This window comes from Erythrolamprus reginae, chromosome 2 (assembly GCF_031021105.1).
Source record: "Erythrolamprus reginae isolate rEryReg1 chromosome 2, rEryReg1.hap1, whole genome shotgun sequence".
In the NCBI taxonomy this organism is placed as follows: Eukaryota; Metazoa; Chordata; class Lepidosauria; order Squamata; family Dipsadidae; genus Erythrolamprus; species Erythrolamprus reginae.
Window position 1 is genome coordinate 156083332 of NC_091951.1, and position 71144 is coordinate 156154475.

The 71144-nt window shown below is 39.9% G+C and overlaps 4 protein-coding genes across 7 annotated transcripts; 2 read left to right on the top strand and 2 right to left on the bottom strand.

The window, feature by feature from the left end:
• Positions 1-14544: 14544 nt before the first annotated feature.
• NPB (neuropeptide B) lies at positions 14545-16939 on the bottom strand. The gene is made up of 2 exons (XM_070735963.1): positions 16491-16939; positions 14545-14848 (listed from the first exon to the last, which is right to left on the bottom strand). Exons 1-2 carry the CDS (start codon positions 16761-16763, stop codon positions 14720-14722), a joined length of 402 nt encoding a protein of 133 aa, XP_070592064.1. The 5' UTR covers positions 16764-16939; the 3' UTR covers positions 14545-14719.
• A 5521-nt stretch (positions 16940-22460) lies between these two features.
• ANAPC11 (anaphase promoting complex subunit 11) lies at positions 22461-26868 on the bottom strand. 4 transcript variants are annotated; one of them, XM_070740092.1, is made up of 3 exons: positions 26758-26868; positions 23168-23307; positions 22461-23088 (listed from the first exon to the last, which is right to left on the bottom strand). In XM_070740092.1, the coding sequence occupies exons 2-3, from the start codon at positions 23274-23276 to the stop codon at positions 22943-22945; spliced, it is 255 nt and encodes an 84-aa protein (XP_070596193.1). In that variant the 5' UTR covers positions 23277-23307; positions 26758-26868; the 3' UTR covers positions 22461-22942. The 4 variants fall into 4 exon arrangements, with proteins under 4 accessions (XP_070596193.1, XP_070596194.1, XP_070596195.1 ...); XM_070740093.1 differs by lacking the exon at positions 26758-26868 and adding an exon at positions 26479-26565; XM_070740094.1 differs by lacking the exon at positions 26758-26868 and adding an exon at positions 26173-26195.
• Positions 26532-32953, top strand: ALYREF (Aly/REF export factor). The gene is made up of 6 exons (XM_070740090.1): positions 26532-27176; positions 27461-27592; positions 29072-29219; positions 29569-29632; positions 31101-31272; positions 32193-32953. The coding sequence occupies exons 1-6, from the start codon at positions 26949-26951 to the stop codon at positions 32205-32207; spliced, it is 759 nt and encodes a 252-aa protein (XP_070596191.1). The 5' UTR covers positions 26532-26948; the 3' UTR covers positions 32208-32953.
• Positions 32954-35633: 2680 nt separating this feature from the next.
• Positions 35634-55633, top strand: ARHGDIA (Rho GDP dissociation inhibitor alpha). The gene is made up of 6 exons (XM_070740091.1): positions 35634-35850; positions 49569-49779; positions 50947-51030; positions 51940-52016; positions 52148-52211; positions 54040-55633. The coding sequence occupies exons 2-6, from the start codon at positions 49590-49592 to the stop codon at positions 54237-54239; spliced, it is 615 nt and encodes a 204-aa protein (XP_070596192.1). The 5' UTR covers positions 35634-35850; positions 49569-49589; the 3' UTR covers positions 54240-55633.
• The last annotated feature ends 15511 nt before the right edge of the window (positions 55634-71144 follow it).

Genomic DNA, 71144 nt, shown 5'->3' on the forward strand with positions numbered 1-71144 from the left:
GGCCATGCACTCAAAAGCCCAACTGGACTTTATGTCAAGTTATTAAGTCTGAGTTCAGGTAGTCAATAGTGCCATTAAATCTGGCTGAGAATCTATTAATTACCTCAGGAAATTGAAAACTATTATATATTATCCTGTTTTCCCCAAAATAAGACACCCCCTCTATCCAGATTGCAAAATTCGGATAGAGGGGATGTCTTATTTTCAATGCAAATTCAGACAAATTTCCAGGAAAAATATATCCAAGTTGGAGCTATTTTACTATTTTTTCAACCATGTTTTTCAGCACTGAAACATTTGAGACTAAGCTATAATTGTAAGAATCTCCTTCCAAGGAGACATTGATTCCCTCAGTCATGTATCCTGGGAAATTTAGCCAAGTACAAGGGGCAAAGGGTAAGGTGACCAAATGTCCTGATTTCTGCGGGACAGACCCGCTTTTTGCCAATTTGTCCACGTCCCGCGGGGTTTTAAAAAGTCCCGCTCTTTTGACATACCAGCCGGCCGCTTGAATGCTGGCTGGAGATTGTGTTGAAACTGCTTGCCGTGCAATTGGGTGGCTTGAAGGGATCAGCCAGCAAACAGCTCAGCTTCCACCCTGGAGGGCTGGGATGGGCATGGGGACATTGACACTGCTAAAGAGGTGCTGATGCTGAGGGAGGATGGGAGAGGGCGGCTGGCAAGTCCCAGCGGCTTTCCATAGAAACTGAAGCAGCGGATTCACCCTCCTGGCCCTCTTCTTCGTCAGGTGTTCCTGCTGCTTGGGGATTCATTGGCAGTGTGCCGGGTGCTCTGTCGATGTTACCATCCAGCCGCTGCATGGAGAAGCACGCCTACCAGGTCCAAGCATCGTGAAAGAGAGAGAGAAAGAGAGAGAGAGAGAAAGAGAGAGGGAGGAGGGAGAGAGAAAGAAAGAGAAATAGGGAGGGAGAAAGAGAAAAAGATGAAGGAAGGGAGGGAAAGAAAGAGGAGGGAGGAAGAGAGAAAGAAAGAGAAAAGAAAGAAAGGAAGGAAGAGAGAAAGAGAGAGAGAAAGAAAGGGGGAGGGAGAAAGAAAGAGAAAGGGAGGGAGGAAGGGAGAGAGAAAGAAAGGAAGGAAGAGAGAAAGAGAAAGAAAGAAGGAGGGAGGGAGAGAGAGAGAAAGGGAGTGAGGGAGGAAGGGAGAGAGAAAGAGAGAAAAAAGAGAAAGGAAGGAAGGAAAAGAGAAAAAAGAAAGAAAGAACGAGGGTGAGAGAGAAAGAAAGGGAGGGAGGAAGAGAGAGAAAGAGTGAGGAGGAGGGAGGGAAGGAGAGAGAGAAAGGGAAGAAGGAAGAGGAAGAGAGAAAAAAGAGAAAGGAAGAAAGGAAAAGAGGAAGAAAGAGGGAGAGAGGGAGGAAGACAAAGAAAAAAAGAAAAAATGTTTTTGATCCATATACACCAAATTTTTAATCAAGACGTGCCACTTTCCGCCCCACTCCCACCCCCCCACCCCCGGTCAATGGTGTCCCTCTTTAGCAATGTTAAAATCTGGTCACCTTAGCAAAGGGTGAATAAGCAGGGACAGTGTTCATCTCCTCACTCCTTTACCACATCCTCGTTTTTTTTTAACAAGGAAAAACAATTAACAATATGTTTGTTCATTATTGTAATTATTAAACTGAGATGTTGTTCTTGTAACAAAGCAGAAGTATAGTGACAGAGACTCCAGAAACATTCCAGTACTGCACTAAAAGCAAATGGGTACAATGGCAATGTCTGAGCAAGTGCTCTTTAAAAAGAGTACCGCAGTTATGATATATGATCATCTTGAAAGATTTGTTGGGAATAAATTTATGAGCATTGTCTCTCTGTCTCCCAGTTTTTATGTGCCTCTAATGTTATATCTGTTGAAAGGTTTAAGCTTGATTCAAAAATAAATGATTTTTGTCAGACAGAACAAGAGTTACATAGAATAAGAGGAAGGGAAGGTAACTACGATGCATTAAAGAAGAGACTATAGGGGAATTGATAGCCTCCAAATGTGAATTACAACCCGAAAGGTTAATACCCAAAGCATCTGGAACTTTTTATCCTACTTATTCTGCTTTGATTATTTTGATCAAATCAATTTGAAATTCTCATTGCTAGATGCAAACTTTTTAATTTCTAGTTGTCTAATTTCAGGCTGACTGTGCTCTCTGAATAAGGTGAAGGCAGAGAGCATTGTCACATGGGGTAAATTGACACTCCATTCTATTGAGCATTGTCTCTGCTGAATGCATATTTATTATTTATTATTTATTTATTTTGTCCAATACACAATAATACACAATGAAGGTTTATTATTATTATTATTTATTCGATTTGTATGCCGCCCCTCTCCGAAGACTATATCCGGTTATAGAGGATATAGTAGAGAAGAAATACGAGATATAGGAGAGACTATAGGACAGGGGACGGAAGGCACTCTAGTGCGCTTATGTACGCCCCCTACTGACCTCTTAGGAATCTGGAAAGGTTAACCATGGATAGTCTAAGGGTAAAGTGTTGGGGGTTAGGGATGATACTACAGAGTCCGGTAATGACTTCCACGCTTCGACAACCCGATTACTAAAGTCATATTTTTTACAGTCAAGTTTGGAGCGGTTAATATTAAGCTTGAATCTGTTGTGTGCTCTTGTGTTGTTGTGGTTAAAGCTGAAGTAGTCTTTGACAGGCAGGACATTGCAGCATATGATCTTGTGGGCAATATTTAGATCATGTTTAAGGCGTCATAGTTTCTTCTTCCTCTTACTTACCGATGGCCTTTGATAGTCTAGAAAGTGACATCTTCTTTCTTCCTTTGCTGCTATGACTATCTCAGGCAGAAAAATATCTTCAATAAACCAACAATGCAGCTGCCTCTTCAAGAACCAAAGGTCTTCAAGATCATTTGAAGCTGCTTGCTGCTTTGTAACCATTTATAATTTTAATTTTGCATAAATGATTGAGAATTACAGTTCTCTTTGCCCAAACTATCTTTGAGCAAAGCAATACAGATATAATTTTACTTCTTAATTAATGAGATGTGTTGTAATCGTAGATTTTTAGGCACTGAACATTGGAATGGAATATTGCTGAAGAGTGATGTTTTAGCTCAAATGGGTGCTGTATAAACCTTATTCTTCCTCTATTGAAAGGAAGCAAAGTTCAGGCTGAGTAAGCAAACTGCAGAATCCATGACCACATGGAAAATAATTAACTTGATATACAGCATGAAGATAACGTATAGCTAACTTCCATATAAGGAAATATATGCCTTACTCTCATTCCTTTGCTAATCACCAGTAAACACACAATGCAGGAAAAGGCACAGAATGGAGCTTCAGTTAATTATCTATAGGGAAGTTACGAGGAGGTTGCCTTATACAGTGCATGAGTGAATGGTAGTTGGAGGATGGCTTAATGTATGTGGCGTTCGCGAATTGGTTATTCTGTGCCACATGTCAGGAAAAGTAAAATACAATAAAAGGAGAGATCTTGATTCAATCGAGGTCGTCTCATTGAGAAAATTCTCTCCAATGCTTCATTTGATGTGGCAATCATGGTGTTCTGTGCCTCCCTAGAGGTCGATCCACTGGGGGAGGGCTGTTTGCCTTCAGAGATGGTCATTGACTTGGTGAATGAGTGGAAAAGCAATCAGGGATATGTAATCTAGTGTCATTTATCACTGTTAACAGGAGCAATTTGCATATGGCTACCAATTGAATCTTTTTATCTGAGAGATTAAGATAGTATCAACATGGAACTTCCTCTATGTTTATCAAGGAAGCAACAATTGTGTGAAATAAACTGAGTTGAGAGACAGAATTGACCCAGGTCATCTAGTGACTTTTGTATCCTGTGGATAATCGATCTTGGTGTCAAACTCGTGATGTCACATTCTGTCATGTGATATTTTCCAACTTCGTGGAGCTCGGGTGGGTGTGGCCTGCGTGTGACACATCTAGCCTGCGGGCCGCCAGTTTGAAACTCCTGCTCTAATCGAAGGATTCTTCAAAATCCCTTCTAGAGGACACCAAATTATTAAGTAAACTGTTGTTCAGTCTCTTTCCTCCTCCTGATCCCCCTTTTCCAGGCTAGAGAGATGAAGAGCTCTGTATCATTTATTTTTAGAAAGCTGCCTTCTACCAAAAGTGACCATCAATTTAGCCCATCAGCCTCTACCTGGATTGCAAATAGATTTATCCCATTTTAAGAAGTAAGAGGAGAGAAAGGAGTGAGAGTAGAAGGGAGACAGGGAAGGGGGAAAGAAAGAGAAAATAGAAGGAGAGACAGAAAAAGAAGAAGGAGGGAGGAGGAGATGGTAGTAGGAAAGGGGAGAGAAGATGTAAGAAGGTAGGTAGATAGAAAGAGGGGAGTGGGGAGACGGAATATTGAGATGGATTAAATAATAAAATTAAAATTAAAATTTGAATGCACCTTAGGTTATTGTACTATTGTTTTTAAGCAACAATATTTGTATGCTGATTTTTATTGAAGGTATATGTGATGTATGTTGTTTTTATGTTATTGATGTGGAGGAAAAAAAATTAAAACAAGATTTATCTCAGCTTTCCTAGACATTTTGGGAACTAAACCTCTGATCTTTATATTTACTGGGCCTTTCTGGCAATTCTAAAAGCTGATGGAATATGGTAAGTACACCTTAGTATCTTCAGAATCTGGATAAAAATGTCTACTCCCTGCAGTTTCACTCTCCAATCCTGGGGCAGTTCTACTGGAAGGCGGGTGGTCAGGTCTGAGGAGTTGTTTAGCACGGAAATGGGATCACACATAATAAAGAAAGCCTGTTGTGGCTACCCAAGGTCTCCTGATGTGCCTGGCAAGGAATCCAAAAGTCATTAAAAACAGCAGTAACAGGCACTGATGAGATAACAGTAGGTACCAAAAGAAAAACAGTGGGACTAACATCAGCCTAGTGACTATTTTCATTCCCTGTCAAGTCCTAGCCTTAAAAAAAGAGGTAAAAACATTTAGGGTTGAATTATGAGGATTTTTTGACAACTATAGAAGTAGTTGCGGCTGATTTTTTTTTCTCAAATGTTTTTTTTAATTTCTGGGTCTTGCTTAGAACTAGGTGTTTGTGATGGAGAAAACAGATGTAAAAAAAATGAACTAGAGACTGTACCCCTTTCTTCCCCCTCTTTCAGGTGTGATCAGGGGGTTACACCTAGCTTATCTCTTTGCCTAATCTATCAGCTGACACTTTATCTTTCCCAATACAGCCCCAAGGCCAATCCTGAGAATTTCTCCCTCTATAGCCCTCAACTTCTACTCCCTTTGTTCTGAATTCCTCATTCTTGTAAAATTGGGACTTAATTATTGTTGACTAAAGGATTCAGTTTTTTCTTTTATATGATGCTCAGTTCTTCTGAATTTTCCACAAAAGACTCAAAAGTCTCTCACTGAAGTACTAACTAGAACTAATTCATCTTTGTTTTTAAGCCTCAAGAGCCATGTTACCCTGGCTTTAAACTGGCTAGTACCTTTTTTATTGCCTTTTCATCTTGCTTCATTAAAAATATATAGTTATTTATTATTGAATACTGTGTCAGTCTAAAATAAATTTTGCATTGTTATTATTCAAAATAGTTAAATATTGTTTTTGTAATAACTATAATGTTGTCGAGCTCTCTGGTAGAATCCTCCCAAAAATGCACAGATACAATTTCTGACACACAAATGTTTGAAAATTCAAAACAATGTTCTTTATACCGAAAAATGCAAATAAACGAAGCACTCTTTTTGTATAGCAAAGAGCACTTGTCTCCAAACAAATTGGTAATTTGTACAAGTCCCTTATCAGTTCTGTGATACTTAGCTTGCAGCTGTGAGGCAATTCACAGTCCTTCTTCTTTCACAAAGTGAAACACACTTTGCTCTGGTTTAGTTGCAAAGCGGGGGGAAATCAGCACACAGAGATCAAAGTCAGCAAAGCAGGCATGAAACACAAGGATCAGATAATCCTCCACAATGGCCAAACCCACAGGCTGCTATTTATAGCAGCCTCACTAATTACCACAGCCCCACCCAACCACAGGTGGCCTCATTTTCTTTGATAATAATCTCTCAGTTGTTGTTGCCTATGCATCGCTCTCCGCATGGGTGGCTGTATCATTAACTCTTGTTCTGAATCCAAGGAGGAGCTAGATAATTTATCTCCTTCTGAGCTATCTACCACACTCTCCTCCTCCCCGTCACTCATGTCTTCTTGGTCAGAGGAGCCTTCATCAGCAGATTCCACCGGGGGGGGAACAGACCTGCAGCATGTGGATGTCTCCCCCACATCCACAGTCCTTGGGGCAGGAGCTGGGCCAGAGCTAACCACAACATATAATAAATAAAGAACAGGGGGAGAGGGGCTCTTTCTCCTAGCAATGAGGTGTTGAGGTCACCCTCCAAAAAATAACAGGTGAAACTGAGCCAGTTGTGAGAGGTGAGAAATTCTCGGAATATACCATGATAACTGTGAATGAGGCAGTTGCTAAACAAGGATTACCTCTTCTGAAAGGCTTAGCTATTTGTCTTGAGGAATGTGAATTTTTATACAGATAGTCCTCAAATTACAACCACAACTGAGCCTGAAATTTCTGCTGTGAAACATTTGTTAAATGAATTTTGCCTCATTTTACAACTTTTCCTGCCACAGTTGTGAATCATTGCAGTTGGTAAGTTAGCAATCTGGCTGTTAATTGAATCTGCATTCCCCATTGACTTTGCTTGTCAGAACATCACAAAAGGGGATCACATGACCTTGGGACCCAGAAATGGTCATAAGTATGACCTAGTTGCCAAGCACTCGAATTTTGATCGCATGATCGTGGGGATGTTTCAAAGGTCGCTATATGAAAAATAGTCATAAGTCACTTTTTATCAGTGCTGTTGTAACTTTCATTAAGTGAACTGTTGTAAGTCGAAGACTATTATTTTTATTTTTTATTTTTTATTTATTACATTCATATTTATATGCAGGTTAAACATAAAATATGAAAATTATTAATACTCCAGTAGAAACGTCTGCTCTTATTAACATGAGCTGGGATGGCGCAGCAGGTAGAGTGCTGTACTGCAGACCACTGAAGATGACTCAGCGGTTCAAATCTCATCACCGGCTCAAGGTTGACTCAGCCTTCCATCCTTCCGAGGTGGGTAAAATGAGGACCCGGATTGTGGGGGCAATAGCCTAGCTCTGTTAAAAAGTGCTATTGCTAACATGTTGTGAGCCGCCCTGAGTCTAAGGAGAAGGGCGGCATAAACATTGAATAAATAAATAAATGTATTGACCTGTTTTATTTCAGATTTCAGTTGAACTGCTGCATATACAGCTCCCCAAAACTGCTCACAATTTTCATAGAAACTCATTACAAAAGTATGAGGACCAGATAATTAATACAGAAAAGGCTCTGTGCTCTTCTGTAGCAGAGGAGGAATACAGAACTATGTGACACTTAACATTTTTCACAGCACTAGGGATGAAATGTTAGAAGTACAAATTGGTTCAAATTGGGAAACAAGGGTGTCAAGGTTATTTACTGACATCCTTTCCATTTAACTTATATGCAGAACATATTATGAAAAATATTGGATTGGAAGAGGTTGGAATTAACATTACAGCAAGACATGCTAACTTCATCTATGCTGATAAAACCATTTTGGGGACTGGAAGCAAGGAAGGCTTTAAAAAATACAGTGGTACCTCATCATACGACAGGAGGAGGTTCATAAGGTGAAAAGTTCGTAAGATGAAACAATGTTTCCCATAGGAATCAATGTAAAAGCAAAGTAATGTGTGCAAATCCTTCAGGAAAATCCCAAACTTTAGAAGGGAGGCCAACAGAGGGCAGGGAGGAGCAGCTAAAGGGGGCGGGTGGAAGAAGCAAGGCTAGGCTAAAGGGTGAGTGGGAAGGAAGAAAGGCAAGGGGGGCGCCCCTCCCTTTTCTTTCTTCAAAAGACACCGTTTCAGTGCCTTTGCAAGCACGTTGTTCTCTGCAAAAATTTTCCTCCCGCAAGCTGCCCCTCCCTCCTCCCGTTTCTTTCTTTAAAAGACACCCTTTCAGTTCCTTTGCAAGCACGTTGTTCTCTGCACAATGTTTCCTACTCCAAGCAGCCCCTCCCTTTTCTTTCTTCAAAAAAGGGGGAAAAAAGAAACCCCTTCATCCCAGCAGCAGCTGCTTGGGTTCGTAAGGTGAAAATAGTTCGGAAGAAGAGGCAAAAAAATCTTAAACACCGGATTCGTATCTTGAAAAGTTCGTTAGAAGAGGCGTTCGTAAGATGAGGTACCGCTGTACCTTGTTCAAAGTAAAAGATGATACCGCAAAAGCTTGTTTGCTCAATTTTTAAAAAGTAATCTGCTAGTGAGAATTTGTCAGGGATGAAACAGTAGTGGAAGAATAGCAAACTTTATCGTCCTGGGCTCAAAAATCCACAGGGATAAATAAAACCCCTGCTTTTCACAAAGGCAGCTATGGCAAATTAGATAAAATACTGAAGTATAGCCATCACACCATCAAGGAAGGTACATCTTGTCAAGATCATGGTTTCTTTAGCTGTAACACATAACCGTAAAAGCTGGACCATCAGGTAAGCTAAATGAACAAAAATGGGGGCTTGTGAGTTATGGTGCTGGAGAAAATCCCAGGGAGAATCTTGGAGAGCAAAAACAAATCTAGATGAAGGAACTTTTAGCCAAAGTAAAATCAGCTCACTTGAATCGTGAATTTAAACCGAATGCACAAGCAGGAATGTTTGGAGAAGTCTGTGCTTTTGAAAAAACCAAAGGCAATAGACAAGATGGCACCAATAACTAGCATGACTGAAAGCAGCAATTATTTACTTAATCCATCACATGAAGAGTCAGATGCAGATAAACAAGAGGCTGATTATCGACACCAAACCAATTTGCAGCTGATCAACGGGATGAGATAGTTGTAAGGATGAAAAGCATGAAACATTTTTTCTTCTTCTCTCATAAATTTTCCTAAGCCCTGCTGCTTTTTACTGACAGCAAGGAAGGAATAATTTCCTTGGCATTATTGCCCCCCAAATGAAATTGTCTTCTCTGCAGGGCAGTTATGGGAACAGAAATTTCTATGATTTTTCTCTGGAAATGGATTCAATTATAAATGAAGATGTGCCTCTCGGGACTGTGTTGAAAATTCTGAAAAGTTTTTAATCTCAGCCCCTGCTTGTTTCCTTTCTAATAGTTCTAAAGGTTTTGCCATAGGAGGATCCTGGGACAGTTCAAAAGCAACTCTAGATCCACATGGTTTATAGAGAAGGGAACAAATATGTGGTGTATTCAAAACTAACCTTCTTTTAACTACTCAAATACTTAAATCTTTGAGGTGCGTTTTCCATTTGAAAGAATCCTTATCTCAAAAATCTCCTGACTTCTGAGTTGCATCTGCCAGGAAGAAAGGTTAGTTTAACATCTTTTAATCTCCTCTATGTAAGAACTGCTAGGATTTTGAATTTGCATTCCAGGCAAACATGAAGCCAGGATTTAGGGTGGGGTGCAGAATTTTTATCAAGAACCTCAATTTAATCAACTAGGACAATTGCTTTTACGGCTTGTTCCTGGTATTTTTAGATTTATAGGACATAATTCAGTCAAGGGTCTTTAGCTGTTTTTGAATACATGTTTTTCTTCTTCTTGTGCCTTTAAACCAGATTTAGTTCTGGTGACTGTCTGGGCAGCCCCTGGTAGTTTTCTTGGCAAGATTTTTCAGTTTGTTACAGTCTTTTTCCTTGGGTTGAGATAGAGTAACTGGCCTAAGGTCACCCAGCTGGGTTTTATTCCTAAAGCAGGAATAGACCTCATGGTCTCCTGGTTTCTAGGCTAGTGTCTTAGTCATTATGTCAAACTAACTCTTTTTGAGGGTTAGGGTTAAGATTAGGGTAAATGGAATCTATAGAGGTATGGAAATACCGTAAATAATTTTTCTTCCTCTTAATTTCAAAACTCATTTTAATCAATGGGTGAATGAATGGGTGTGTATGGTGAAGTCCAAAACCCCAACATAACTATGGGGGTTATATTTATTAATTCAATTTATTGGCTCAAATACAAATACTTTATCCACCTGAACATTTCAAAAAGTCAATTATAATTTAGATGGTGCTCCCTTCATGAGTGAAATCAGAACACCACTCTCTAATAAGACCCTGTTCACTCTTTCATATCAATCTCAACATTTCAGTTACAATAAACAGAAGAGAGGGAATGAAGTTTATTAGATCCTCTTTCATTACCTTTTTACTTCAACTCCTATTCCCACCTGGCCACCAATCTCTCATCTGGAAAGGGCAAAATAATTAATTACTTAAGATGCAGGAAAGCCCCTGGCAGTAAGTTGATTTCCTTGAATTGTTGAAAATAAATAATCAGTTGATGGATTCTCCCTCTGGCTTCCAATATTACCACATTGGAATTAATACATTCTAGATATCTACAAGTGAAAATCGTTATAATAATGCCCTTGTAATGGAACAAATATTGAACATATAAAAGCAAATTCTATAAAAGTCTCTAGAAAATTATAAGCATGGATCCTTTGAGATAGATCCTACATAATAGTCCTGGTGCAATTATCTATATATGTATTGTTACAAGAAGCTACATCTGCTGTTTCAAGATGGATCTTTACCTAGCAGGGTCCTCATAAGAATTTAATTTAATCAAAATAAAAAATGTTCAGAGCAAACATTATTTCCCTCCAAAATGTGTTATGTGTCTCTTAATGGTTCTCATGCAAGTGAGGTTCTTGTGATCTGAATTGTAATATTTCATGTATTTTTCCTGGGTTGTCATGGAGCCTTCCTTCCCTAAACTGGTTCTTTTGGACTCCAACTCACATAACCTCTCTGCTACCACAGTCTTCCCAATTGCTCATGGCAATTGTGTTGAATCTGCCTGAGGTACCAAATGACAGTTTCTTTGGAACTGGTCAGTCTTCTTAACAGTATGAGTCATCTTCTTGGAAATACCATATTTGGCAGATGCAAAGAAAAGGGGGGGGGTGTTCGTGAACGAATTTGGGGACAGAGGTCCTCTTATATTTGCAGTCATTGGAAAATAAGCCAAGATCTAGTTTGGTGTAGTAGTTCAGGCATTAGGCTAGAAACCAGATGCCTTAAGTACAAAGCCAGCTGGGTGACTTTGGGCTTGTTATTATTTCTCACACCTAGGAAGGAGGCAATGGCAAACAATTTCTGAAAAAATATGGCAAGGAAAGCTGCAGGGAGTTATCCAGGCAGTCTCCGAGAATGCAGGAAGAATGGATGGAACAGAATTGCAGGGGAATGCGAGCAGCGGTGGGTTGCTCCTGGTTTGGTCCGGTTCTGCGAACCAATAGTGGTGGTGGGTGCCTGCGTGCAAACGGTAGTGGCAGGATTTAGAACCCACTACTGGATGAAAAGCAAGTATTGGGCAGAATAAAAGAGACGTTCTTAAGCAGCAGTTTCAGCCAAGCTTCAAAGGAACCTAGGTTTCCCCACCTGCACTTATTTATTAATTTACTTATTATTATTTGGACTTATATACCACCCAGTGAAGGGCTACCAAACTTTTTACTACCACACTATGGGCAAGGCTTATGCTGGATGCCCTGCATTTTCTTTCAACATCTTTGTGGGCAAATTGGGTGCTCTAGGGTGGAGCTCCATTTTCGCTACCCCACTGCATTGCCCCCAGTCCAGGCAGTAGCCCATCCCTGATGCCACTTCACTCCCAAAGTACTCTGGGCGGCTCACAGCCAAATATAGAAAAAAATAACATAAAAGCTCCTAAAAATAATGAAACAATCTAAAAACAGCTATCAAACAATTAAAACAATTAAGAACAATATTCCTATATAGCTCAGTCCCTTTCTGCATTGCATCGCCTTTCTCAGCTTTTTATTGTATTGTATTGTTGGAAGGAAAGTCCGATCCAGTTCCAATCCAGGAGAAAGAAGCTGGAAATAAAATGCAGACCAAATGGAAAGATTTCAGTGACAGAAGCATGTTTCTCAGGTGGCTGACAAAATGGCTAAATGAGTGCATGGATCATTTATAGGGTTCTAGGGTTTTGTGATTGAGATGCTCCAGGAGGTTGTGAGATGTAATGAGCCTTGTGTCTTTTACTATTTCAATGGTGGGTGGTTTAATCCTGTTATATCCCTAAAGATCCTGTCCTTAGAATTTGGGTGGGGGAATGTAAATTCTTAATCCCATCTGCTTTCAGGGGAGGTTGGAGCTGTGGCTGAAGGTGTTTTGTTTATGAATAGATTGGCCAAATCTTTCTAAATTGATACAAATTCTGCATTCCTAAAAGTCTGCCTCTTCAAGGTTTTTAGTTTGAAGCTGTTTTCCTTTGTTAGGATTTTTCTCTATTTCTCCTTTGGGAAAATACAATATTCTGCCTCTTTTAATAGTCTCCAAAATATTTCATTCTCTGGGGGAGGAGGTTTCCTACAGTATCTATATGGTCACTAATTGTTGACATCAGCCTGATAATATAGCATAAATCATAATATAGAAAATATAGCATAAATCAATGAATTATAATTTTAACTGGTTGAAATATGTACTGTGTACATATTTTACACTATATATGTATAGTACTGTGCTAGCTTCTGTTTATTTAGCAAGTATGTTTCAATCTGTTCTTTCTAGCAAGCCTTACTCCTAAATAAATATATGCCCCAAATTTCAACCTAAATTGCTTTCACATTCTGGGGAAAACTGGAACCTATTTCACACAGTGAAACAGTGAAAAAATTCAACATCTCTGTTTTAGTGATATCCTGTAGTTCTGGAGTGGAATGTGAGAATGAGGAGCATTTGGTGCCGAGTTTGATTGTTTTCTTGCAGATGTTTCATTACCCAAACTAAGTAGCGTTATCAGTGCTAGCAGGGAGTGGGGTTTGCTCCCAGCGTATATTCTAGTGATGACGAATCTATGGCATGCATGCCACAGCTGGTACGCAGGGCCATTTTTGCTCTATCACGAAGCAGTAGGGAGGCCTTTGATTGTGGTATTGTTCACATCTTGACTGTTGGTCTGATAGTGTCTTTTCCCCAAAATAAGACCTATTTTTTTGAACCCTGAAATAAGCACTTGGCCTTATTGCCATGCATTCAATTGGGCTTATTATCACGGGATGTCTTATTTTGGGGGAAATAGGTTTCATAATGTTGGTATTGATTGCTGGTGGGGAGATGTTTTGATTTTTTTTTTGGTTACCTTTTTGATTGTTTCTTTTAGACAGTACGTAGATGCTATTTATGTCTATGTGTTTATTCCCTGTGAGAATGAGACCTTGGGGGAGGCGGTGCTGCCTAGGGTATGTTCATATAAAAGGGGGAAGAGTCCACAACTGAATAATGAGCAGGGAAAGAAACTTTGAAAAGTTCTGCTCTAACTAATCAGGCAAGCACAAATGTGTACTTTCAGAGTTTCAAGATAGCAATAGTACTTAGGACTTATATACCGTTTCACAGTACTTTACTGCCCTCTCTGAGTGGTTTACAAAGTCAGCATTTTCCCCTCAATCTGGGGCCCATTTGATCGACCATGGAAGGATGGAAGGTTGAGTCAAGTTGCCCAGAATCGGAAGTCCTGGAGCGAGCAGTGAGTTAGTCCCATTTATGTAGCCTCATAATACAATAAAAATAGTTCATCTTGTTGTGTTTCCTGTTTGGTCTACCTAGGGAGCTGACAAGTCCTACAGTAACAATGTCAAAAGGTAGAAACCTTTATTAGGAATCTAGGAAAATCTTCGTAATTGATATAAGGCACTATTTCAGACCTTTTAGCAATCAGAGGCTCAATCCCTATGCCTCCAAAGAGAAGCCGGACACTGTAGAATTCTGTAGGTCCAGAGGGATAAAGATGGGGAAACCCATCCACCTTCTTCCTCCAATTAGGAGAGCAAGGATGGGAATCAAAGCTCATTACTTTGTAGCAGGATGCCATTTGATTTGTTTCTCACACTGTAAAGAATCAATTCACAACTATTGTGGAAAATAGGCCTAGGTCAGAGATCCTGGAGAACAATTCCAGTTTGTAGGCACAACAAATGTAGATTGGCTTCCTCTATCAGGCTGTTGGTGTCCATAAAAAATATACAGAAACATTTTTATAGACAGAAGTGTTTCATTTAAAGTCAAAGATACATCTGCAATGCATCCTGGCAGGGGACTAATGAGCTGTTTTTAAGTTTCAGAGTTCATTTAGGGCACCTTTTCAGCACCGAATGCCCAAACTAGAATGTGTGTGCGTGTGCTGGCCAGATGGTCTTCGCACATGCCGGAGCATTGGAAACCTGAAGACCAGCTGCCTAGTGTGCGCATACCTGTTTTTTGTCTGTTTTGGGGGCCGTTTTCAGGCCATTTGACAGCTGCATAGACTGCAACTGGGCAAATGTGCATAAGGATTTTAGCCTCCAAATGAGCTTCCTCTTTCTGCTTTCTGAGACCCATTTTTCCTGTAGCTGCTTTGAATTCCTGCAGCTGCTGTGTTGAGTTTTTAAAATTATTATACAAGAAACAGGTGGTCGCTGGAGCCTTTTAAAACACATTTATTAAGAGATGCAGAAAAATAAATAAAGTAAAACCATATTTCTCATCACCCACAAATCCAACCGCCATTGATACAGAGAGTAAATCCATCTTTTGCCTGTCTGTCCCCTCTCCAGGTGCCTCCATAGAATTTATAGGGAAAGCCACCTGCTCAAGGCTCAGGGGATAGTACAGTCAGTGGGGTCCAAAGAGACAGTGACATCTGCCTTGCACTGAATAATGCTGGGCACACCAGGCAGTAGCTGGCAGCTTTGCAGTTCTGGAGCCACTTCCTTCACACATACCGCCTGGAAAAAAGCAAAAGACAGAAAGGAAAGAATAAGTGCAAGAGAAGAGACCCACCTGAGCCTCCTTTGTCCAGGGCATGTACTTATTTGGGAGTATGCCCTATGGACTTCTTATGTAAGAAGTGCTGCTGGATTTTTAACAATTCTACTGATGCTCCGAGAGCCACTTTAACTGAATGTAAGCCCACTAAAGGGCACTGAATTTACGGTACTTCTGGAGAAGTACATCTTGCATGGTGATGTAATGTGAATAATAGTACATATGCTTAATACAGCTAATATTTCTCCTTGCTCATCATTTCCTTTTTAATTATATTTTTAATTAGTTTATCAAAGTGAAAAATTAAGAAAACGGAGAGAGATAATAAAATATATAATATAAAGGAAGAAAAAGAAAGAAAAAGGCACAGGCTCTCTTTATCACAGTAGAAGATAACATTACAACCACAACTTTTTGCTTTTACACAACAGTATGTACAAGCCATTTCTATAATGGCTATTAGTTAACAAAAACAAAATACAAATTTTCATTTTTTTGTTTCATTGCAAGCACAAAACCGGGAAGCAATTTCAGAACAGGAGCATGGTTAGATATCTTCTCTTCTTTGGATAAAAGAATCAATTTAACCATCTCTGCTTCTTGCTCATAATTTTCATTGCTACCAATTTCCTATCCCACAGGTGCATTCTTCAAAAAGGCAACTGGACTTTGTTTTATCCTTGAAGTTTTTGCTTCTCATCCAGGAAGTTTCTTCAGTCAGAACTGAAGATATTTCTTGAATCAGAAGCAACAGGTCTTCAAGGAAAAAACAAAGTCCTATTGCTCTTATGGAAAATCTCCCTAGACCAATTTCATATGTTGTTTTCATTTTTGGTTGAAATTAGAAAAACTACAAATTAGGAATGGAGCAGCTGTAATACATGTTATGGTAAAATAATAAAACATATGAAGCTAAAACATATGAAGAACAGTTGCAGGAACTGGGTATGCCAAGTTTAATAAAAAGAAGGATTAAGGGAGACATGATAGCAGTGTTCCAGTATCTCAGGGATTGCCACAAAAAAGGAGCCAGGCTATTCTCCAAAACACTTGAGGGTAGAAAAAAAAGCAAAGGGTGGAAACTGAGCAAGGAGAGAAGTAACTTAGAAATAAGGAGAAATTTCCTAGCACTTAGAACAATTAATCAGTGGAACAGTTTGCCTCCAGAAGTTGTGAACCCTCCAACACTGGAAGTTTTAAAGAAGATGTTGGATAACCATTTGTCTGAAGTAGTATAGGGTCTCCTGCCCAAGTAGGGGTTGGACTAGAAGACCACCAAGGTCCCTTCCAACTATGTTTACTATTACTATTATCATCATCATCACCACCATCATTATCATTATTGCAAAAACAGTAAACAAAAATATAATAATAATATTTTTGTTTACTGTTGTTGTTATTATTATTATTATTAAAAATGCAATACAGTAAAGGGCTAACATATACCAATGAACATAAAGTAGATGCATTAGAACAGTTCCAGCGCGAGACAAGATTCAACTCGACGGTCGTTTCCTCACCGGCGGGCGCCCCTAAGCATCCTCCCTGCTCTCTCCCCCCCCCGGGTTTACTTTCCGTCCCGTCCCCGGACCAACTTCTCACCAGGTTGCGCAGCCCGCCGAAATTCTGCGGCGACTCAGACCTGGCGAGAGAGGATGCGGCGGGGCCGTCCTCGGCACTGCTGTCCGCCACGCCGTTGTCGTCGTCGGAGCGGCGCACGTAAGGCGACCGGCGGATGCCCGAGAGAAGTCCGGACGCCCTGCCCACCGAATAGTAGCTGGGGCCGGCCGCCTGCTTGTACCACGCCCCGGCGGGCGGGCTGAGCAGCAGAGCCAGGGCGAGGCAGAGCAGCGCCAGGGTCGGTGGTCCGCTCATGCTGCGAGAGAGGCTGGCGACGGCGGGGCTGGGAGGTCGCCATCGGGACGCCTCCTTTTATAACACCGGGGAGAGGCAGGAGCAGGGAAATCAGCCAGGCGGCTCAGAAGCCCCGGAGCGGACCGGTAGAAGAACACGTGACTCTCTTGGCGGGGAAGCTCCGGTGGGCGGGAGGCTCGCTTACCTCTTTTGCCCCCGGCTTCCCTCACGAGTTGAAGCTCCAACGCGTTGTGTGGGACTCCACCAAGTCCGCCTCCCATTTCTCCTTTGGTCGGAAGAAACGAGACCCGACGAACGAAGAGTTGGGCTCGCTTCTCCTTCGAGAGAGGGTGAGGCCAGAGTGGAAACTTCCCTGCCGGCAAGGGAAAAGCGCGAGCCGCTTCCCTCAGCGACCGAGGTTTACAGCAAACACCCGTCGCTAATTGAACCCCGTGAGTCATGGAAGCCCGGTCCCCCCTCCCCCCGCACTTGTAGATGCGCTAAAACCTCATATAACAAGACTTGTTAGTTGAATAGTTTGTGGCCCGGTCGGTCGTGGGAACGGTCACTGCAACGAAATCTGACTTTGGCACATTAATCGATAAACTCAGTGGCACATTAATCTATTGATAAACACAATGTTTGCGTTTTATTTCTCAAATCTCCACGTGTAAACTATTTAAAATTTAATTTAATTTAAATTTATTAGATTTGTATGCAGCCCCTCTCTGAAAACTCCGGGGCGGCTAAAATTTGCTATTTTGACAAGAGGGTTCTAATACAGTAGTTAAGTAGGGGTTAACCAGACTTTAACCTTTCCCGCAATTGTATTTATCGGCAGTACAAATATCTACATTTTTTGCTGCCCCTTATACAGGCAGCGCTCAGTACAATCACAACTGAGCTCAAAATATATATTGCTAAATGAGACATTTGTTAAGTCAGTTTCGTCCCATTTTACAATAGAATTCTTTATAGAATTCTTTATTGGCCAAGTGTGATTAGACACACAAGGAATTTGTCTTTAGTGCATATACTCTCAAGTGTACATAAAAGAAAAAGATACATTTGTCAGGAATCATGAGGTACAACATCATCATCATCATAGAGTTGGAAGGGACCTTGGAGGTCTTCTAGTCCAGTGTTTTTCAACCAGCGTGCCGCGAGACATGGTCAGGTGCGCCACGAAGCTCAGAGAGAGAAAGAAAGCAAGAGAGAAAGAAAGCAAGAGAGAGAAAGAGCGAGCGAGCAAGAGAGAAAGAGAACAAGAGAGAAAAAAAGCAAGAGAGAGAGAAAAAGAACAAGAAAAAGAAAGAAAGAGAGTAAGAAAGAGATAGAGCAAGAGAGAGAAAGAAAGCAAGAGAGAGAAAGAGAGGGAGGGAAGGAAAGAGAAAGACATAGAGGGAGGTAGGGAGGGAGAAAGAGCAAAAAAGAGAGGAAGGAAGGAAGAGAAAGAAAGGAATGGAGAGAAAGAAAGATGAAGGGAGAGAAAGAGGGAGAGAGAAATAGCGAAAGGGAGAGAGAGAAAATTTTTTTTGTCCAAACTTTTTTTAGCCGCCCCCCCCCCCCAGCTCAATGTGCCCCAGGGTTTCGTAAATGTAAAAAATGTGCCACGGCTCAAGAAAGGATGAAAATCACTGTTCTAGTCCAACCCCCTGCTTAGACGGGAAACCCTACACTACTTCAGACAGATGGTTATCCAACATCTGCTTAAAAACTTCCAGTGTTGGGGTATTCACAACTTCTGGAGGCAAGCTGTTCCACTGATCAACTGTTCTGACTGTCAGGAAATTTCTTCTTAGTTCTAAGTTACTTCTCTCGTTTAATTTCCACCCATTGCTGCTTCTACCCTCAGGTGCTTAATGATAGGAGTCAAATAAGCAATGAGGAAACAATATTAATAAAAATCTTAAGGATGCAAACAACAAGTTAACAGTCATACAGTCATAAGTGGGAGGAAATGGGTGATAGGAATGATGGGAAAAAACTAGTAGTAATAGTAGTGCATACTTAGTAAATAGTACTGGTAAATAATTCTCTTGCCACAGTTGCTAAGTGGATCATTGCAATTGTTAATAATAACAACAACAAGAACAACAACAATTTCTTAGACTTGTATGCCGCCCCTCTCCGAAGACTCCGTTAAGTTGATAGCATGGTTGTTAGGTTAATTTGGTTTCCCCATTGATTTCGCTTGTCAGGTCATAAAAGCTGTTCACTTGACCCTGGGACACTGCAACCACTATAAATATAAATCAGTTGCCAAGCACCTGAATTTTGATCACACGACCAAGGGAATACTGCAAGGGTTATAAAAGGGAGATAATGGTTATAAGTCAAGGGTCAGCTGTACTGCAATCTTGATTCTGGACTGGGCAACTGATTTTTGCTAAAGCAGGATGGTGAGAATAGTGCTTTTAATTTTAACAGAATAAAGGTTTGTTCTTTCAAGTAGATGGTTCACAGCTATAGTAAAATGCTGATCAATTACTAAGGAGACTATGAATCAGGAGCCCTGGTAGCACCTTCTCCAGCTAACAATTTTTTTAATTAAAAATCATAATCTTCATCTTTTATAAATTGCAGCTCGGTTCATCATTTCAGTCCATGAAAATAATTTTTGCCTTAAAAATATATCTTAAAAAGAATTTAGTTGGAAAACCAGATTCCTGATTTTTTGCTACCATACATGGCTCTTCTACAAATAAGATATAGTGTTTGTTGCTGCCCTCTTACGTTATGTGGCTCATCTAAAAATTCCTAATCCAGTTTAGCTGTAGTACAATAACCCATGTGTCAATGATATGGTGTACAGCATGCCTACTGTTTGTTGTATAACAAAATGTATACAATTTATAAAACAAAGCCCCAATAGTAGTCCAAAATAATAATAAACTATGAAGAGTATTTTAAAATATATTGTGTTTTTCATTCTCCAAAGATAAAAATCACTCTGCCAGTTTTCAGCTATTTTCAATTGCAGAAATTTCGAAAGACACACACACACATACAGAGAGAGAGAGAGAGAGGGAGGGAGAGAGACTTACACTGTGTGATTTAGCAGAGGTAAATATGCCAAGATCCTGCAAATCTCCAGATTGTCATCACAATTTGGTAATAAAACCATCACCTTAGAAACATGACTTTTGTCAATGCTTAGTCATCAAAAGGTGTAGTGCAACAGTGTTAAGCCTCAGTAAAACTTCACACCTATTGTTCCTAAGTTTTCATTAAACTTAGTGTAAGTGTGAATACTAGTCAGTTAAATTTTACTTAGCAAACAATGATTAATCAAAACGTGGCACAATAGATAGTTCCTATAGAAAACAGAAAAGCAGCTACACCACCAGTTTCCCCAAAATAAGACATTTCTGATAATAAGCCCAATCAGGCTTTTGAATGCATGGCAATAAGGCCAAGTGCTTATTTCAGGGTTCAAAAAATATAAGACAGGTCTAATTTTCAGGGAAACACAGTAAAATTAGGTATCTTTTACAACTAGAATAAAATAGCAGCAGGTACAAAAATATATATTTTATTTTAATTAAAATTTGCTCAGGGGAACAAAGTTTGGGGAACATTGAGGAACAGCATATTTTTAGTTAATTGCAGTGATCTGTTTTATTTAAAAGACTCTGGTGTCATATTTATGGCAAAACACAATTTTCCATGCTAGGGAAGATTCCAGAGATCAAGAATGGTAGGTAATTTTTCCTTGGTGTCTATTTAGTTAGCAACACTTTTTCATTTTAAAGGGCTAAAAATTGCACATCAAAGGCAGGGGTAGCATATCCAGCAATGATTAGCACCCACATTAGGATGAAACATCAGAAACAGCTGGTTTATACCTGCATAGTTACAAAACTAACCTAGTGTGGGAATCTTTTGCCATAAATAAACATTTGATTGAAAAAAGATCATGTTGCTTCCTTTCCCATAAGTTTTGTTCCATCATCTTTCTGTTTAACTGTCAAAAGAATTGGCAACAAATAAGCTGCGCTCTTGGCTAGAACCTAACTTGAAGAATCACAATCTGGGTTGAAACAGGCCAAGAGCATTGCAAGGAATGACTCAAATAATTAATTGGAACCACCCCGTACAAATGATTTCATTTATTACTTGGGAATAAACACAATCTGATAGTGTTTTCAGAACAGTTTGATGTAGTGGTTAACCAGGAAATTGTGACTTCTAGTATCAACTTAGACACAAAAGCCAGATGAGTGACCTTGGACCAATCACTCTTTCAGCCCAACTCATCTCATAGGAAGATATTCATGTATTTGACATTTTGTCTTATTTATAAAATAAAGATAATTATTTGTCATATGGCATAAAATACAGACTAGCAATGTAAATTAACATTTCAACTAGATTAGTAGAACCCAATAAAATATAAATGTCAAAAAAAATCTTCAAGAGTTAATGTCTAAGCCCATGATGCAAACCTATGACACACAGAACCCTCTCTGTGGACACAGCCAGCCAAGCTCCACTGTGCATACGCATGCGCTCTCCCCCCTCCCCACGGACAGCTAGTCTTCTGGTCTCTGCTATTTATGGGGGGTGCATGTGCATATGCACGGGGGCAGGGCGCATGTGCAGGGTGCTCACATTGGATTTTGGCTTCCAGGTTGGTGCAGGCCGCCTTCCAGGCCGATGCCCCATTTTGGGTCTCGAAGGCCTTCTACACCAACCTGGAAGTCAAAAATGGGTGAAGGGGGGCAGGGCACATGTAGGGTGTGTGTACATGTGCAGGGGGAGCATACTTGCATGCAGATTTGTGCAGCCATGTGCGGGGCAGTTTCGTGTACACATTGCATTATGGGTGCATACGTGCGCACACACACGAGCTTTCAGCACACAACAACAAAAGTTAGCCATCATTAGTCTAGGCCAGGGGTAGGCAAAGTTGGCTGTTCTATGACTTGTGGACTTCAGCTCCCAGAATTTCTGAGCCAATCATGCTAGCACAGGAATTCTGGGAGTTGAAGTCCACATGTCATAGAAGAGCCAACCTTGCCTACCTCTTGTCTAGGCCATTTAACCATTGAAGCTCAGCATTTTTTATATTTAAAAATCAAGATATATAGTTTGATGTGAGATATGTGAAGAGGGGATTATACTTCATTTATACAGAGTCCTAGCAGAAGCCATGTGAGGTGCAAATCCTATTCAGGATTGTCCATTGGTGTCATGATCATTTAAAGCCTTTTTTGAGGAATCCTTTAAATGTTTTCGTATAACTGGGTGAATCATTTGGCTTTTGTTTAAGAAATAATGTTAAAGTTGTTGGGCAGATGTTGTGTAAATGCCAGTGGGGGAGGGTTCCTTGATTTGAGTCATACTGCATCATAAATGAGGAAGATTGGCATTGCACTGGTAGTTGTTGTTGATAATTTTACTGTATTTTCTCACTAGTGCATCTTACCTCAGTAAGGCTGGCGGTGTAATATGGCTCAGAACACGAAGCCAACAAGTTGGAGGGTTTTAATACATCCACTTATAATCTTCATGGTGTTGAGTCTGGCAGAATAAACATTTAATAAACAATTATTATACTGTGTGTGCAGCAAAAATGCTGGCACAAGCCTGAGCTATGGACTTGACAACTTTTAGATCTAAATCAAAAGCTTATATTAGTAGAACTGTTTTTTTTTGTTTTGAACAAAACAATCAAACAAAACATATTATTGAGTTAAAATTGAGGTCTAAAACTACAGAGTCAAGAATTTTTATTTGTATATTAAAGCAAGGCATCAGTAATACACATTACAAAAAAAGTGAGATTTGGGTGTTTTACATTGAGGTTGAAAGTACATATTTTACAACAGTATTTAAAACAATAGTCAGTAAAAATACAACTGAGACACCTATCATACACAAACAATCCTATTTCATTTCAATCACTGACTAAAATTGAAACGGGGTTTGCTTATTTGTTGCGTTCATACCTAAATAGACGTCACTTTCTTCGCGTTTTATAGACTCAGCTGGTATGGTACCATTCATTGGGGCATCTGTATATAGGATGGTGGCATTGAGTAAATATTGTAACAGTTTTCTTCTTGATTCTATATTAGTAATTCTCGCAATTCAGAACATATGTATAATATTCAGAGGACACAAAGGGATGAATCTCAACAAGCTTTGGGAATCCATGTGATCCAAAGGAAGCTGAGGGAGAAATCTTGCCAGAGTCACTCTTTGAATTTCCATTCCTGTCGGCACATTGGACAGTGCTGTTGAACTTGTTGAGAATTAAGCCACTTCAGTATGCAGTGCATGTGGAAACAGTGTGAACACTGTCCCCACACGAGAGGACAATCATCTCCAGGCACCTTACCTGAAAACACATGTAAATAGGGCAAAATCAAAGGAATACTCAGCTCAAAAGGACAAATAAAATTAAGATTGATACTTACAGTCAGGGCAGCATCCATTAAAAGCCATTCGACAAATGCCACAGTTCTCATCATTAGCAACCCAGAGCCAGGAAGCAACTCCATGCCAGCTCTTGATTTTCACCTTCATTGTAGTCAGACTACTAAGATCAAAATAGTATCTGAAGGGGAGGGGGAAAATAAAGTTAATTCCAACTTCTTTTGTTGCATGTATTTATTTATTTATTTATTTATTTATTCATTCATTCATTCATTCAATTTCTATGCCACCCTTCTCCTGAGACTCAGGGCAGCTTTCAGTAAAGGTAGAAATCAAAATAAAATTACAATCTAAAATCCCCATAGTTAAAAGTTACACAAAGAATTTCATACATTATACATTGATTCCACGGGTGGGGCGAGATATTAAAATTTCAGTGGTCCCAGGTCTGCTGGCAACAGTGGGTCTTAAAAATTTGTATATATTTTCTTTAAATATGAAAAACTTATTTTAAATAGCATCGTTTTATACACAGCTTCATAGCTTATAAGAGGTACTGTGCCATTTTTTTTGCTAACAGTTAAAACTTAGTACTTGTTCTGTCTGGGTTCCCCCAGACCTCAACACCAACTGGAAAAAACAGCCAGACACTCTGGGAAAAGCAAAAGTACTTTATAGCTGGAAAAAATAAACACAGAGGAAAACCTGTTCTTCCCAACAGACAGGCTATACTGTAATACTTTACAGCAGAGTCCTGATGTCCAGACAATACAGCAAGCTTCTTGCTGGCACACCCACCCCAAGGTTTCAGTAGTCAAAGGCACAAACCAGGATTCCAAGACGCCAAAGTTCACAGCCAGGCCCCAAGACTCTCAAAGATAAAACTCCACAAGCCAGGAAGGGTGGGTCTGCCTTTTAGCCTTTCCAAAGAGCACCACACCCAAACCCAGCTGTTGCCTCTTTAATGCTGAAAGTACCTAGCCAATTGGTCCCTTCGCTGTGTAGCTCTTGTCTGTCGCAGATCAATTATGGCTTGTGCATTTTCCTCTAAGGAATCCAGGCTGCTTGCTGGGGAGAGCTCCCTCTGGGGGGACTCTGGCTGTCCTCCCTCTTCTTCAGCCTGGGATTCCTCCTCCTCGTCTGCCTGCACCTCCTGTTCCTCATCCTCTCCCTCTGAGCTGGAAACCGACAGAAGATCAGCCGTTCCCTGAGGGGCCTCAGACGGAACCACAACAGTACTCTTTGGTTGTTTTCTTTTAGAAGCTTCATTATTCAGCTAGGGAGCATTTTCAGTGTCAGGAATAAGGTTTGCATTCTGTTTATATTAGTTTGCCCTATCAATATTGATGGGACTGTTTTCTTCTTGCTAGTTAATGAAGATACTGTTTACAGCTTGATTGTTGGTCTGCTACTAATCCTGATGTTAATCTCTGCTTATCTGGATGTTGATTGCTGATGAGGTGATGTTTAGGTCTTTTTGTTTCCTTTTTATTGTCTTTTAAATTGTATGTAAATCTTCATTTAAATGATGAATGTATGAATATATATATTGCATTTACAAATTAAAAGATGGCATAAAAGAAGAAGTGGATTGCCTCTCAGTTGGTAGTAATCTCTGAGACAATTCTTAAATTCCATAAAACAACATTTCATATATCAAAGACTAACCTCTTTTAGAGGTAATAGGAGAACATATCTTAGCAGGCTTTCTATAATTTGGGGAGAAGAATTAAAATAGGAAATCTATCTTGCACAATATTTTAAAGTCCACCCCATTCCCTTGAAACTGGATGTTTAACTAGGAAAGTATAAAAATAAAACAAAATTGCTGTTGTTAAAATTATTTAAAATTGTATTAAGTATTTTAGAAAAGTCTATAAATCATGAAATGCATATAAGAATAAAAGTAAAATATAACTAGAACAAAAATAATAATGGAATCAAAGATGTAATGGAGATTAGTTTTTCCCTATATGGTTAGCTAATTACAAAGTTATGACACATTATTTACTAAAAGAGACTCAGAAGTTCTAATTAAAATTCAAACTGAAAGTATAAGGTTAACACTATATTAGCCTCAAATTAAATTTATAAGCTATTATTAGGACACAATGGGAAATTTCTTATAAAATTTAAATATAAATTCTATAAATACTAAAAAAGATATACCGTAAACTTGAGATTTAGAACAAATGTAGAGTATAAATGATAATTTAAGGAAAGTTTCATTTAGACCAGACTTTCCTTTTAAATGAGTGATTATTTTTAACTTTAAAATATAATCCTATAAATTAATTAGGAATTATTTAAATGACCAAGCACTCTTTATTATATTTAGCATATATACTCACTTTGAAGAAATGTATAGTTTAGTAAAATTTAATTAAAATTTGTCTGGTTACAAAGAGAAGTCAACTTTCAAAGTTGTTTCTGTATATCATTTTCCCAAATTATTGAGCTTTAATGAATTGCCATTACATCTCACAAAAAATTACTGGTATCCACCTTGCTCATTGCACTTCCAGTAGTTTCTAGTTCAGTTAATAACTATAGCAATTAGGACATATTATATGGAATAACATGGCTCTTATAAAACATCTTGTAACAATTTTCTATGAAAACAATATTTCAAATTAATTTAAAATTCTTCTGCCATTGAAATTCCCATTCTTGCATGTCTATTTACAAAATTCATATTTGGCATCCATTCAATCATGCAATCTTTCACCTATCTTATCTCCAAGTCCTATTTCATTAACAGTTTATATATTAAGTCCAACAAGTTCCAAATTGCAATTTTTTGAAGGTATCAATTAAATTCTAACTTGCCTTTTCACCAAAACGAATATAATGGGCAACCTCTTCCTACAATTTATAAATCTTAGCTGTTGTAATTTTATTGCATGCAAAGATAACTAAATGCTAAAATAATATAAATACTATAAAAGTAGTTTGACTAATATTAACCCTGAGGAAAAGTAGCATGTTTCTCATTAGTTTCGCCATCACATTTTCCCTCTCTCTTGCTCTAGTATTCCAAACTTACAAATAAAATTGTTTAATTAAACTCCACCTTCGGAGAAAGGGACAGAATTCACTTTTGCCTTTTACTTTATCCTATTAGTCAGATGAAACATTCCGGGCAATTCCAATACTGGACATTAATATCACCATCCTATTGTCTTAGTTTATAACGCTTTATATTACGACACTAGGAAAAACAGGGTGTTGAACAAAAAAAAAGCATTTCTGCCAGTGGGGCTGAAGACAAACTGGTTTGAGAGAAAAGGATCGGAAACACGACACTCTAGCTGAGTTCATACGACCACACCACACTCATCCCAGAGTTTACCTAATTTAAATTGTAAATTCTCAAATATAAGGCTCAATTACTGTAACGGGATTAGGGTGATAGTAATTGAGAGGCCGCTGCGCACAGTCTGCCTTTCTCCATCCCACAGCCCACAGCCCACGGCTAAAAGAGAGCGCTCCTCCCTCCCCTTTAATTGTGGTCGTCGTCGGCCCCCGTCCCTTCCCCGCCTCCCCCCCGCCCGCACCATCCTTCGCGCCAAACCCAGCTCTTCCAATACCCCCCCCGTCGGAGGTCCCCGCCCCCTCTAGCCACCCCTACTTCTTTTTGCAGGCCCCGCTCCTATAAAACCTGGCCAAGGGAAGGCAGCCTTTTATTTATTTCACGAAACCGAGCTTCTCCGCTGACACTCTTTCCATCCCACCATTGCTTAAATCCTGCTTCATCCGTTTCCGGTCCCCGGTATAGCGCGGCCGGAAGTGTAGGCCCAGGAGCCGGAGGGAGCCGCCATCATGGGCGACAAAATGGATATGTCTTTGGACGACATTATCAAGCTGAACAGGAGTCAGCGAGGCGGAGGTGGCCGAGCCGGCGGTGGTCGAGGCCGGGGAAGAGGAGCTACAGGGCGAGGAGGAGCTGGACGAGGAGGAGCTGGGCGAGCAGGCGGAGGCGGCCCCGTCCGGAACAGAGCCGCTCTGTCCCGGGGAGGCGGCAGGAACAGGCCCGCGCCCTACAGCCGGGTAAGGCCTCTCTTAGGAGACTCTTCCATCGAGTTGTGGGCATGGTCGAGACGGAGTAGCGGCCTTTGAAAGTTATCGAGGAAGCAGCGTGGGGCGAGATTCTCCTGCGCCTTTAGGGAGTGGCGGTCTCCGTTGGGATTTGCGGGGCTGGTTCGGTATCTTGGTGTGCTCAGGTTTCGTTACTTTTAGGCCATAAAATTTTGTGAATCGAAAGGGAAATGTTAAATGTTGAACCGAATAGAAATGATCGGGCTGTAGCTGATCGGAACTCGTTCTCTTTATAGCCAAAACAACTCCCTGAAAAGTGGCAACATGATTTGTTCGAGAGTTGCTTTGGCCCTGGCGCTGGCGTGGAAACGGGTGGAAAGCTCCTCGTCTCTAATCTGGATTTTGGTGTTTCGGATGCAGACATACAGGTACGTTTGTTCTTAATAAATGATCCCGGATAGTGCGTAAATGGAATAAACTGCCGTTTATCATAGTTTTCATTTATTTTCTGACAATACTACACTAGTATTGCAGACTAAAACATTTTAGTCTTACCACAGTCTTTCTAAAATGATTTTTGTATGGCAGAGAATTTATTCTAGTATCAATCTGTAGCTTATATTAGCCATATTATCCGACATTGATCTGCTATATTTTGAAAGTGATAGCATATACTTTTAGTGCCGTTTGTTATTAAATTATCATGTAATGCTGCTTTATTGCAAACTAACTTTCAGGTATATTTGAACTTTCTGGTAATACAAATCTTTCATTTGTTAAAGGAACTTTTATTCTGGTGGCCCATTCATACTGTTGAACAGATTTGTTGGCTTGTTCTTGAAGCTAGGAAAAATAAAGACTAGTTTACCTAATTCAAATGCAGCTTCAGTTCTTCATTGAAAAACTACTGATGTGATATTACTGCTATCTCTAGACCCCTGGCCAATGTGGGGCCTTTGGAGGGGGAAGCAATTTGATTTTTAATAGGGGCAATTGGAACCTTGTTTAAACAAAGTTAATGCCCCTTTAGTCTTCCTCCATATGAGTAGGAGTTCACTTTTAATTGTAAGAATTATGGGGGTGGTTCAAGATTTTAGAGATGTTTAGGTGGGGCATGGGCAAAAAAGGGTTAGGAACAACTGCTCTAGACAGAATCCTAGGACAAAGAGAATGCTAGGACACTGATATATTGATTAGAATAATGATATAGTGATTAGAATAATGTTTCTCAATCTTGGCAATTTTGAGAATGCAGGCTGGGGAAATTTCTGGGAGTTTACACATCTCAAAGTTAGCAAGGCTGATAAACACTATTAGAATATAGACTGGTTGAAATCCACATTAGACTGTTAGGCTCACAGAAGTTCTACTTTGGTCAACTTTATAGTTCAGTCCATCCTCAGAACAGAAACATGTACAAAATAGATTTTGTATATAAACTGTCTTTATCTCTTGATACAAATGAGAGAAAAGCACTGTTTGAATATTTTAAATGTTTTTAAATGTTCTAAAATTAGCCTGATTGACTATAAATAAATACACTGATTTATTGTATTTATAATTTTCTCAGTCGGTACATATTTTGTTCTGGTTTTAATTGTTTTAGAATCGTTACCAGAGTTACTTGGTTGAGATGGGCGGGTATGAAAAATTGATTGTTTGGGAGATGATAAAACATTAATCTTTATGTATCAGTTGAAGCAGAAAGAAGGCAACTTTAACAAGACTTTAACATGCATAGGGATATACAGTCCTCTATTATAACATGCATTCCTCTATTATAATGTGCATATTTAATATGCATAGGGATATACTGTCCTCTGTTATAATTCCTAAGTTCTTTGAATAAACTTAAAAGATCTTCTTACTATTGCAGATACATTGACCTTGCCTTTCCATTATTTCAGGAGCTTTTTGCAGAATTTGGGACACTGAAGAAGGCAGCAGTACACTATGATCGTTCTGGACGTAGTCTAGGTACTGCAGATGTTCATTTTGAGAGGAAGGCTGATGCTCTGAAGGCTATGAAGCAATACAATTGCGTTCCCTTGGATGGTATGTATGTACTTGCTAATCACATAGTGTTACTCAAGGATGAGAGCTGATCTGACATGGTTTTTGTTAATAAACCAGCTACTTGTATATAAACATTCTCCGCAGGTGACAAGGAATTACTTTAGGGCAAGTACATGGAATGCAGTGTAACGAAGTAGGGGTCTAGTAGAGGAGAGTTCATAACTTCATTCTCTCTCCATGTGCCCAGCATAGAAACCAATGGATGCTAAAAGGAGAGCCATCTTTTCTGTGTATATCTTTCCCTGACCGTTCTCTGTTGGCATGTTTTGCTGCTAGATTTATTTTAAGTTGTTATGGTAATCATGTACATTCTTTGTATTATTCTTAGGACGTCCCATGAACATTCAGCTGGTTACATCACAGATAGATACACAGAGGAGACCAATACAGAGGTAAAAAAAAACCCCATAATGTTCATTTCTTTAGTTAAGATAGATTATGCCTTTAGTTTTCAGGATTTTGTAATGGCATTTGTATATTATTACTACAGACAGTAGTGGAGTCTGGTGCATTCATATAGAAAACTTGAAATTTTAACTTAAAAAGTGATGTAGAAGCTCTGTTTAAGTATTATTACACATAGATTAGGATAGCTAACATTATATGGACCACAGTCATTTATAAGGGAGAAAAATAAGGGAAAACACTTTACAGTGTGGTTATTCCGCATTCAAGAGACTGTTCAAGTGGGTGTGTGTATGTGTGTATTTGCATCTTAAGTTTAATTGATTTGCTTTCCTTTAAGTTGTCTAACTTTAGAAAAAGTGAAAAAAATTGCAAAGAATAATCAAACCAAACTTCTTGATAATTTATTAGTCATGATTCCAGAAAAAATGAAATGGGGATAGTGTCGTTTTGTATTGTTGTTCCAAATAATTATTACATTTCAATTGCTCAAATAGCCAAAATTGTTATTTGATCCTATTATGTACTTCATATTGCAACCCTGCTCTCCAGCAAAAATATTTTCTATTTCAGAGTTTAGATTTTAACATACTGTTAACTATTATCATAAACCAAAGTAGGCCTATTGTGTATTACATACTTTGGTACCTAAAGTCCTCGGAGAGGGGCGGCATACAAATCTAATTAATAATAATAATAATAATAATAATAATAATAATTATTATTATTATTATTATTATTATTATCATCATCACCATCATCATCATCATTTATTATTAAAATAGAGGCTTGAGAAATTATGAATTTTAAAAAAGTAATTCTAACCAAAGGATCTCCAGTTTGTAAAAGACATTAGATGCAATTATTCATTTTTGTGGTTTGTTGATTATGTTCTGTGGTAGTGCTTATTATTACATTAGCCTCTAGACCAGTGATGGCGAACCTTTTTTTGCTCAGGTGCTAAAAGGGCGTGCATGCCTGCAATAGTACGCATGCGTGTGCCCACACCCATAATGCAGTGCCCTCCCCCATGCATGCATGCACAACTTCCTCTGCACTCCCCCCTTGCACATGCACACAGAGGTCACTGAAGCCTCCAGAGCCAATGGATAGCGAAAAACAGGCCCAACCAGCCTACCGGAAGCTTGTTTCTGAACTTTCGATAGGCCTGTTATGCCATTTTTTGCCTTTCCCAGGCTTAGGCTTTCCTAAAGCCTGGAGAAGGCAAAAATGACTTCCCTCCTGCCCTCTGAAAGACCAAAAATCAGCTGGCCAGTGTGAACATATGTGGTGGAGCTGACATAGGGCAATATCTTGTGTGCCCTCAAATATGTCTCCGCATGCCACCTGTGGCATCCATGCCATCAGTTCACCATCACTGCTCTATACTGATCTACTTTGCATTTTCACTTATGTATGTCTAAGCACCTCTAATTCTATATCTTTTGATATTAGTGTAAGTAGAGGAGGTATGACAAGAAACCGTGGTGGCTCAGGTGGCTTTGGCGGTGGCAACAGACGAGGCAATCGTGGCAATGGAGGCAGAGGCAGAGGTGCTGGTAGGAGTTCCAAACAGCAGCTCTCTGCAGAAGAATTGGATGCACAGTTGGATGCTTATAATGCTAGGGTGAGTAATGTACTAAAGAAGATTGAGGCAGAATGTTGTCCTGATGAGTGAATTGACATATACAGCTCCCATAACTTTGCAGCAATTTTTATGTTGATTGTTTTCAACTATTAATAGTTTTCAGTTGCTTGTACACTCCTCCTGGGTATGAAAACCACACTAATGTGGAAGCAGTCCAGACAACACTATTTAATTATGATTTTAGTATGATTATCTGATCATGTTTATGTCATTGAAATTAACATGGTGGAACATGTGTTGAACCACAAAAGAAAATCAAGTTCTATAATATATTAGCAATTCTGAACTCTTCATTTTTCATGAATGTATCCAGACGTATTTTGCTTTTTTAATTGCTGTTCTGCTTGGGTCAAATTGGTAAACAATTGCATTTGTTGTATTATTTGGAACTAGAATTTTGTGTGCACACTGTACACATATATGAACACATAAACCATACATTGTTATCTATAAGGCCATGGCACTAGTGAAACATAGGATCAAAATAATGGTCTCTTAAATATTAAATAGCGTTAATAAGTTATCTCCATTGCTACTGATCATCCCTGAAAAATAGCATGTATTAAATGTTCAGCAGGCCTACATTTAAATTTAGATAGGTTCAGATATTTACACATACATATATAAGGAAATAACTCTCCATCTTTTTAAATGACTTTTCTCATGAAAATCTAGAATATGGGGATTGTGCTCAAATACTTTAAAACTGAAATTGAAAATCATTGTGAAAATATCCTTTTCTGGGTGTGAATCTGCCTTGAAATAATTCATGGCAAAGTATGTAATATCAGTTATCTCTGCAACTGAGAATCAATATGCCTAACCTGTTGCTATTTTTCATTATTAATAGTTACCGGTAATTGTTACAGACAAGTAATTGTCTTTTCCTTTCTTTCTAGATGGATACCAGTTAAATCTAATGATGCGTCACATGCATGGAAAGGACTGCAGACATCTCATTCCATGCTCCCTAGCGGGAGGGAAAGGGTGTATAGCGGCTACGAATATCAAGAATGGAATTTGTTTTACTTTTATGTTTTGAAATAGGTTTTAAACTCATGTAAAGGTTTCTTTCTTTTTTTTAAATTCTGAAACAGACCTGTTTTGTACCGAGTTATTTTTGGGGAAAATTTTACTGGTTGCCTGTTGGGCCAAAGTGGCTTTTTCACTTTGGCAGTAATAAAATAGAAATGTGTCTAGAGCTGTAAATGTCTGCTTCATGTTGCAGCTGGAGCCTAGCCTTGGGGCTGCAAAAGCAAAGATGAATAGGGGAAGCAGACTGCCTGCTAGTCCCCAACTAAATAGTTGGTGCTGATTGCCCTTCCCATGAGGAGGGATTCTGTTCTCTCAGGTCTCCCTCCTCCACTTTGCTCCAGAAAGGTTTTGTAAATTCTGAATCTTCTATATGCTAATTCTTCTCTTTCGGTTTGTGTGAAAGCCACCATTGTGACTACTGTTTCAGGGAGATGATGTTCCCTGGGAAGCTGACTTTGGAGGTCATGGGGAGGGAGTAAATTTCTTGTTAAACTTGTTTTGTATTTAACACTTGATTCCAAAGTTCAGTGCTGGTCCCACCTCAGTATTTTTACTGTAAAATAGTTGCTGTGAAAATTCAGTGACACCAACATGCCAAGTAAAGATTTAGTCTTTCAACTTGTAATTCCCTATTGAATTCTTATTTCAAGAAAATCTAAAGACATTTGTAATGGTCTATGCTTAAATTTACTATATAACGAATTAAGACTATTTCTAGATAATCCTAACTGGTGTGGGATGGAGTACATGTGAAAACTTTCATCTTGGTGAGTGAGATGGCTTAGGGGTAACCAAGAGACCTCTCTTCTCACATCCTCAACATGTTCTATAAAGCATAATGCCTGTCTGATTATTGGTACATTTCCCCTTCAACATCAGAATATCCTAATGCTGAAATTAGAATGCATCAATAATTTTTAAAAGTGGATATAGCAGGATACCAAAGTTATGTAGGAGTAACAGCCAAAGGAAGATTCTTGATATTAAGATATTTAACAAAAAAATAATTGTTTCATTGCTATGTAGATGTAAGTGCTAGATGTTGGAAAATAGTACCATGCAACACTTTTACTTATGTAAGTGTAACAGTAAATATTTTGGGGAAACGTTCAGATGTAAATACCTTACACTCTAATTAAAGCATATAATGATAAAAAAAAGCTTAACCATACACTTAGAAGATGACATATGGACACGGTAATGATAAAATACATTAAAGTGAAAACACCACCACTACTTGTACTTAATTTCATCTTAACATCCACATAATGTGAATTATGTCCATAGTTTTGTATATTGAGGCAATATATACTTTTCATAATTGTGCAGAAAAACTAAATTAATAGGAAATATTGGTCTAAGCAAGAGTCTCTTAATGTACTATATATCAAAGCTATAAAAATTAGTACACAGACCTGAGACTTTACTAGTAATTTACTATGGCATTATAATATGGAGAGAAACAATCCTTCATTGTTATTGAATTTGAGTTCTCAATAGCTAATGAAGAGAGTTATAGCTTAACAATATCTGGATCAGTGTTCCCTCTAATTTTTTTGGGGGGGTGGGCGGAAAAGTATAGTGTCTGAGCGGCAGTCCCTTCGGGACTGGGCGGCACAGAAATAATAAACAAACAAACAAACAAATAAAAAACCCACCCTGTTTTGCCTCAGAGAATTTCAAAATAAAATACTGCACTGTGTGTCTAACAGTGAGCTCATAATAGGGCAACTCTATCAATATCAAAATGCCACTTAAATAGTTGAGCTAGTTTCAAACCAGATTTTGATTTTCTTTCTCTCTTCCTTACTCCCATTCTTTTTCTTTCTTTTCCTTCCTCTCTTTTTTCTATCTGTTTCTCTCTCTTCCTCTCTCTCTCCTTCCCTCTCACTCTTTCCCTCTCGGCTTCTGGGCAGGTTTGGAAAACTCTGAGTTGATGATTTTTAAGTGAGCGATTGCTCACTGCTCAGCTTAGAGGGAACTATGATCTGGATACCCACAAATTTCTTACTTTTGTAAAGAACACCTTATTGTTTTCAAATAGTATTGAAAATACAAATACCATTTTATATTAGCCGTTCTGTTTAATTTTATTGATTGATCTGTGGATATTTTGCTAGGACAGTTAAAAAACATACCAGTAATACTTTAGAAATTTGTAATAGGACATCAATATTTGGAAAAATAGAAAAAGCTGCCCTTGAATGAATTATAGAATATGCAACATGTAGAATTTGTAGAATGGTTAATATGGAATGGTGTAAAGTACAGAACCCACAATCGGAATGCAATTATAGTACTGTATGCTAGGATTTTTGCCACTTCTTTACCAGCTATTCGTCCTAATAATTGAAGACAATCTCAGTGCTCATTTGCTGTTAAGTGGGAATTACAGTATAGGACAAGGTGGTTAGATGGTATCATCCACGCAGTGAACAATTCGGACAAACTCTGGGAAATGATGAAGGACCAGAGCTGGCGACTGAATAACAGAACTGCACAAAACTTGTAATAATCAAGATGGTTGGGAGGAGGGTTTCAGGTCTTTAGTTAAATTGTTACTATATTATAACTGATCTTGTGCAATGGTTCTTCATAAAAATGATAGTAAGGCAACGAGTTAAGGCAAAATCGGCCACCCCACCATGTTTTGGGGCCCTCCCTCTTCTCCAATGCCTGATAAAATTCATAGGCTTTATGGCCTCCATGAATACTGTATTGGAGAAGTTGCTCTTCAGTTATATTTGGATTTGCAGGACCTGCTGTAGTCTGCTTAAATTTAAGAAGGAAAATTTTATTTTTATTTGGATTTATATGCCGCTCAACTCCCAAAGGAATCTGGGATGGATGGGAATGAACTGCAGTTTTGGGTTAGATAACCGGTATAGACGCACACACACAGAGAATAAAGGATAACCAATTTTCTTCCATCTAACGTTGAAGGAAAGAGTTAAGTTTTGAAATTATTGGAAGAATCGTCGGGGAACGGTTTCCCAGTACTGCTTAACGTCCGGCAGCAAGCAGTCAATTTTTATGTAGAAAGCGTGCCGGGAACTCGACCTTTACTTGGGGACCTCTTGCTCTCCTTCCACACAATAGGAGCACTCTGCACAGGAACCGAAAGTCCGCCAAGATGGCTGCCGGGCGAGGTGAGAGCGACTCCGCCTCGTTGCCCGTCCCTCTTCCCCACCCGCCTTTCTCCATCCAAAAACAAGGCGTTAAAAGGAGGTTCTAGCCATGGAATACATTCTCTATGGTCTCTCCTCACACGTTAGCTTCACCCCCTCCCACCTTCCGTGGCCTTTGATTAGGGAGACCATTTAAGGGAAGTGATGTCTCGGGAGGAAAGCACCGAAGAGCAGTGGAAAGAAAGCCCCGCTTGCTTTCTCGAGAAAGGAAGTGACGTCTGAGATCAGTAACACGGAAGTGCGGGGGTGCGCGCGCGGGGTAGATCTGGGCGGTGGCGGGCGGCGTTCGTCACCGGCGGCAGCAGCAGCAGAGCGCGGAGAACGCACGTGCTGGGTAGGTTGCATTTGCTTCGGACGAGGGTTGGGCCGAGCCAGTGCCTGTGTCTGAGGGGGTGGGTTGTGCCCCCCCCCCCCGGTCTTGTTCCATCGTCCTTCCTAATTGGCGCCTCCGCACTTGCCTCTGCCTGCTCGATTTTCCCTTGCAGGAGATCCGCATGCCGAACCTAACCAGGCTTTGCGCTGTGGGCGCTCCGCGCCTTCAGACACCGTGGTCCGGTGGCTTTCGGTAACCTTCCGAAACATCCCCTTGCTTTCAGTTTGTATAGTGCCGTAAATAGCTGAGCTTCCGCTCCGCCCAATTTGGACTTTGGGTCTGTAACTTTCTTGGAGCATTTTTTTCCTCAATTCATAAAGAATTCTATTCTCACTGCTGGGGGAGTCACTCGTAGCTTCTCTCCTAGCGTTTCATGTGTTAGTTAAATACTCGGTGTAGGTCACCATCAACATTTGTACCCATTTTTGTCTCCTCTTAAATATTATTTCCTCTGAATTCCGTCGGATAATCTCTCTGCTTTTATTTGTTCAAAATGCTCACCCAGGATTAATTTAATTGTGGTTTATTCAAACAGTTCAGTTTTCTGGGTTTACACAAAACTCTCAACTAAGTAGGAGAGTTAGAATTTCACAGCCTGCCGACCTTAAATGTAGTCAGTTAATTTGTAGTTCAGGTTATCATGAACACTATTTCTTTTATCTTACTGGTAAACCATAAGATATATACCTCACTATAATTGTAGCTGCTTTTTCATTACCTGGATTTATTACCGATAGTCCTTGTTTAGTAACTACAATTGGAACAACTTGGAACAATAGCTAAATGAAATTGTGACTGATTTTTATCTTGTTTCAGTTTTCCTTTGCTTTACAGACATGTGAAGGCCCTAAAATTGTAACCAATTCATGAATCATTGTTACTAAATAAGGGCCACCTGTATCATTGCACTACTGAACCATGGATGTGTGTGCATTTATGTAATTTATATGTTGCTACCTACTATAATTATAAACATCTCAAAGTGATAAAAACACATTTAGCTATAAAGGATTTGAAAATACTGTATATTGCTATTTGTAACTTTCTGGATTCGTCTTTCACATTTGCTTTATTTTTGAACAGCTTCTGTAAAGCCTACAGTAACTACAGTATTTTGTTTTGAAGAGGAAGATTTTTAATGAAGTTTTCATAGTGCCTCTTGAAAGAAAATTGCTTGGGAGCCCAAAAATGGGTCCCTTTTGACAAAAACAAGCCGTGTAGAGCTCTACACAGTGCTTCTGGAGGCCAGGGAGGATGGAAATGTGATACACAGAGGCCAAAAACATCTCTAAATTTAGATGCATCTTATAGTCCAAAAAATCGAATAGATATTCTTGGTTTTAGCATTTTGATAACTAAATTAAAATTAATTATAATAATATATTTCAGGATTTTGTTCTTGCCATGAGAAGAATGTCATCTTTTGGCATCAGATGTAATGATGCAAATAAAAATGAAATCACTTTAAGGAACATGTGGTCTGTTCTGGTTTCTGTGTAGAGTTAAGATGACAAGTGGTTATGTTTTACACCTTGCCTAAAGTGATTATGATAATTTGTTGTAAGATCTACTAGTAGCAGAGATGATGAATGTGGTGAAATTCTGTCTTGACAAGCTGCTTGTACACTAGTGCATATTAGTCCTTTGACAACATTTTAAGTCTGAAAACAAAACAAAACCCTTCCCTGTATAGGCCTGAATACAAAGCATCTGAAGAAGTGTTTTGTCTCATCCTCATTGATTGGCAGTAATGAGTATAGAAATGTATGTGCCATTTTTCTAGGCATACATCAATCATATCCCTATTCCTTCTCAGTTAATTTGGGTACTCTTTGCGCAAGGTTGTTCATCCTATGCTTTATTTAGAGGAACATGATGTTGATGAAATACTGTAGAGATACATGTAATGGGGCAAAAGCCTGATTCTTGATTGAACCATTCTTCATTGAAAAATAATGAAAATGTTGAAAAACTTCCTGATTAGAAAAAATGCTAATGAAGAGATGGTGTCACTATTTTGTCATGTTGTGGACATAAATTAGTTGCTGCTGAGTGTGATGTGAAGTACAGCCTAGCATAGTTAAGGTAGAAGATTGCAAATACTGTAATTGTGAATTAGATATTTGAGAGAAAAGGATTGCATTGGTTCAATATAGTAGGTGTTATTGACATTGATTACCACTGTGTCAATTGATTTACCAAATTGCCTGATTGTAATTTTCTTCATCTGCTAGTGTTGTGCCACTCTTCTGTAAAGATTGTTCTTCTTTCCAGCATTCAATACTGCAAGCACACAACTCTTACTACTACTTGTTACTAATTTTCTTTACATTGTATTTTTATTGTTTATATTATATTATTTGATTTTATATTTATTTGATTTGCACATCTCATCTAAGCAACTCTGAGTGACTCATAAGTTTTAGGCCAGTATTTTCTGTTTGAGAACTTCCTGATACTTGCAATTAGCAGTAAAGTATTTCTAATAAAAGAAAATATTCCTGAAATGAGTTGTTTTTTACTCTTATCAATATTTACTGCAATGTTTCCATTGGATTATGGATCTACTTTGATGTTACCAGTTTGGATAATGAAACATTGCAAGAAAACAACCAAGCTGAGCACCAAAGACCCCATCATATTTCCAATTCATTGACTGGAATCCAAGTGAATTAATGGTTGAATGTTGAGAACCATTTGCATAAGAAGCTTCTAGTTTCTCTGCTGCAGATTTTCCTAGTAGCAAAACCCTCAGTCTTATTTACATCACTGAATATTTCCCTGTCGGTTATAATCGTATTAAGTCTATTTCTGTTTTATGAGAATAGTTTTTGAGAGTTTGCTTCCATTTAGTTTTTCTTTTTGTTTTAGAGGTCTTCAAACAGTTGAGGCTCGTTGCAAGAACTGAAATTAGTAGAAAAATTGTTTAAACCAGATTGATTAGGGCAAGCTACAAATATGTTGCACAGGTTTTCTCCATTACCACAGTTATCAGGGAGTGGATCCTGGGCATTAGTTGATGACAAGAGTTAAAAGGACTGTATTTAACACTATATAAAAATATTTCCAATTAACAATAGAATCATTTATTGCTGCCCAGAATATAAAGTGATACTTATTTAAAATGGAGACACCACGTTTTTTAAGGATTCATGGTCCACAGGCCAACTTTCTTGTGTTTTGCATTTCCTAATCTACATTTAGGGCCACTTTAAATCTTTAAATTCAGCTGTTAGATTCCAGCCTCTTCTTTATATTTTTAAAGCTGTATTAATGTTGAAACAGCTCTTCATTTTAAGGGTTCTTGTTGTTAGTTGTGGTGTCCGACCCATTGTAACCCCATGGACAACATTCCTCCAGACCTTCCCGTTCTCTACCATCCTCTGGAGGCCCTTTAAGCTCACACCTACTGCTTCAATGACTCCATTCAGGCCACCTCATTCTCTGTTGTCCCCTTCTTCTTTTCTCCTCAATATTTCCCAGCGTTAGGCTCTTCTCCAGGGAGTCCTTCCTTTCAATTAAGTGGCCAAAGTATTTGAGTTTCATCTTCAGGACCTGGCCTTCTAAAGAGCAGTCAGGTTTGATGTCCTCTAGGACTTGCCAGTTTGATCGCTTTGCAGTCCAAGGGACTTGCAGGAGTCTTCTGCAGCACCGTAGTTCAAAGTCCTCAATTCTTTGACGCCCAGCCTTTCTTATGGTCCAACTTTCACAGCCATACATTGCAACTGAGAAAACTATAGCATTGACTACACACACTTTTGTTGGCAGGATGATGTCTCTGCTTTTAGTATGCTGTCTAGATTTGCCATGGCTTTCCTCCCCAGGAGCAAAAATCCTTTAATTTCTTGGCTATAGTCCCCATCTGTGGTGATCTTGGAACCCAGGAAAATAAAATCTGTCACTACGTCCATTTCTTTTCCATCTATTTGCCAGGAATTGAGGGAGCCAAATGCCATGATCTTAGTTTTCTTCATGTTGAGTTTCAAGCCAATTTTTGCACTCTCCTCCTTCAACCACATCAAGAGGCTCTTTAGTTCCTCTTCACTTTCTGCCATTAAGAGTGATATCATCTGCATATTTGAGGTTGTTGATATTTCTCCCGGCAATATTAATTCCAACTTTTGATTCATTTAGCCCCGCCTTTCTCATGATGTGCTCTGCATATAAGTTAAATAAATAGGGCAACAGTATACAGCCTTGCCGAACTCCTTTCCCAATTTTGAACCAATCAGTGGTTCCGTATCCTTGACCCACATATATGTTTCTTAAGAGACAAATAAAGTGGTCTGGTACGCCCATCTCTTCAAGAACTTGCCACAATTTGTTGTGATCCATACAGTCAAAGGCTTTAGGATACACATTTCCAATTGGCTCTTCTGTAAGCTTTATTTAAGACAATATATGTTTGTATTCCTAAAAGACCTGTTAATCTATATTGGTACTTGAAGCACATTCTTAGTATACCTACAAGCTGTCACAGTCATTCTTTTCTGACTCTCCTTCCTCTTCCCGACCCTTCTCATATTCCAAGACAGCAGTCACCAACTGGTGGTCCGCAGAAAAATTATTTGCATTTTTTATATTGTACTAAATATTATTTATCTTTTAAAAATCATATGAGTGGTCTGTGGGATTTAAAATTATGAATTTGGTGGTCCCTGGGGTCTGAAAGGATGGTGACCCCTATTCTAAGGGACACTTACTGATCAAGGCAAAATTGGAAACATAATATTAGACAACCGAGTTGTGCTTCCAGAGATCAAAAGCTGCTGTATAGGCATTTAGCGTTTATACTGTTTTAATAAAGATTGCAAATTCAAGAAAATTGTGAACACTTTTCTCTTTAAAATATCTTCGTTTGTAATAAACATTAGTTTGGGAAGGTTCTTTGTGCAACATAACACCTCTTCTGCATTTGGCTTATTTAAAATGGTACCCTCTTAAATAAGGCAGCTGAGATAAAGAAATATCTCAGTTGAGTTATTTAAGAGAATATCTTGCTACATCTGTTGTCTTAATGCCAGCCAGATTTGTTTTTTCCTTTCCCTCAATTTTAACTTGGGCTTTTTTAAAACCTTGTTACTTGATAGTAATTTTTTTGGAAATACAGAGACTTTCAAATTATATTGTGTAACTTGTTGTCTTAATAAAAAATATAGCAATATATATCTTATCTAAACATGTCATTATTTTTGTCAATTTCATTGTTGCTCAAGTTCTCAAATGCAGAAATCAGATGTATGAAGAAACTTCATATGCATATTGTACTGTCTTATTGTGATTTATACTTCCTGCAGATGTATATCTGCAAACTGCATGTCCATATGGGTTCTACTGCATGCATCTATTATGATACTATAGTCCAGGGGGTCAGCAACCTTAAACACTCAGCCACCTGGACCTGTTTCCCACAGAAAAGAAAACATCAGGAGCCACAAAACTCTTCCCGTGCCTGACTATTTCCTGAGCAGAATTAGTTGAATTAAACGTTCTGTTTTTTTCTGAAACTTTACTTTTCTTGGATTTATCCATGGTTGGCCTACCGGAGGTCAAAAAGCTCAATAAATCGTGTGCTAGCAGATATCACATATTGGCAGTTGTGACACATATCTTGAGCAACAGGGAGCCACAGCAGACGATGAAAGTGCTCCAGAGCCACAGGTTGCTGACCCTTGCTTTAATCTTTTCTGTGCTGCAGTATAATGATTTCCCTTGCTGAAAAGGCTAACAATATTTTGGAATATCAAATTACTGGGTTTTCTGTGTAAACACTCTAGTTCATTGATGGCAAACCTTTTTTCCCTTGGGTGCTGAAAGAGCATGCACACGTGCTATTGCACATGTGCGAGTACCCACACCCGTAATTCAATGCCTGGGGAGGGTGAAAACAGCTGCCCCTGGCCTGTTTCCCAACTTCTGGTGGGCCCAGTAGGCTTGTGTTTTACCCTTCCCAGGCTCCAAAGGCTTCCCTGGCATAGGGGGAGGGTAAAAACCTCCTCCCCCATCCCCCCAGGGGCTCCTTGGAAGCCAAAAACGCCCTCCTAGAGCCTCTGTGCAAGCCAAAAATCAGCTGGCCAGCACACATGTTGGAGCTGAGCTAGGGCAACAGCTTGCGTACCAGCAGATATGGCTCCTCGTACCACCTGTGGCACCTGTGCCATAAGTTTGCCATCACCGCCCTAGTTTGTTTGATTTTAGGGTTTCTGGAAAGCCTTGAACAGTGGGATATAACTTCTCTTTGAGTTCTTTTTTCTTACCATAATATCTACTTTGTACTACTTTAAACTTATTGGGAATTCAATTTTGCAAAGAGTTGGCAGCTTTATTCTTCATTTACTTTTACTAATTTTAAAGAGGTGAAAAGTGAAAATAATGGAGTCCTTTCCAGTTTCTTCATAGCTCTCTGAGTTTTCTGGGCGGGGCACCCGAGAATGTAATTTAAATGAATCTGCAGGTATATAGCTACACCTGCAAATTACAGATAAAAGGCTTTTGTTCCTTCTAGGCATTTTTATTCCACTGAACCTAGTAAACTGTTGAGGAGGAGGAAGTTCAGATGTTCTGGCAAATTATTTCTAGCACAGTCTTTCTCTGTTAATGTGGGCATGGTATCTACGATCTGATGATCTTAAGAGGCAGTACTTGATCACAGGAGTCACAGTACCTGTATTGATTGTGTACAGAGCCCTGGACCTCTCTGCTTATTCTTGATAAGCAGGCAATATTGCTTCCTGCAAGCATCCATATGTAGCAGCTGTAAACCCTTCTAGGATGGCTCTTTCTCCTGTGTGGTGGAGTCAGGTTCGCCCTGGGAAGTTTGACCATCAAAACAGCTTGTCACATTTCAACAGTCATTAGAACAGGGGTGTCAAACTTGCAACGATGTCACGTAATGTATCACAACTTTCCCCCTTTGCTAAAACGGGTGGGCATGGCCAGCACATGACAGTAGGGATGATTTGAATCGGTTTGCAGAGCCGCTGGTAACGATCCCCCTGGTTGGCCCTGGTCCGCCGCTCATCTCTTATTAAAGTAGACAGCTCTTGTCTACTTTATTATGCACACAGAAACTCCCATTAACCCCAAGGTTAGAAGGATGCTGGGACATAACAGGAAAGCACCAGGTTGGGGAACGCAAGTAGATAGATCACAGGTGAAATTCAGAAAGAATATAAAACCAATTATTATAAACAAAACAATGAAAGAAGTATTTGTGTACCTCTTTTATTGTTTTGTGTATAATAATTGGTATAATCTTTTTGTAGGTCATTAGGGCAAAGACGTGACATGGGCTTGGCCACGCCAGTGGTGGGTTGCTCCCAGTTTGGACTGGTTCTTAGAACTGATATATTGTTGGCAGCAGGAGGCCTCACCACCTGCCTGGGTTGCAAACCAGTGGCAAACTGATTTAGAATCCACCACTGGGCTGTGCCCACCCACCCAGGATATGACCACCAAGCCACACCCATAGAGTCAGTAGGGGAAAAATAATAATTTCACCCCTGGCCTGCAGACGGCATGTTCAACACCCGTGCCTTAGAGTGCAGTATTAGCTTTGGGGCTAAGGAACTTGTTAGAAGAAAATATTCTGATTTTGTGATAGTGCTGCTAGGAAACCATTGTATATTTATAATTAGTTCCTCTTACAGTTGACCTACTGCATTGACCCTTACTGCATGCTCTTCATGTGCCTTAGCAGTTCTTTCTTCTGTTGTTAGGGTCATACTAAGCAAGGGTGTCTCAAAAGTTGTGCGATTTTCATCATGAAGTAATTTCTAAGCATAATTTGCACATGGATCCCAGGATGGGGCTCAGAGATAGGTGATCACTGTAAATATATTTCATTTATAACTATAATTTTTTCCCCACAAAGCCGTGGGTCTGCAAAAATCTATGGAAATCCTTGATAGCTTTTAGAAGAGTTGATAGGAGAAAGAGCGTTGGTGAATTTTGCAGTACAAGCTTGAGTAATATGTGGAGTAAGAACTACGTTATCTTTTGACCAGCTTAAAGGCTTCCTTTCCCCTTCGCTAAGTTGAAAATGGAACAGGAACAAAAGCTTTTCAGCCCTAGTTTAGACAGGAAAAGCAACTGAGTTGTACCACTAGTAGCAAATCTTCAGTAATGTTAAAGGCATGTGGACCCACCCTTGGGAGAGGAGCCAACTTCCTGACTTGAAGGGAGGGTGTGCTGCTTAGAGTGATGCAAGGCTCAGCTACATCATTTTATACTCATAGACTTGACAACCGGCTGGTCTGCCTTATGAATGCTACTGCTGTCTAGAGCTCTTCTTCAGGGCTCTCTGCATACAGGTGAAGACTTGATAAGGACTGAGTGGCTGAGGATTTTGAGTAGCCTTTTGGATAGCAGAGGTGCTTCCTTGATGCTGTGTCAAAGGTTCTGTCGGCAAAACCATGAGTTTCTGTCATTCTTCATGTAGTCTCCTATAGTGCTCTATTTACAGGTAATGGTGCTCTAAGATAGAGGGGTTTCCTTGGCTTGGATACAAAAAGCATTAAAGAGTAGAATATACTGTGTCTGTTTTTTCCTTGGAATGGACACATTGGCTGATATGATTATTCTAAAGAAATGCATCTCCGGTGTGGCTTTAAATCTACCAGTTTCCTTTCCCACGGGAAAGAAGCTATTCCTTTCCATTGTCTGAGAAAACCCCACCCCCCTTTGTCTATTTTCCTCATTCTCTGACCTGTAAATGAAAGGACAGAGAAGGAGGAAAATCATTTTTGCTTAATACTTAATTGTACGGTAGTACAAAACTACACTGCTCAAAAAAATAAAGAGAACACTTAAACAACAGAATATAACTCCAAGTAAATCAAACTTCTGTGAAATCAAACTGTCCACTTAGGAAGCAACACTGATTGTTTTTCACTTTGTTGTGAGCCGCCCCGAGTCTGCGGAGAGGGGCGGCATACAAATCTAAATAATAAATAAATAAATAAATTGACAATCAATTTCACATGAAGAGTTGTGCAAATGAAATATTCAATGAGAATATTTCATTCATTCAGATCTAGGATGTGTTGAGTGTTCCCTTTATTTTTTTGAGCAGTATATTTTGTTTTCTTCCCAGCAGTGTATTATTCATGCTTGATGCTCTTAAGGAGTGACCAGCGTATGGTTTGCACAGTGTCATAACTAATTCTATCAGAGAACACTTTAACAAGAAATAAATGGCTGAAATAACCTTGAAAGATGTTTGTGAAGAACTGGGATCTAGGGACTCGCTTGAAAAAGCCAAGTGTAAAAGGTGTGGAGGCAGTTGCCAAATTGTAGATAAGCATGATAGATAACCACTGATGGGAGTGTGGGAGCTGCTTTTAGACTCAAGTCTTCATTTTGGCTAGATGAGATAATTGAATTCTGTGTCACCAGCCTGTCTGTCCCACTTCAAGGGAGATCAAGTGCTCTTCCGTGGAAGCTACAGATCTGTTTGTGGCTAATTGCACTTTCCCATTTATAGATGATGCAGTGCTTCGTACTTGAATACATACTGTGTATTTGTTTCTTTCCACTAAAAAATGTTCTATGCTGTGTTTAGGAGTGGCATTTGCTATTTCTGTTCTAAGGAGATATTTAAAATATATTTAAAACAAGCAATCCATTTCCTCACTGATTCTTAGTGCAGTGATTTCTACCTCAAACTCTACCTGAGTTTCTGGCCCCTACAAGGGCAGAAAAGTCTTTTTTTATGGCTTACAGATACTGCACTTAAATTGTTTCATTTGCGACATTTGAGAGGTATTGAAGTGTATATCCAAATATAATACAGTGATCCCTCATTTTTCACAGGGGATGCGTTCCAAGACCACCCACGAAAAACAAAACACCACGAAGTAGAGATGCTATATTTACAACATAAATATAACATTAAAAAATGTAAAAAGCATGCCCCCCCCCTCTGCTGCTTGCCCCTCGTCCAGCGCTCCTTTTTAACCTGTGCCTTAAACCAGGAGAGAAGGGATGGAGACTGTGTGAGAAAGGCTTCGGGCGCTCCATCCAGCTCCGTCCTTGCAGTTCCTGCGCCGGGCTCTCCTCCTCTGGAGCAATGACGGATGTTCCACCAGCACTGTGTAAACGATATTGCTGGGCTCAGGCAGCGGAGCAGTGGAAGAGGAGGCGGAGGCGAGGGGCTTGCAAGTGGGCCACCCCCATGGCACAAGGTGGTTGCAGCGGTCAGGGGGCTGCTATCAAGCCCGGCAGTAGCGAGCAAAACCGCCTGCCCGGGGAACTGCCGCATTTGAAAAGCTGCGGCTTGGGCGTGGGAGGAGGGCGGCTCAGGGTTCCTCTCTCTCTAAACTTGCTCCACCTCTGGATAATTGTACAAGAGACATTGTACAAAAAAAGAAAGGCCATGGCTTGGCTTCCATGCTCGCCCCCGGGGGAGGGGCCGATTGGGAAAACCCATGATGTTAAAAAAAAAAACATGGAGTATTTTTTACATTAATATTTTTTTAAATATGTAGCCCTTCCGCGAAAGTCGGAACCGCGAAAGTCAAGGGACCACTTGTATGTGTGTTTGCTGCCTCTTCCTACGAGTTTCCTGTGACTGGCTTTCTGATATTTCCAGGACTGGGATAAGTGCCAGACATCAGAGCTTTACATGCACAAGCACATCTATTGGCCATAGCTCTAATATAACGTACACTTTGTCCTAGATTCGGTCCTCATCACCTGCAGTTTATCACCTGAAACTTTGGAGAGCTGACCCTAATTAGTTTGTAACTGTATTCCTGATGATGTGTCCTTTGGCCTTGTTCCCATATGATGATGATGATGATGATTATTATTAATAATAATAATTAGATTTGTATGCTGCCCCTCTCTGAAGACTCGGAACAGCAAAGTACAGTACAAATCCAATGATTAAAACAATTAAAATCCTTAATACATCCATAGCTCTCAGACTTCTCAATGTGACCAGAATTGTAGGATGTTGAAATTTAAATGCATCAGTACACCGAATTTGTAGTTTACTGTTCCTGTTCCTATGAATACAGGAATGGAGTCCTTCTGTTTTGACACTTTCAAAAAACAATCACTGTTTTACGGCTTCTTAAAAATGTATCCTATTTTTCAGACTACAGTATAAGATGCACCAAGATTTCAAAGTGGCAAGTAAGAAAAAAAGTTTTTGTCCTCTCCAGTCCTCAGTAGCCCTCTGCAGGCCTCCCAAACCCTCTGCGCATCCCGTTTTTCACAAAAATTGATCTGTTTTTCATCCATTTTTGTGAAAAACAGGGCATGCAGAGGGTTTGTGAAGCCTGCAGAGTACTGCTGGGGGAAGGCAAAACACTCCCATTTTTGCAAAAGATGGTCTGCTTTTTTCCCTCTTTTTTGGAAACATGGGGTATGCAGACGGTTTGGGAGGCCTGCAGAGTGCTCCTAGGGGCTGAGGGAAGGCAAAAAGCCCCTGTTGTTGTTGTTCTTTTTGAAAAAATGGGGATGTTTTTGCCTTTCTCCAGCCCCAGGAGTACCCTGCAGGCCTCCCAAACCTATGCACCCAATTTTTGTGAAAAATGGGCCCATTTCACAAAAATCGGATGCAGGGATAGGGCTTCAGGAGGCCAAAAATGGCTGCATTCGATATATAAGACGCCCCGACATTTCTACCCTCTTTTAGGGGGGAATGGGCGCATCTTATACTCTAAAAAATACGGTAAATTGGCATACTGCTTTATTTACAGAAATGATTCTGGTCCCCTTTAAGCTCCCTAACCATTCAAGGATAAAAATGGATACTGTAACTACAATGTTGTGCTATGTTGGAAGTATGCCTACTTGCTTGAGGAACAATAGGATATGTAGGTATGATAAAGAACATTTTGGAAGGCTAGGATGATAATGAAGTGTTCTTTCACCAAGTTGGCTAATAATTTGTCATTTAGGGACTTCCATATATGCTCTGGCAGCCATATTGTGAACAGACAAGTTCCTCACGGCAGCCATTTTGTGGAATAACACATAACTAGCTCTCAAAATTTGACTTTTGCTCCTAAGAGAAGTTGCTTCTCCCTAATTTAGAAGAATTGTTTTAGCACCACTTCATTACTTTCTTTTTGTAATATTCTGAGGCAAAGCATCTGGCATTATGGCAACTTATGGATCTGCCCTGCCTTATCTTGCTCTCGTCACAGTGCGGTACAAATAAGTGTGTACTTTTAGGAGAAGCAGGTTGATATCTGGGCAGTTCAGTGTGTCAACAATGCAAATTACTCTTTGACTTACAGGTTCCAGTATCTGATGGCGCCACTTTCTTTTTCTGATCTTTGCATATTTGATAGATGGAGTCAGAGAAATAGATGCAAAAGGAAGTAGTGAAAGCTACTCTTGTGTGCCGTATGTAGTTAACAGGAGATTTGAGAATGTGAAATAACTTGCTCAGAGTGTCTATGGTTACTATTGCCACCTGCGTCATTGATTTTTTTAAATTAATTGTTTATAAAGTTCTTGGAAATTTATTAGCTGCTCCTTCTTCCAAATGAAAGAGCTATTTAAGTTGGTCTTGGCATTCTGCCGTTGACTGCATTGGGCAGCTTGTGACTCTGCAGTTTTGTGGGATACTACTTTCCAGAAATAAACTAATTTGCAGGTAGTCCTCAACGTATGACCACAATTGAGCCCAAAATTTATGTTGCTAAGGAAAATTACTTAAGTGAGTTTTGCCTCATTTTATGACCATTCTTGCCCCAGTTGCTAAGTGAATCATCACAGTTATTAAATTAGCGACATGGGGGCTACTGGGAAACATTGCATTACTGCTGGTGAGTTCCAGGAAGACACATTTGTTCATTATTGTTAAGTGAATCTGGCCTGCCGATTGACACTGCTTATCGGAATGTTACATGACTCCCAAACACTGTAACCATCATAAATATGAATCTGTTGCCAAACATCTGCATTTTCATCATGTGCGTGATCATGGGGATGCCGCAGTGGTGTCACTTTTTTTCAGTGTCTTTGTAACTTTGAACAGTCAGTAAATGAACTGTTGTAAGTTGAGGACTAACTGTATTAAAGGGTTAAATAAGGTTCAAGAGGGAAATGTTTTTAATAGGAAGGTGAACACAAGAACAAGGGGACACAATCTGAAGTTAGTTGGGGGAAAGATCAAAAGCAACGTGAGGAAATATTATTTCACTGAAAGAGTAGTAGATCCTTGGAACAAACTTCCAGCAGACGTGGTTGGTAAATCCACAGTAACTGAATTTAAACATGCCTGGGATAAACATATCCATCCTAAGATAAAATACAGGAAATAGTATAAGGGCAGACTAGATGGACCATGAGGTCTTTTTCTGCCGTCAGTCTTCTATGTTTCTATGTTTCTATGTTTCTATATTACATTGTAGGCTAGAAGACAGCAGTAGACATTGCTTAATTGAGTTTCCCTTGAAAGGCAGAATCTGTATCCTACATGAAAATCTTATTTCTGGAGGGCAAAGTGCAAATGCTGTGCTCTTTCTATTGAAGGCAGTGCTGCAGGTAGCAATCTACTGTTTTCTGCTTCCCAAAGAGGAATCTGAATATTGACTATTTAAGGCAAACAGCAAGGCCAGTTATTTAAACTTTTAAAGCCAATGTTTGTCCAGGGAGAAGCAAATAAAACTGTTGCAGCCGCCAAGATACTTATTAATGTCCTTGTGTGCATCCCTCAGACATAGGACAGAGTTTCAAAGATGGCTGAGCAAGAGCCTACCCATGAGCAGCTGGCCCAGATTGCAGCTGAAAACGAGGAAGACGAGCACTCTGTCAACTACAAGCCCCCGGCTCAAAAGAGCATCCAGGAAATCCAGGAGCTGGACAAAGATGATGAAAGTCTACGCAAGTATAAGGAAGCCCTGCTGGGAAACGTTGCCATCACTACTGGTGAGTTACTGGAAGACACGTTCTTTCATTGAGGAGTGTGCTTGAGCACTAGAAGAGACGGCTTTGGACACCTGACTTAGCCTCAAAAACCAGAATATTCCATAAAGGCTATTTTCTTACCCTCATTACCCGGTCGGGATATAGAACCCAGCTGGCCTCTGCCAAGTATGGGATACTTTTATGTTCCTGGCTGTTCTTTGGTTCATATACTACTCTTAACTGCAATACGGTATGTAGCGTATGAAATTATGTGAACCTAGCAAACTATAATTTATATGCTGTGGTGAACTCAGCAAATTGAGGTTATGTAATAAGCCACAATCAAGGAAGCTTTGGCTTGCCATAGTGGTTTCAAATTTGTGGGATGCCTGAAGCCCTCATTTTATATGACCTTGCAACAATACTTGGAAGAAAGAGTTGGCCCTGTGCTTGTGTCCTTTCTGTTGGATGAGAGAGCCTTGTCCATTTCAATAGCAATAGCACTTATATACCACTTCACAGTGCTTTTACAGCTCTCTCTAAGCGGTTTACAGAGTCAGCATATGGCCCTCAACAATCTGGGTCCTCATTTTACCCACCTCGGAAGGATGAGTCAACCTTGAGCCCGTGGTGAGATTTGAACTGGTGAACTACAGCCAGCAGTCAGCAGAAGCAGCTTGCAGTACTGCACTCTAACTGTTCTGCCACCCAGACTCCTAATTTCAGAGAGCGGAGCAAATTGAGGAGATCACTTACGACTCCAGGAAGGTTTCAGGGTACCTAGCTAAGATCAGCAATCTGCCTTTTCTACTGTAAGCTGTCACTCTGCTGCAGTATGAAACGAGTGAGGCCTTTTCTGTTGCTCTGCTCTCTTTCTGCAAGTCAGCACCCTTGTTTTTCCCATCATCCTTATCTCCGTCTCTTCCACATGCTTTGCCAGATGAGTGGAAAAGTTCTGAAAGGCTGGCATTCACCACTTGCATTGCGAATCCTAAGACCAGCGTTGTCAGGCTAAGAAGAAAACATGACTAGTAAGCCTTCAAACATCTGGAGAGTATCAGATTGAGGGAGATTTGCATAAGCATTAATAGTTGCAATGCTGTGGGCTAGAAAGCTCTTAAAAGAATGCACTCTGTTGCAATAAAGGCAGAGAAGGTTTGATGTTTTATATTTTCTCTTCCATTGCAGACCCTACTAGTCCTAATGTGGTGGTAACAAAACTGACTTTGGTTTGTGCAACTGCTCCTGGTCCCTTGGAATTGAATCTGAGAGGTAAATAGGTTGGATTAAAAAAAGAATATTGGGGGGTTCTTAAAAGGCAGATACATTTATGATATACAGTTTTCTGGATACCTTCATCAGATGTGTAGAACAAACTTTAGTCTGGTGTATCAATAAATTGTTAAATCATGAGGGTGCTCAAGTTGTTAAGTCTGTTGCACCACAAAAATCTAATAAGGGTGGCTATTCTGGAAATTGTATTTTATCTGCTCTGTAAAGCCCAAGCTAAGACTCTTCTGTTTGGTCCTGCCAGTAAGACCTCCTTTGCAGAGGGGACCGTAGCATTCCCTGCCTCCCCACTTTAATTGGGAAAAGTTGGTTCTTCAGACCAGTGTTTCCCAACCTTGGCTACTTGAAGATAACTGGACTTCAACTCCCAGAAGTCCCCAGCCAGAATACGCTGGCTGGGGAATTCTGGGAGTTGAAGTCCAGATATCTTCAAGTTGCCAAGGTTGGGAAACACTGCTTCAGACAACCTGGTCCCAAGCTATGTAGGGCTTTGAAGATGAGAACCAGCACCTTGAATTGGACCCGGAAACAAATCAGCAGCCAATGCAGTTCCCACAGGAACAGAGGGAACTATCAGGATGCTGTCTAACTTTCTAATGCCACCTTTGCGGGAACAAAAAATGTTACTACAAACACTTATAATAGAGACAAATGTTTTGCTTTGTTGCATGTCCCGAGTCTTCTGAGAGGGGAGGCATACAAATCTAATAAATAAATAAATGTCGCTTTCTGATTAGTTTCCCATCTGGTTCATATTGGTGCCCATGAACAGCATGTTACTGACTTAAAATAATTACAACCAGATTTTAATATCGCATATAAAAGTGACTGCACAGGTAGCTTGCCAGATTTGCATCTTTTGGAATAAGTAATTCCTATTTTCTCTTTTAGGTGATTTGGAGAGTTTCAAGAAACAATCATTTGTGCTGAAGGAAGGTGTAGAGTACCGGATAAAAATCTCTTTTCTGGTAAGATCTCCTTTTGAATGATTGTACTGCGTATCAGAATGGTCAATCTGAATAATTCAGCATATAGTTTTGAGGGAAGGCATTTGGCCAAAAAGGTATATATTGATTTTATATATTCTTGCTCATTATAGGTAAAGAAGGAGATTGTTTCAGGGCTAAAGTACATTCAACACACATTCAGGAAAGGAGTAAAAAGTAAGTGTCCACTCTATTCTTTATGCTGTACTTGAGAAGTAGCTTTGTGTCTTCCCAAGAGTAGGGCTTAGCCTAGGTTGAAAGGAGCTGCAAAATAGAGTCCAAACTTGGTACAGTGGTACCTCGAGATACGAGTTTAATTCGTTCCGGACCTGGGCTCTTAAGTCGAGCAGCTCTTATCTCGAACGACTTTTCCCCATAGGAATTAATGTAAATAATTTTAATTGGTTCCAGCCCTCAAAAAACTCACAAAGTTAGTCTAAATTATGCAGAAAGACATGTTTTTAATGAAGAAATGTACATGTACATATAAATGAATAATGAAGTTTCTTTCACTTAACTTGTAAACTTTCTTAAACTTTTAAATTTACATATGTTCAACTTCTCTGCCACCCAATCCTGTAGGACAGAGGTCCCCAACCCTTTTTGCACCAGGGACCGGCTTTAAGCGATCAAGAGAGGAATGGGTGAATGAATGGACGGAGGGTGGGAAGGAAGGAAGGAAAGAGGGAAGGGACAGGAACAGAGGAAGGAAGCAAGGAAACTTATGAAAGGGGAGAGTAAGAGAGGAATGAGTGGAGGGAGGGAGGGAAGAAGGTGGGAAGGAGAAAGAAAAGAAGAAATAGAGGAAGGGAAGGTAAAAGAGAGAAAGAAAAAGAGCAAGAAAGAAAGAAAGAAAGGGGGAAGGGACAGAAACAGAGGAAGGAAGCAAGGAAACTTATGAAAGGGGAGAGTAAGAGAGGAATGAGTGAAAGGAGGGAGGGAGGGAAGAAGGTGGGAAGGAGAAAGAAAAGAAGAAATAGAGGAAGGGAAGGTAAAAGAGAGAAAGAAAAAGAGCAAGAAAGAAAGCTGCAAGCACCCCCCCCGAGCCCCCCAGGCCAGCTGCAACCTTTTAAAACACGCGCGCCGCTTCGCAGCTGTCTCCTGAAGCCGAACGCGGAAGTTAGCGTTTGGCTTCAGGAGACAGCTCCTTGGCGCTTGTATCTCGAATTTGGGCTTGTAAGTAGAACAAAAATATCTCTCCCCTCCCAGCTCTTATCTCGAGTTGCTCTTAAGTAGAGCAGCTCTTATGTCGGGGTTCCACTGTATTTGCCTAATGGAGAGGAAATCAATTCGTTTTTGAATGGCAGGCAAAAACAAGTGGAATAGCAAAAGAACATACAATATAATCCTCAACAACTTTGGATGGCTTTTGGTTTTTCTTCAATTGATCCTTCAATTAAAGATGCATTGACACCTTTTCTTCAGTGTGATGATCAATTGATACTGCTGTTCTCTCTGAGCTAGACTGTTCCACCCAATTAGAAAAAGATGATGGAATAGTTACTATAAAAAGAAGCAAAACACTTTAATTTTCACTTTCTGCTGATTGACAAAAATGAGGGCACTTTAAATCCATCCAGTATTCAGTCTGGAATTAGCTAACCTTTCTGAGGCATGTTTCTATATTGGAACCCCCAAAGACACAGTTTGGGAATAAAAATACTTGTTTGAAGTTTATTAAGAATCCACAATAGCAGAGCAAAATGTCAATGGGTGTAGACTTACAGAAAAGAATTAGATTTCAGAAAAAGGGTGAACGATGGACGGGCCATATCCAGAAATGAATATGAAGATTTCAGAATAAAGTTGGGTTTGAAAGAAATCTGGACACTTGAACACATAGAAAAATAAAGCTCAATTCTGGTGCTGCTCTTATTTTAGGTAACAGGGATTTTGTTTATATGACAGATGCCAGTGCATTTTGATCTCATATCTACAACTCGCACTGTCCAACTTCCAATGAGTCTTTTTCATTTGTGCCTTACAATTGTTTTTCTCTTTCCAGTTGACAAGACTGACTATATGGTTGGAAGCTACGGGCCACGGTCTGAGGAATATGAGTTCCTAACCCCCCTGGAGGAAGCTCCTAAGGGCATGCTGGCCCGGGGCACTTACAACATCCGATCCAAATTTACAGATGATGATAAGACAGACCACCTTTCCTGGGAGTGGAACCTGACTATCAAGAAGGAGTGGAAAGATTAGCCCTCTCAATGCCAAGTCCCAAGAGTTGTTCCGACAGTGGCTACAGTAGAAACCCCTCCCTGTACCAAAGTGCTGGCATTGGACAACCTTCCCTTCCCATTTTTAGCTCACCAGGAAGACCTTTTTGGCTCAATGCCCTGTAATGTATTTCCTCCCGAGAATCAATAACAATGACCAAACCTACCTTGTGCCTCCCAAGCGTAGAGGCAGAAGTGCTTCTTATCCCTCTCTGGCCTTGAGTAAGAGGTCTGCTGCTGTCCCATTTCAATACATTTCAGGCAGGTGGTAAAGGGGAAGCAAGCAACATTTCTGTCTGTAGGGGAAAGGATTGGGAGAAACACCCCACCCTCCGCATGCACACACACACACACCTTTGCCGTCTCCGAGCAAAGGGTGAGGTGCCAAGAAGTCATCATTCCATGCAGGCTGGAAACAGTTGGGGCAGCAGGCATTTGCCAGGCTTAGTCATGTTCATGGCCTACGTTTTCTCTTTGGGGGATGTGGGTTGCCTTTCCATTTGTGATACTTTTCCTGTAACCATGATGCCTTAATGTTTGTAACATAACATGCATCCTCCAGGGAGGGGCCCAACCTTCTTACTCTTTTTTATATGTTTCCTGGTCCTGTTCATGTATTCCCTTCCTTCCAGTTTGCATCTTCTAGGCAGATAAGCCTCCTCCTGAATTCACGTCTCTCAAGAGTTTAAGGGTGGCTCACAATAATACCTTTCCGGGCTCCCTGTACCCAGAGAAGCCCTTGCATCTGATTTAGGGAGAGGTGAGCTGTTGGTAGGTGTGGATGTTTACTAGTGCCATTGCCATTTCTCTGTTTTGTCACTCCAACTGGGTGCAGAACACTAAAGTCCCAGGGTAGCATCCGATTTTTAGGGCATTTTCCTGGATGAGCTGTGCCTCACCTGATCTGAACAAAGAGTTTGTTATGGACAAATATTCAAGAGCAGAGAATGCCTTATGTGTCTGGTCTGCCTTTGAAATCATGTGCCTGGCCTGTCAGTATTTATTATTGCCTTGATTAGATTATTTTTCTTCATGGTGCCCAAGCAGTCCAACTGTCCCCAGCAAAATCCCATTAACCTGGCAGTCGGAAGTAGAAAGTCTGCAGAGCTTCTCCTTTGCTTGTCAGATGGGTGTGTGCCAGCTCAACCACCTTACTCAGCTGGCTATTGAGTCCCAAAGTTATATTAGAACTGGGACCAAGTGAATGTCTGCATGATTCCTTCACTGCTCTCTCTCTGTCCCAATTCCTCTCCCCTAAGCCTTCCTTAGAGAAGATTTTTGTTAAATTGATTTGTCTATATATCTTATATCTGGATTAACAGATTTGAAATCATTGGCTTCCCCTTTTCTGACTGTACAATAAAATCATGAAACTGATTGTTTTGCTGTATCCTTTTTCGATTCCTTTCAGTCCTGCTACGAAATGATGGCCTTACAAATCTTATTTTAAAACATTTAAAGAATAAATGATTACACACAAGAAAAGAAAATGAGAAGAGACAGTGGATGGAAAATAAAAAATCAGGAAACAATATTTACAATTGATTTAAAATTTATTATTTCACTGATTGAATATATACATATATAAATGTATATCATCTTGAGAAACATTTGCTAATCACTACAAAAATTAATATTTGTATACATATCACTTTGTTATATAAAATACCCATTTTACTTACAAAAGAAATAGTAATACATATTTTACTGATTGCTTTTAATATTAAGTTCTCGTTTCCCTCTCATTGCACCAAACTGGTGATTAGCCGCTCCGAGTCCTCAGAGAGGGGCGGCATACAAATCTAATAAATTATTATTATTATTATTATTATTACATTGGTCTATAAACATTAAAATTCTATCTGGTCACTAGCTGTACATTGAAATGTATAGCCGCTCCAAATCCTCGGAGAGGGGCAGCATACAAATCTAATTAAATAAATAAATAATAAATAAATAAATAAATAAAAACTAATCTGAAATATTTGAGCGTGCCATAAAATGTAAGGGAATCCATTCCTGCTTATATTTAGTCAACTTCAAATCTATGTTTACAGTATTCCCTCGATTTTCGTGGGTTCGAACTTCGCGAAAAGTCTATACCACGGTTTTTCAAAAATATTAATTAAAAAATACTTTGCGGTTTTTTCCCGATACCATGGTTTTTCCCACCAGATGATGTCATATGTCATCGCCAAACTTTCGTCCGCCTTTAATAAATATATTTTTTAAATAAACTAATAAATATACATGGTGAGTAATAATCTAAATGGTTGCTAAGGGAATGGGAAATTGTAATTTAGGAGTTTAAAGTGTTAAGGAAAGGCTTGTGATACTGTTCATAGCCAAAAACAGTGTATTTACTTCCGCATCTCTATTTCGCGGAAATTCGACTTTCGCGGGCAACCTCAGAACGCACACCCCGCGAAAATTGAGGGAACACAGTACTGTGAATTTGCCATTGCTACATGTTACCCAGGTTTGGTTTTTCTATCTGATATTGTCAGTGAAGGGAACGGTGGGTGTCATGGAGAAAGAAAGGCTTTTTAGCTACTTGTGGGAATGGGAAAGATGCCTCCAGATTTTGGGACTTTCAACTCCATAATGAGCAATATGTGATTGGGTGGTTGGGATTGAAAGCTGTAGTTTAGTTCAGCACCCATGGAGACACTTGTGGGTTGGCAATTGTGGGGTTTATAATTAGCCTAGAGAAACTGATGTAGCAAGCTTCCAAAGCATCACCTTTTCTTCCCAGAAATGCTGTGCCTGGGATGTCAAATTTTTCCATACGAAGAAATCATCCTTACAGTTACTGCTTGGAAGGAACATGTTAAGTTTTTGACGAGAGGGGTGGGAGTCACAGCAATCTTATTGTATGTCAATGCCACTTTGCCTCTGAATTTCCTAAATGATTCCAATAGGAAATACTGTATCTGTATTAGTGGAAAAGCAAACAACCAAGCTCAGAGCACTAAAAACTTTGCAGTTCCTAAATGACTGCTAAATAATAGCATCGTTCTCATTTTGCACAGTTTATCTCGATTCCTAGCCTATGCTATGACTTTAAGAGGCATTTGGCTTGCCTAGCCATTTGCCAGTTACTCCTTGAATCTGATTATCACCCTTAGCATTAATGACCATTGACCGGTGGTGTCATAAAATAACTTGGGAGAGGATAATTCCTTTCATGGGTCACCATTTTGAGAATAGTCCTTGGCTAAATGCTGAATTGGTCCATAAAAGTTTGTAATAAAGCCTAACTTGTTAATGATTTATTTTCTGGAGGCAGTTATGCAAAACAGTCTTCAGTTTGCAAAGTTTATTCCTATTCTAACATAGCATAGGAAAAACCACATGCATTATTTTACTGGTAAAAAAGGTTTAAGAGCACTCTGAAGCATCCAGCTGGCAGTATAGGAAGTTGCCCGACTAAGTTTTGGTTCTAGAATTTTATAAGATTCTAGAAATCAAAAGTACAGTAGTGCTTATTTGATCTCCCAGCCTTCTCGGACAGTGTTAAAGTCAAGCAAGAACATTTTGTTTTGGATTTGTAGGAGAAGATGAACAGTAGAACAATACAGGTAATCCCCCAGGTAAGAAGGTTTATTTAGTGTTATTTTCACAAGAACGTATTTGTATTCAGAAAAAGTACTTTAGAAATTGAAAACAGAGACCAAAAAGAGGCTTCTTTAGCCATGTGGCTTGAATTTAGTCACTACTGCAACGGTGGCCATTTTTAACACACTTGCCTGCGCCGTTCAGGGTTACGACATGCAATTTCCTGAGGACTTGTAAATATCTTTTTAACTTCTATAAAGGCTTCTCTGGGACAGGATGAGTCTTGTATTCAAGATAACCAGCAGAGGCTGCTGAAGAGCCATGCTGGAAGTGGTGCCAGAACACATTGCCTTTTGCCAAAGAATAGATCATGGTAGCAACAATTATGTTTGTTCTTAGCAAATATTTAAAAAGGCAGGCTGGAGGAATAATATGTAATGTTTTATTCTTTATTCGTTTTATTCACATGTTTTTCCTAATAATATTTTTTATTAAATTGCAAAGACAGACAAAACATACATTACATGTAACATTTAGTGGAGCAACAATCGCTCCTCTCAAAGTAGAAGTCATCTTTATATTTTTAATAAGTAAAAAAGAAAAAAAACTAACTTTATCATTAATTTTAAAATACTTGAATATATCAATTGTAAGATAATAAGTAAAAAACACATCTAAAGCATTTAAAAATAAATAGAAATTTTAAAATTAACTTGAAATAAACTATTTAAGAAAGTCTTAGAATGTGCTGAGCTTGACATGATGACAAGAAGGTTGAAAAATCAAGAAGAATCAGAATTTTATGAGGTTTGGTAAAAAGGTATATATCTGGTGGGATACAAAGAAACAGAGATAACCTTATTTTTACATTATTTTAAACATATTTATACTTAGTAGTTATATTGTGTTAGATAGTGATTATTAACAATATAAAGATAAACTCCTTTCCTCTTCTACCATTTCTCTTTTCTTTTCTTTTCTTTTCTTTCTTCATAGTTTATTTCAAGTTATTCACATGTTTTTCCACATGTGCACCTCAGAGCTTGGTTGGTTGCTTGTAGACTTTTCAGTACCAAACTAGGTAACATCATCAGTGTACAAAGAGTGTGTGGTTTGTTCTTAATTTTTATTTACCAGTGGCTTGCCCTGTCAGTATGGGTACGAGTGTTCTTCCAAGGTTCCTTGATGGGAATGTTGTTTATTGTTAGTTAGTACATGTATTAGTAGTTTCTTGATTGGGGCATTGTTTGCTTTTTGATTGTTGGTCTAGTGTTTATCTTGGCATTAATTCTATGCATTTAGGTGTTGATTACTAGTGAAGTGGTGTTTAGGTCTTTTTTATTTACTTTTAGGCTTTGTCGTTGTCTCCTGCATGGTATGATATATACAGGTGAAACCTGAAAAATTAAAATATTCATTTATAGTTCATTTATTTCAGTAATGCAACTTAAAAGGTGAAACATAATATATGAGAGAGACTCATTACATGCAAGGCAAGTTAGTTCAAAGCGTGATTTGTCATAATTGTGATGATTATGGGGTACAGCTCATGAAAACCCCAAATCCCCCATCTCAGAAAATTAGAATATTACATGCCATCAATAAAACAAGCATTGTACATAGAACAATATCAGGCCTCTGAAAAATATAAGAATACCTATGTACTCCAGACTTGGTTTGGGCCATTTTTGCAGCAATTACTGCCTCAATGTGGCATGGCATAGAAGCTATCAGCCTGTGGCACTGCTGAGGTGTTATGGAAGACCAGGATGCTTCAATAGCAGCCTTCAACTCTTCTGCATTGTTCATTCTCGGCATTTTTTTCTCTTGGCAATGCCCCATAGATTCTCTATGGGGTTCAGGTCAGGCAAGTTTGCTGGCCAATCAAGCACAGTAATCCCACGATCATTGAACCAGGTTTTGGTGCTTTTGGCAGTGTGCTTTTAACAGTCCATAACACCTCAGCAGTGCCACAGGCTGATAGCTTCCATGCCACATTGAGACAGTAATTGCTGCAGAAGGCCCCCAACCCCCAAATCACAGAAATCACACACACACGGGTCTTGTGAGATTTCAGTGTGTTTTTGCTTCATGCGCAGAAGCAAAAATAGTCTGAGGACACTTGCGCATAGCGCGCAAACGCACACAGAACAACCAAAGCTGCACACACAGCACACTGATAGCAGCAGTAGTAGCAATCCGCCCCTGTGCCCTATATACCACAAGATTTTTGCACAATGTTGTGGTTAGCTCTGGCCCAGTTCCTGCCCCAAGGACTGTGGATGTCGGGGAGACATCCACATGCTGCAGGCCTGTTTTGCCCCCGGTGGAATCTGCTGATGAAGGCTCCTCTGACCAAGAAGACATGAGTGACAGGGAGGAGGAGAGTGTGGCAGACAGCTCAGAAGGAGATCAATTATCTAGCTCCTCCTTGGATTCAGAAAAAGAGAATGATACAGCCACGCATGCGGAGAGCGATGTATAGGCAACAACAACTGAGAGATTATTATCAAAGAAAATGAGGCCACCTGTGGTTGGGTGGGGCTGTGGTAATTAGTGAGGCTGCTCTAAATACCAGCCTGTGGGTTTGGCCATTGTGGAGGATTATCTGATCTTTGTGTTTCGTGACTGCTTTACTGACTTTGACCTTTTGTATGCTGATTTTTCCCCGTTTTGAAACTAAAGCAGAGCAAAGTGTGTTTCACTCTGTGAAAGAAGAAGGACTGTGAATTGCCTCACAGCTGCAAGCTAAGTATCACAGAACTGATAAGGGACTTGTACAAATTACCAGTTTGTTTGGAGACGAGTGCTCTTTGCTATACCAAAAGAGGGCTTGGTTTAAGTGAATTTTCATTATAAAGAACATTGTTTTGAATTTTCAAACGTGTGTGTGTCTGAAATTTGTACCTGTGAATTTTTGGGAGGATTCTACCAGAGAGCCTGACAGAACACACAATCTGCTACTTTCCTGTCTTCCTGCTCTCTATGTCCTCTCTGGAATTGATTTTCACCTCTAAATTTATTGGGTAAGCAAGCGACAATGGAGCAAAACCAAGCTCAATATCAGCTACCTGGTAGCTGGTGATTTGTGCTCCCAGTGTGGGACTTTCTCCTCTCAGGCTCTCTTTGGTATACTGTGTGAACTCCACAGGGGAGGTTTATTTAAACAATAGCTCCCTACCTCAAGCAGAGTTTGTCATGTAGTTACCATCTGTTGTTAAATAGATGGTAACTATAGTTAAACACTGTTGTCAAACAGGCAATTTCAGGAAGCTGCATCCCCAGAGAGAACGTATCAGAAATTTCTCTTTCGTTTTCCCTTTCTTGTCTTACACAGCCATCTATTTAATCTTAGATGGATCGCAACAAAACCCCTAAAGGTACTGTACAAAGGAACATCACTCTTCCCACTATAGCTTCACAACATTCCACCAACTCTATATACATTGATTCATCTCCACCCTAACCTCGTGCTTGGAGGAAGATTCAGCTTTCCCGAAAACCAACTATACAACTTGGATACATTGATAACATCTGTTCATTTTTCTCTGAATAGTGCTAAGGGGTAAGAATTTGGTATTGTACAAGTGGGAGGATTTTTTTCAGATTCCCATCTTCTAAATTTACTCAAGAGGTTTGGAGTATTGCATTAGGTAAAACGCAAACAACAACTAATTGAAATTTCCTTCATTCTTTGGCCATAGTCTGAAAAGGGTTAAGGAAAGCCACAGAGAGTGCCAGCTGCTCCTCCTTGTTGCTAATCTGTAGAGAAATTGTGTACACGATACCCCCCAGGACTTGTCTACCTAACCTTAATGCTCCACCCCAATTAAGAGCAAACACCAGCAGTGCAGGCAAAGTTCTGCAACATCATAAGTAGCTTTATGTCTCCTATTATTGGACATGGAATCACCCGTGGACAATTTCTTGCATTTCCAAACTGTAAGCATGATCTCCAAGGAAACATTTGATAGAACAGTGATTTTCAACCTTTTTTGAGCTGCGGCACATTTTTTACATTTACGAAACCCTGGGGCACATTGAGCGGGGGGAGGGTGGGGGCTAAAAAAAGGTTGGACAAAAAAATTCTCTCTCTCTCTTCCTCCCTTTCGCTCTATTTCTCTCTCCCTCCCTCTTTCTCTCCCTTCTTTCTCTCTCCATCTCTCTTCCTTTCTTTTCCTTCCTTCCTCTCTTTTTTGCTCTCTTTCTCTCTCCCTCCCTACCTACCTCTATGTCTTTCTCTCTATATCCTTCACTCCCTCTCTTTCTCTCTCTCTCTTGCTTTCTCTCTCTTGTTCTCCTCTCTCTCTCTCTCTTGCTTTCTTTCTCTCTTGCTTTCTTTCTCTCTCTGAGCTTCGCGGCACACCTAACCTTGTCTCACGGCACACTAGTGTGCCATGGCACACTGGTTGAAAAACACTGTGATAGAAAGATATACAGGATAACCTTTTTAGTCTTCGACCTGTTGAACAAGTACTGGTTGGTTCTCTCAATGCTGCAGGAATCCACCTGCCTATCTAGGTTGCATTCCTGCTGTAACTTATGAACTTTCTAACACATTTTCCTGCCTTAGTACAATTGCTGTTCCAATGTGATGAAATGAAGTGGGGAGATAAATGCCCAGTGGGGAGGGGGTTCATTCCAGAGGAATAAGAGGCAATGTAGCCCCGATATTATGTTTGAGAAAAAGGAGGAAGATAGCCCCTACCTAATAATTCACAGAGTGTATTTTAGATATTGTAGATGTAGATAATAAGAGTGCTCAGTCTGGCAAGATTTTGTCTACAGGGATGAAACAATAAAAAACTCACCTTGGTAAATAAATAAATAAATCACAAGTCAGTATTGGTTTTGGGCCTGACATTTCACTGTAAAAGAATTTAACAAGAACTGATCTGTGTTAGATTATGCTCTATATAATTGTTTTTCTTCCTAACAATTTTCCACAATTGCAAGATCTGGTAGCAGTTTGTTTTGGATCAGTCAAATGTTGATCAAAATCAAATGATCCATTGGTTGTGACAAGAATTGACCAACCAGCTTGTCACTCAAGCCTGATATCTTGCGCTGAAAGAATATGACTGGCCCAAAGTCTGGCCTTTGGGTCTAGAACTCACAACCTCCTGGTTTCTAACCTCGTGCCTTAACCACTAGACCAAATGGACTTTCTAGGAATGTTAACATTAGTCAAACTGGCTTTCTACAGAATATTAGTAACAAACTACCCTCTTCCTGCTATGTTTTTTAAAAGTATGGTGCTTTCCAGATGCTAAAATCCAGGATGTCACAGAGAGACTAACCAAATCAATAAAACCCACCCATTCTTTTGTTTGCTGTTAGAAGAGATGGCACTTTCAGAGAGCACTTGGAGAGACTATTGAGAGATCTGGATTGAGAGATGAAGACCTAGGCAGAAATGCAAAAGATTTGCGATAAAAGTGGTACTTTTGTCCATATTTCAAACAGACTCACAGCCCAAAGGAATAGAGGATGCTGGAGGTAACCAGCTATAGAGGGATAGCATCATCAAGAAATTTTGGATACCTGAATGTTCTTTAGTGCATTGTATATAAAGCAGGGCTTCTAGCAATGAAAAGGCTGCAGTTGGCAAAGATTGGGGAAAGTGTCTTTGGAAGACATCTTGCTCAGATCATCTGGAGACAGAGGAACACCAATTCTCAGAGCCACATTGAAGCATAAGCCTGAAGGAAATAAACCTTACTTACAACAAGAAAGGGAATGATAAAAGGGAAGGGGTAATCAGGTGTACTCTAGGAGATTTAGCAGGGAAATTTAAGAAGATCACCATTATTAAATGTGTCAAGGTTCCAGGCAGTATCCACACTCAATCAGAGTCCAAATCAAAGTGCTCCTCAAAGTTCCAATTTATTTCCGCAGCCATCCTGGCACCTACACTGGGAAACCTGAATCTGAGTTTCCCACCCAGTTGAAAGTTTACATCCTTTGTCCCCCCACCCACAAACCTGTCACATTGACCACTTAGATTGTGCCAGCGTGGTAAGTTCTCCTTTCACTTCCGCCCAGGTGCATGGGCATAGGATGGCCTTGAACCACTCAAAAGAATGCTTTGTGGCTGTATCTGTTTCCTCATGAAAATCACCCTTCCTAAGTTGCCATAAACATCAGGGTGATTTCTATAGATAGTGTGGCAAGCTGTTAATTTATCACCAGCTTCTGCTCCTGCTTGACAAAAGGGTTGTGATATTTGTACCCCCATGCACAGAGTATAGGAAATGAACAGGGAGAGTTTGAAGTCATCGTACGGGAAGAGGGCAAACTTGATCTTATGGCTGTCTCTGAAACCTGGTGGGATGGGACTCATCGTTGGAATATAGTACTTGAAAGATATAATTTGTTTAAAGGAAGCAGACTCAACAAAAGGAAAGAGGGAATCGCATACATTTGGAATAACTGCACTTCAACAGAAATTCATGACCTCATGGATAAAACCCCCGCTAGAACCATCTGCCTGAATATTACGTGAAAAAGAAACAGCACTGACACTCTTGTGAGTCCATTTTACATGTTGCAGAACCTTGCAATGGCTATAGAAAAAACAGCACAAAAGATGCAACTTTTACAAATCAGAAACAGATCAGGAAAAAAAATAATCCTGTGATAATGAGGGATTTCAGCTGTCCTGACATCAATTGGAAATCAAGCCCTGCAGCAATTGGGAGAGATCCAACCCTTGGCATGCCTTGCAGAAAACTTAAATCATCCAAAACATGAAGGAGGAAACTAGGAAGCAGTTGAACTGGAGTTACTGGCAAGAAAAAAACAGTTGAAGTTGAAGTGACCATTCAAGAATTCACAGATTGTTGGCTGAGAGAACTAAAGGAAGTCAGGTAAATCTTCTCTCCCCCCCCCCCTCCTTCCCTTCCTCTCTCTCCATGTTTATGTGTATATATGAAAAAGTCACCTAAATATCAAATAAATTTAACATTAAACATATATAACCCACCTTGGCTAGATGCTGAGAAAGGAAACAACAACTAAGAAAACCAATACATTTCCTCCCCTTTAGAAACATAGAAACATAGAAGACTGACGGCAGAAAAAAGACCCCATGGTCCATCTAGTCTGCCCTTTTACTATTTCCTGTATTTTATCTTACAATGGATATATGTTTATCCCAGGCATGTTTAAATTCGGTTACTGTGGATTTACCAACCACGTCTGCTGGAAGTTTGTTCCAAGGATCTACTACTCTTTCAGTAAAATAATACTTTCTCATGTTGCCTTTGATCTTTCCCCCAACTAACTTCAGATTGTGTCCCCTTGTTCTTGTGTTCACTTTCCTGTTAAAAACACTTCCCTCCTGAACCCTATTTAACCCTTTAACATATTTAAATGTTTCGATCATGTCCCCCCTTTTCCTTCTGTCTTCCAGACTATACAGATTGAGTTCATTAAGTCTTTCCTGATACGTTTTATACTTCAGACCTTCCACCAATTCTTGTAGCCCGTCTTTGGACCCGTTCAATTTTGTCAATATCTTTTTGTAGGTGAGGTCTCCAGAACTGAACACAGTACTCCAAATGTGGTCTCACCAGCGCTCTATATAAGGGGATCACAATCTCCCTCTTCCTGCTTGTTATACCTCTAGCTATGCAGCCAAGCATCCTACTTGCCTTTCCTACTGCCCGACCACCCTGCTCACCCATTTTGAGACTGTCAGAAATCACTACCCCTAAATCCTTCTCTTCTGAAGTTTTTGCTAACACAGAACTGCCGATGCAATACTCAGATTTAGGATTCCTTTTCCCCAAGTGCATTATTTTACATTTGGAAACATTAAACTGCAGTTTCCATTGCTTTGACCATTTATCTAGTAACGCTAAATCATTTACCATATTACAGACCCCCTCCAGGAATATCAACCCTATTGCACACTTTAGAGTCATCGCAAATAGGCAAACCTTCCCTACGAAACCTTCCCCTATGTCACTCACAAACATATTAAAAAGAATAGGGACCCAGAACAGACCCTTGTGGCACACCCGCTTGTAACCTGTCTCTGCTCAGAATACTCGCCATTAACAATAACTCTCTGATGTCTATGCTTCAGCCAGCTTGAAATCCACTGAACTGTCCAGGGGATTAAGTCCAATCTTCACTAATTTATCTATCAGCTCTTTATGTGGAACCGTATCAAAGGCTTTGCTGAAGTCCAGATAGGCAATATCCACGGCACCACCTTGATCCAACACCTTTGTGACATAGTCAAAGAACTCAATGAGATTAGTCTGACACGATTTGCCTTCAGTAAAGCCATGCTGATTTGGGTCCAATAAGTTATTGTTTTTTAGATGCTGATTTATCCTCTTTTTGAGTAGAGTCTCCATCATTTTAACTACAACTGATGTCAAGCTAACTGGCCTGTAGTTTCCAGCTTCTTCTCTACTGCCCTTCTTGTGGATAGGCACAACACTGGCCATTCTCCAATCCTCAGGAACATCTCCTGTTAACAGGGATTGGTTAAACAAATCAGTCAGGGGGGTAGCAATGACAGATCTGAGTTCTTTAAGAACTCTGGGATGGATGCCATCTGGACCCATTGCCTTATTTATCTTTAATCTTTCAAGTTCTTCTAAGACATCGGCTTCTAAGATCACTGGAGCTGAATCCGTACAGCTGGAAGCAATGCTATATCCCTCTATAGTATTATTTTGTAAGGTGTCCTTTGAGAAAACTGAACAGAAGTAGCTATTGAAATGGTCAGCGATCTCCTTATTCCCATTAATGCATGTATTATTCCCGGTACTAAGCTTTGTGATGCTGCAGTTTTTCTTCTTCCTATCACTAATATATCTGAAGAAGGTTTTATCCCCCTTCTTTACAGATTTTGCTATTTCTTCCTCTTTTGAGGCTTTAGCAGCATATATTATCTGTTTCGCCTCCTTCTGTCTCATTTTATACACCTCCCTATCAGCTATACTTCCAGACTCTTTATACCTCCTATAGGCAGCCTTTTTTTCATTGACTATAGCCCTTACATCATTGCTAAACCATAGCGGTTTCTTCTTCCTTTTACCTTTAGTTACTTGCTTTATATAACTGATCTACAAATTATAAGCTTTCCCATCCCAAGTTAACAAAAATACTATATTAAATAAACAGGCTCCAAGTGAGGGAATCTCTATCTGATAATCAAATCGACCTATCAACTGGTCATAGTGTATACATTTAAAAAGTGTGTGGGTGAGGGGACAGTCAACAGGTTAGCCCAAATAATACACTAATCTTTAAATCCTGGTTAACTATCTGTTACAGTATTGTATTTAACATGTAGAAAGGTCCATGATTCCTTTACTGCAAAGATGAACAAGTTCTGCAGGTTAAAAGAGCACTTCGTAGTGTGAACTTGTTTGGGCTTAAGGCTTGTATAGGGTTATTTTGGCTTCATCCTCTAAAAACCAGATGAGGAAATATAATTTTTATTATATTTCATTTAATTTTTTTATTATTTATTTTTGAAAGATGTCCTGATGGATGATGTGTAGACCCAAGAGTTCAAAATAAATAGGGTTAGTGTTGTGCTTAGCTCTGGCCCAGCTCCTGCCCCAAGGACTGTGGATGTGGGGGAGACATCCACATGCTGCAGGCCTGTTTTGCCCCCCCCTTGGTGGAATCTGCTGATGAAGGCTCCTCTGACCAAGAAGACATGAGTGACAGGGAGGAGGAGAGTGTGGCAGACAGCTCAGAAAGAGATCAATTATCTAGCTCCTCCTTGGATTCAGAACAAGAGTTAATGATACAGCCACGCATGCGGAGAGCGATGCATAGGCAACAACAACTGAGAGATTATTATCAAAGAAAATGAGGCCACCTATGGTTGGGTGGGGCTGTGGTAATTAGTGAGGCTGCTATAAATAGCAGTCTGTGGGTTTGGCCATTGAGGAGGATTATCTGATCCTTGTGTTTCGTGCCTGCTTTGCTGCGTTTCACCTTTTGTGTGCTGATTTTTCCCTGCTTTGAAACTAAACCAGAGCAAAGTGTGTTTCACTTTGTGAAAGAAGAAGGACTGTGAATTGCCTCACAGCTGCAAACTAAGTATCACAGAACTGATAAGGGACTTGTACAAATTACCAGTTTCTTTGGAGATGAGTGCTCTTTGCTATACAAAAAGAGGGCTTAGTTTAAGTGAATTTTCATTATAAAGAACATTGTTTTGAATTTTCAAACGTGTGTGTGTCTGAAATTTGTACCTGTGAATTTTCGGGAGGAGTCTACCAGAGAGCCCGACAGAAGAGTTAGTAGCATAGGAAATATTAAACTAACTGCTCTGTGCAAATGCCTCAGATTTGATTCAGCTGCTATACCTATGGGTTTATTTTAATGTTTCTCTGCAATTATCAAGTTGGTACAATATCTTGGTTTAACCAAGAGATGGCAGAGGAGGTTTACCAAAGCAGTAATGCTCTTTTTTTTGGGGGGGGGGAGGATTAAAGCACAAAGTTGCATCATTTTGCTTCAAACTACTGTGCACAAGTAATTGAGAGTAAGTCCCATTAAACTGACCTGTGTACGTGTACATACTTTGAAGTATGTACAAAAAAGGAATGAGCCATTTGCAGCTCAGAAAAACACAGTGCAATTTGTCTTTGCTTGGCAGATGGAAACACAAAGTATCGATCTGCAAAACTTTAGTAGGACCACATTTGGAATACTGCATCCAGTTTTGGTCACCCCATTATGAAAAAGATGTTGAGACTTTGGAAAGAGTGCAGCGAAGAACAACAAATATGATTAGGGACCTGGAGACTAAAACACATGAAGAATGGTTGCAGAAATTGGGTACAGCTACTAGGGAAAAGAAGGATTAGGGGTGACCTAAAAGCAGCATTCCAGTATTTGATGGGCTGCCACAAGGAAGAAAGGGTCAACCTATTTTCCAAAGCACCTAAAGGCAAGGCAAGAAAAAAATGGATGGAAACTAACCAAGGAGGGAAGCAAACTGGAAACAATGAGAAATTTCCCAGTGGTGAGAGCAATTAACCAATGGAATAGGTTGTCTCCAGAAATTGTGGGTGTTCCATCACTTGAAGCTTTTAAGAACAGACTGGACAACCACTTTCAAAAATGGCATAGGTTCTCCTGCATGAGCAGGCGGTTGGACTAGAAGACTTCCAAGATCCCTTCCAACTCTGTTATTCTGTTACTCAACCACTTTACAGGTAATCCTTGATTTATTGCCACATTTGGGACCACAATTTCTGTTGCTAAGTAAGACAGTTGTTGAATCATGGCTGATTTTATGACCTTTTTTGCCATGATTATTAAGAAAAACTTTGTAGTTGTTAAGTGAATCATGTTGTTAACATCATAAAAAGAAAACAGATCATGTTTAAAACAACTTTCAAAAAAAATCAACTTTCAACTTTATCAAAAAGTACCTTGCCACGATAGCACAACCAAAATCAGCTGTGAAAAGGGTAACACTGCCATACATCAAAAATGTCTCAGAAATCACTAATATACTGTACTATTACCACCACATGGCATCACCATAGTACACAAACCAACCAAAGTCCTTTTAATATCCTAAGTAAATCAAAATACCCCAAGAAAAAAAAAGACTAATCTACAACATAAAGACTAACAGGCACTTGTAGGATGAAGGTAGAAGATTAGCCAAGCTCTCCCATGAACACTAGCTAACAATAAGAAGACATGATAAAAATCCCCTAATTTCACAGTACATGAATAGACTGGAGTTTCAACTAGGAAACTGACCATCCTATATTGAGGCAAGTCCAAAAATGCTAAAGAATTTTTGGAAACCCAAGACAAATCGGTGGAAAAGCGGTGGAAGTGATGTGCCGGTGCCTGGAGGCTGTTGGGGCCTGGATGGGTGTCAACAAACTCAAACTCAACCCGGATAAGACGGAGTGGCTGTGGGTTCTGCCTCCCAAAGACAATCCCATCTGTCCGTCCATCACCCTGGGGGGGGAATCATTGCCCCCCTCAGAGAGGGTCCGCAACTTGGGCGTCCTCCTCGATCCACAGCTCACATTAGAAAACCATCTCTCAGCTGTGGCGAGGGGGGCATTTGCCCAGGTTCGCCTGGTGCACCAGTTGCGGCCCTATCTGGACCGGGACTCATTGCTCACAGTCACTCATGCCCTCATCACCTCGAGGTTCGACTACTGTAATGCTCTCTACATGGGGCTACCTCTGAAAAGTGTTCGGAAACTTCAGATCGTGCAGAATGCAGCTGCGAGAGCAGTCATGGGCTTACCTAGGTATGCCCATGTTTCACCATCACTCTGCAGTCTGCATTGGCTGCCGATCAGTTTCCGGTCACAATTCAAAGTGTTGGTTATGACCTTTAAAGCCCTTCATGGCATTGGACCAGAATATCTCCGAGACCGCCTCCTACCGCACGAATCCCAGCGACCGATTAGGTCCCACAGAGTGGGCCTTCTCCGGGTCCCGTCAACTAAACAATGTCGGTTGGCGGGCCCCAGGGGAAGAGCCTTCTCTGTGGTGGCACCGGCCCTCTGGAACCAACTCCCCCCAGAGATTAGAACTGCCCCTACTCTTCCTGCCTTCCGTAAACTCCTTAAAACCCACCTTTGCCGTCAGGCATGGGGGAACTGAAATATCTCCCCCTGGGCATGTTAATTTATATATGGTATGCTTGTGTGTATGTCTGTTAGTATATGGGGTCTTTCTTAAATCTTTAAATATTTTAAATTGTCAGATTATTTATGATTTGTTTCCACGTGTTGTGAGCCGCCCCGAGTCTTCGGAGAGGGGCGGCATACAAATCTAAGTAATAAAATAAATAAATAAATAAAATCAGCTGTCAACAGGCACATAGTGATAAATAACATCTGTGTACCATTCAAAACAGATAATCAAAAAATCAAACAGGAAACAAAAAGACCACAACACTGCTCACCAGCAATCAGTCAGATGAGCAGAGATTAATATCAAGATTAACACCAGATCAATAAGCAAGAAGTAAACAATACTCCAAATAAGGAACTAACATAGCAATAGCATTTAAACTTATATACTGCTTCAAAGTGCTTTTACAGCGTTCTCAAAGCGGTTTACAAGAGTCAGCATATTGCCCCCAACAATCTGGGTCCTCATTTTACTGACCTTGGAAGGATGGAAGGCTGAGTCAACCTTGAGCCTGATGAGATTCGATCTGCCAAACTGCTGGCAACTGGTGAGCCTCAGAAGTAGCTTGCAGTACTGTAACTACTGCACCATCGAGGCTTAGACACCAACTTAGACAAACAAGCTAACAATAAACACCCCAACCAAACAACTTCCAAGAGCACTACCACCT

What these genes read in the sequence shown, in the direction of transcription:
- NPB (XM_070735963.1), bottom strand. Translation starts at nt 16,763, where the DNA reads ATGAGCGGACCACCGACCCTGGCGCTGCTCTGCCTCGCCCTGGCTCTG. An exon ending in TCGGCGGGCTGCGCAACCTG is followed by an intron (nt 14,849 to 16,490) that starts GTGAGAAGTTGG and finishes GCTTTTTTCCAG; the next exon opens with GCGGTATGTGTGAAGGAAGT.
- ANAPC11 (XM_070740092.1), bottom strand. Translation starts at nt 23,276, where the DNA reads ATGAAGGTGAAAATCAAGAGCTGGCATGGAGTTGCTTCCTGGCTCTGG. An exon ending in TAATGGATGCTGCCCTGACT is followed by an intron (nt 23,089 to 23,167) that starts GTAAGTATCAAT and finishes ATGTGTTTTCAG; the next exon opens with GTAAGGTGCCTGGAGATGAT.
- ALYREF (XM_070740090.1), top strand. Translation starts at nt 26,949, where the DNA reads ATGGGCGACAAAATGGATATGTCTTTGGACGACATTATCAAGCTGAAC. An exon ending in TTTCGGATGCAGACATACAG is followed by an intron (nt 27,593 to 29,071) that starts GTACGTTTGTTC and finishes CCATTATTTCAG; the next exon opens with GAGCTTTTTGCAGAATTTGG. An exon ending in CAATTGCGTTCCCTTGGATG is followed by an intron (nt 29,220 to 29,568) that starts GTATGTATGTAC and finishes TATTATTCTTAG; the next exon opens with GACGTCCCATGAACATTCAG.
- ARHGDIA (XM_070740091.1), top strand. Translation starts at nt 49,590, where the DNA reads ATGGCTGAGCAAGAGCCTACCCATGAGCAGCTGGCCCAGATTGCAGCT. An exon ending in GGATAAAAATCTCTTTTCTG is followed by an intron (nt 52,017 to 52,147) that starts GTAAGATCTCCT and finishes TGCTCATTATAG; the next exon opens with GTAAAGAAGGAGATTGTTTC. An exon ending in ATTCAGGAAAGGAGTAAAAA is followed by an intron (nt 52,212 to 54,039) that starts GTAAGTGTCCAC and finishes TTCTCTTTCCAG; the next exon opens with TTGACAAGACTGACTATATG.